Raw genomic sequence first — 60948 nt, forward strand, 5'->3', positions numbered from 1 at the left:
GTGGATGCCCCATCCCTGCAGCTGTTCAAGGCCAGGTTGAATGAGGCCCTTGGCAACCTGATACGGTGGGTGGCTTCCTTGCCCATGGAAGAAATGTTGGAGTTAGCTGGTGTTCCCTTCCAATCCGAGCTGTTCTATGATTCTTTATATTTTACTTTAACTGTGCTCCACATTAACACATATGACTCATCGATAAAACTGATTCACATTTTTCTTTACTGCAATTAATAATTTAACAATAGTTATTTTAGCTATTTCCTCTACCAGCATTTTTAACCATTTTCTTTACAATGTTGCTATCAAATTAAAAAAATATATTTCTTTCTGTTCTTAATGAAAGAGTAAAACAATTATGAAATGCTTAAAAAAATGAAATACAGGAATTATCCCTCAAGTTCTTCATTAGTTTACTCTATATTATACTTTAAAATATAGAATAAGCAAAATTCAAAATTTGCAATAGCCTGCCAAATACATAAGTAAACCATAGGCTTGTGAACTGCTTCATCCATCTTGGAATCTAGCCATCCTTGGGAAGGTAACACACAATATATAGAACACAGGGTTTGAATTTTTCAATCAACTTTTTTGCAACTTCTAATCTTTTATTTATTTATTTTGTAATTTTTACAGCTGTGGGAATTTTGATCTTGTATATACATACCGTTGTGAATAACTGTAACATGGTGGGGTTGATAAATACTGCAAAGGTGCATTCTTTCAAAAAAAAAAAAAAAAAAGTTACTTTCTAAGATTATATTAGTTTTGAGATTGTCAGTGCAGAGAATCATGGTAATTTTAAAGTGTACATCATATTTATAAACCAACACCTCTTGTCAATGAATGCCCTTCAATTTACGACTACATGGCACAGAAAACAACTGCAATTATTCTGATGCTCGAGGATTTTTAAACAGTCTTAAATAATCAGTTCTACTTTGCAGCTGGTCTTGTGAGACCAACAAGACCAAGAAAGCTACATGTAAAAGCAACAAGAACTCCTGAACTAACAATTTAAAGGTAAGAACGCTGAAGGCATCACCACAGCCTCTTCTCAACTGGTATCTGACTTAACACTGTCTTCCAACAACAACAAAAGACCAAAGCCAGCCATGAGATGTAACTGTTGCAGCAGCTCATGGCAAGATTTTTAATGCATTAAAATTGAAAACTTGTGTTCCTTATGTATTTCTGCTAAACTTACCTGAGTGAAGAGAAGGGAAGATCTGAACTTGTTTGTCTCTCTGTATGATATACATACTGAGGCACAGTGTTAATTATATCAAGACACAGAGGTGGAACTCTAACAGAACAACACTGACACACTTGAAACTCTTGTGCTGATTGTTCTACTACTTCATTCCAAAGGTATTAACAGGCGATGTATCCTGAGAAAAATTTCTGAGTAGAAACTGAGTACAGACTGAAAAATTATTCCTCTTCTTACATTACTGCCGAAGCAAATTACACAGTAAGTAAGGAATAATTTTGGTAAGTCTGAAGGAATGCATTTTCCATTAGTTTTGAAAGTTTAACTTTTAAGTTCAGTAAAAAAAACGTCTTCATGCTCCACATGCACAAATGGAAAAAATAAGAATTCAAGTAGCCAAAAAAAGTCCTGCTTACTTCACATGGCTTTGAACCATTGATTTTAAGGTTTACTGCATAACTGTCTTTCAGTTATTAACTCCTGATAGCACACACTAATTAAATCATTTGTAGTTCCTTTTCCTTTAGTATCAGACTATTGTTTTTAAAACAGTCCTCTTATCTCCGAAACACTGAGCATTTCATAAAATAAACAAAACATGCTACATATTCAAATACCTCTTTGCTGAATAAACCCAACATTAGTTTAGATCTAATGAAAAAAAAATCAAGAATAGAGAATAAATTGGAACAAGCTAGGAGTAAGTCATACACATTTTTACTACTCATTCCTAATGATTTTGTTGGAAATAGAGACAAGGCAGCTGTGGAAAATCTGCCTGCTGGTCAAAGTACTATTTTTGAGTTCCCTAGGGGTTTTGAAAAATCACAGGCCTTTTAGATTTTCAATTCACATAAGACAGAGTAGCTCTACTAATGCTACTGGACTGTGATTTACACCAGTTGATGTTCTGCCCTTTACAAAATCTCATACACAGAATAATCATCCTAACAGCTATTTCTTTCTCTCTTACCAGATAGCTTCAAACACAAGATCTTTTCCTTTGTTCTTATAGCACTTCTTTTCTTCCCCTGAACATTAAATGGTCATTTATATAGCAATCAATATGGTCATAACTTCAAAGAGCAAATATATAATTCATATAATCAGAGAAAAACTAAAACAGTTCCTTAACTGAGACAAATTTTAAACTGTCACAGCTATACCAAGAAAAGTCAATGATGATGCTTTCTCATAAGCCTCTTCCCCTATTGCAATGGCTTGCTAAGCCTGCACAGCTGCCGTGCTGCCTTCTCCAGCTTTTAGCTGCGCTGTAAGGATGAAGACCAACAGCTTTATAGATTCACAAGCACTATTAGAAGTGTAAGATGGGGGACTTTTTGCCAAGGAAAAACAAACTTGTGCACTACAAAACAGTGCTTTTTAGCATACTAAGCTGGTGAAGGGCCTGGAACACAAGTCCTGTGAGCAGTGGCTGAGGGAACTGGGGTTGTTTAGTCTGGAAAAGAGGAGGCTAAGGGTAGACCATATTGCTCTCTGTAACTACCTGAAAGGAAGGTGTGGGGAGCTGGGAGTCAGCCTCTTCTCTCAGATGAGTAGTGATGGGATCAGAGGGAATGGCTTCAAATTGTGCCATCGGAGGTTCAGGTTGGAAATTATAAAACATTTCTTCTCAGAAAGAGCAGTCAGGCATTGGAATGGGTTGCCTAGGAAGGTGGTGGTGTCACCGCCCCTGGGGGTGTTCAAGGACATGTTGGACGTGGTGCTTAGGGAAATGGTTTAGTGGGTGACATTGGTGGTAGGGGGATGGTCGGACCAGATGATCTTGGAGGTCTTTTTCAACCTTAACGATTGTGATTTGTGTTTGCCTTTTCTTTCCAGTTGCAAACAATTAAATATATCCGTTTGGAATGGCTATGATCATGGTATTATAAGCTGCTGGTATCACTGTATCAGTATGATACTGTCCTTAGGCTATATAATTGCATCTCCCAGTAAGGCTAATGAGTTCAGGTAAACAAACAATTTCACATGAGTATACTGGTTTTAAACTTGACTCATCTGAAGATAGAATGGATGGACAGAGTCTGTACAGCTCAGAGCTGTACATCATGTCTTATGTCTCCTATTCTTGGAGATCATTTTTTTTATTTCTGTCCCACCTGGGGAAATTGACAGTGAACATAATCATAGAATATCTTGACTTGGAAGACACCCACAAGGATCATCAGATCTAATTCCTGACTCCACAAAGAACTATGTAAAAATCAGACTATGTGTCTGAGAGCATTATGCAAACACTTGAACTCCAGCAAGCTTGGTGCCATGACCACTGCCTTGGGGAGCCTGTCCCAGTGCCCGACCACCCTCTGGGTGCAGAAACTTTTCCCAACACCCAGCCTGATCCTCCCCTGTCCCAGCTCCATGCCGTTCCCTCGGGTCCTGTTACTGTCCCCAGAGAGCAGAGCTCAGCGCCTGCCCCTCCACTCCCCTCGTGAGGGAGCTGCAGGCCGCCATGAGGCCCCCCCCCAAGCCTGCTCTGCTCGGAGCTCAACAAACCAAGGGTCCTCAGCCGTTCCTCCTGTCTTGCCGTCTGGACCCTTCACCATCTTTGTAGCCTTCCTTTGGATACTCTCTAACAGTTGCATGACTCTTATTATATGGTGCCCAAAATTGCACACAGTATACTGAACATGATGCTGCATCAGTGCAGAGTAGAGCAGCACAATCACTTCCCTTGACTAGCTAGCAGTGCTGTGCTTGATGCACCTCAGGATGTGCTTGGCCCTCCCTGTCATTTACCAAATTCCTTTCTGCAGAGCTGCCCTTCAGCCTTTCGTCCCCCAGTCTGTACATACATCCAAGGTTGTCCCTTCCCAGGTGCAGAATCCGGCACTTCTCTTGTAAACTTCATATTGTTGGTGATTGCTCAGCCCTCTATGATATTTCAATGATATTTTGAGCAAAATGCATACGTGCAAGTGTGATCATCACTTACACTTGCAACTTCTTGACCTTCTTTGGGAGAAAACACCAGATCATTAATGTAATCTGAGTGGCCATCAAATGTCTGTCAACCAGAAAAAAAGAAATATTTTTAACTTTGAGCAGACTGTTCCACCATTAGTTAACAATATATTCAACAGAACCACTCAATGAAAGATTTGAGTGTACAATAAAGTTATCATTTCTACATGGAAGGGAAAAATATTCATTAGTAAAACCGGAGATATTTAAAACCTCTAACGCTTGTGTATATTTACACTGTAGGTGAACGGAACCCCACTGCCTCCTTGTCATTACCACAGAGGTCAGCTTGATGCTCTAGTAAGTGGATCACACCACAACTTCTTATTCTTTTTCAACCACTGAATTTTGAAGGTAGAAGATAATAAATCTCAGAAAAAAAGAGGAAAATCAACAGGAAGTCAATGTACACATAATTTATAAAGAACTCCAATTATTCATAAGTAACTCATCTCTAAACAAAAGTTTTTAATAGGAATTCCTGCAAGCAGCAAGAGGGTTTTTTTTTCCTGAAGGAGCAATAAGCCAATCACTTGTCCAGTATATTCCCTTTCCCAAGCAGTCAATATATAAATTCCTCAAGAGCAGATATCCACCAGAGATGGCAAAGGACCAAAAGACTACCTTTAGAATTGTGGTGGTTTTACCGTGCTGGGCAGCTAAACCCCACAACCGCTCTCTCACTCCCCCTCCTTTAGATGAGGAGGGGGAGAAGTAAAGCAAAGAACAACTCACGGGTTGAGATAAGGATAATTTAATTAAAGGGAAACAATTATAATAATTAAATAAAGACTACCATGAACTAAACAATTTAACTAAGGGGAAATAAAAAGGGAAAGGGGAAAAGGGAGGGGAAAAGGAAAAATAAAAAGAAGGGAGGAAAACAAACAAACAAAATAAATGAAAGCTATATGGAAGTGCAGAGGAAAGAAATTACTCTCTACTTCCCACAAATGAGCGATGATTGACCACGTCCTTGAAGCAAGGCCTCAACACACGCAGCCAGTGTTCGAGAGGAGGACCGACGTCTTCTCAACACGAGCCCACCCCTCCCCTCTTCTTCCTGTTTCCACCTTTTATTGCTGAGTGTGACATCACATGGTATGGAATATCCCTTTGATTGCTTTAGGTCAGCTGCCCTAGTGATGTTTCCCTCCTCACTTTTTGCCCACCCCCTAGGAGGGTTAAAGAAAGGCCCGATGCTGTGCCACTGCTGCTCAGCAGTAGACACAACGCTGGTGTGATAACACTGCTGTTCCAGCTACAAGTACAGAGTACAGCACTGTATGGGCTGCTGCCGGGAAAGTTAACATTCCAGCCAGACCCAGTACAAGAATAAAAAGTGAAAAAAGTCTCAATGAAACAAGTAACAATGCATGCTGAAGGCTTCATGAAAACTAAAAGTGAGGAACAACAGCACGTGAAAAACAAGCTGGCCACACAATATCACAGCAGTTAATCACAGTTTCTGTTAAACATTTGAGAGAAACTAACATAGTATTTTATGCTCTTTGCTTTATATACTCTTGTACTGAAGAGTAAGGAAAATTGGGCATAGTGCACACTGTGAAAGTAATAGATCATCCATTTTCAAATAATAGGATATAATTACCCATGGTGTGAATGTACATATGAACTAGCAGTCAAAAGCAAACATTCACAGTTGTATCAGAAAGCATGAAGTCATTTCAAAGGGAACTATTACTATGTAATTGTCCTCAGCTGAAATGTATTAATCATGACATTTTTATTTCAAAGTACTGAGAATAATTTATCTATAATGAAAACCAACTTAGTAACATAGCTTCCCTGAACGAGAAGCAGAATCACAGTTTTCAGTAAAAGTTAAAAGGATATTTTTTACATATTCGGAAGGCTTTTCAGCTGTCTTAGCCATAAAATCACAACACCATTTTCTTCTCAATTCCGTTAAGTGTTTTGTACTTATCTACAGATATCAGCAATCTTTTAAGCTTTACAATATCTTCAAACATCTAAATTAAAGATCAAATGCACATTCAGCATTAAGCAAGCAGGCAAAACTCATCTCATTTAAGCTGAGTCTGAAGTACTTTCAACCCTGCTGAAATACTTTTTCAACCCTGCCCAGAGCAGGGGGGTTGAAACTACATGATTTTTAAGGTCCTTTTCAATCCAGGCCATTCTATGATGTTATGATTCAAATTCATTCACATGTTTGTTAGGTATGAGTACATCATCTCTGATCTCATTAGAAAATCTGTAGCTAGTAAGTATCAGTTTGTTCAATCTGAGGATTCGTGTGTGTTTTCTCTCACTATGGTCTTTATGCCAAAAAAATCAATTATAATTACTTAAATCACTTAAAATTTGAAGTCAATTATTTGAAGTCCATATGTAGATGCTGGATCTATTACTGTTTCATCCTCTTTACTCTCACTGAATAAGTCACTAGGCATAGATGCTATTGTTTTGCCCAAAGTATCATAAAAAGGACACAAAAATATCCACTGGAGAATGGCATGACATGAAGAGATGGCAAGGAAAAAACAGGTTGAATGAAAACAATCACTTCTCAGCTTTCTGAGAGAACAAAATACTGTTCTCTGTGTTTGTTCCTCAGAACGAGCTATGCAACTGATCAAAAAGAAAAAAATAAATCTGTAAACCATGCACAATAATGAAGCTGCCCCTTTAAAAAGTTATGACTGTTCAATACATCAGTTCAATACAGAACCACTTTCAGCAGCCAAGTTATTTTTTTCCCCCAACAGCCCATAATTTCAATAAAACCTTGTGGATTTCACTAGAACTAATACATCCTAAGATGATGCCAAACTCTTTAGACAGAAATGCAAGTCTTTTGAAAATTTTCAGCATTCAGAATTCAAAAATCCTGCCTCATTTTACATACACAGTTTTGATGAAATATGCTTTTTATTAAGCAAAATCTGAAGCAGGAGAAGAAAGCCACAATTCATTTCCAAATGAAAACCTGAGAACAAGAAAAGATTTCACGAAGATCCATCAACTGTACTTTACCTTTTGTTTCTTGTTCTGGGCTTGATCCAGCCCATAAATTTTGGATTAGTTGTGTTGACAAAGTAATGGAAAACTCAGTATGCTTGAAGTTCCTTGTTGATAATTACATCAAGACAGTTTTTCCACTGGGAAAACAGAGCAAGATTATTCTGCCTATCCCTCCAGAAGCAACACATACTAATTGTTTAATATAAAAGACAAAATGTTCAGAGATTACATTTTGACTGTAATGACATACTTCCCTCAGCTTTTTTGCACATTTTGTACCTCTCTTGAAACCTCACGTATAAAGTGTGCACTGTACAATGGATCAAAGTCTTCCATGTGTTCATTATGTATTCAACCTTAGGTTCATGAAATAATTTTTCTGAGGTTTTGATTGACTAATACTAAGAAACCATTCTATCAAACTGTTTAGAATTATCTCGGCATAGCTCATAGAATATTTGTGAACCTCTGAGATTTCCAAATACTTTAGATGGGAGTCAGGTGTTATTTTTTTTTTCAATCACAAGAAGTATATAGCTCAATGATCATCCAAGTATAAGAAACTATGATGACTACCTGGAGAAAGTATTTTCTCCACTTTTTGTCAAAGCAACAACAAAAACACACACACACAAAATCAATCAAACAAACAAAAGCCTGGAACGTGCTTAAAGACATTTTTACCAAAGAATCACATAATGTTAGGGATTGGAAGGGACCTTGAAAGATCATCTAGTCCAATCCCCCAATATAAGCACACTATTCCTTTTCACTAATGAGATTCTCACTGTTAGGTAATAATCCACATTTTAGGCTGTTTTCTGATCATTTTAAGAGCAAGCCCGATCCAGTAAAAACAGGAATTTTTACTTCTTCCTCAGTCTCAGTATACCCTTGATGAAGTTCTTAGACTAAGTTCCAGTGGTGAAATTGGCATAAACAGTGCTAATAACTTCATTGCTAAACTGAAGCCAAAACTTCTCATTTGCATAGCATAAGCCCCAAATGGTCTTTAGTATTCTGTTGCGTCAAAAATAAACCATCTATTGTAGCTTCATCTGGCCACACAGTTGTATTGCCTCTTGTATTAATACATCCTCTATGATCATTACACTCACAACTTGTCATATTTTTTTTTCAGATGTGTTACATAATTGACATACTTTTGCAGTAGAAGCTTGTAACTGCAGGTCAGCACAGTTTGTGTTAGAAAGAAGTCCTAAGGGTAGAAGAATCAGTTCTCCAAAGAATCTTTTTGTATGAAAAACAATTGCTATCTTAATAGAAATATAAGTGTGGCATTTTAAATTTATTTGTAGGCACCCAGACAAAGCTACTGTGTAATATATTCCGCTAAATTAGAAATACATGTTTTAAAGTTTAATTTGTGTTGGTCACATAGCAGAAAAAAAAACTTGTTAGACCTGGGAAAAACAGTAACCCATCACAGAAATTCTATTTTTAAAAAACAGCATTTTTTCAGAATAGAATAGAATAGTAGCACAGACTGTGCTACAGCATTGCCTCCTTTGCTTCTATGGTTTTAATATTGATCATGCATTGACAGTAAACTACAAAATAACTGTCTCATCAGATATATTCAAAATGATTATTTTAAGTGTGTTTTTTTTTTTTTTGTAATCTTATATAATTCAGTAATAAACAGCCTAATATAATTCTTCATTAGAATAAACTTGCTTATTTAAACTTCTATTTTTAAAAAAGTTTAAGTTCATAATGCATCAAAAATGCATTTGTGTGAAGTTGTAATGCTGAATATTTATCATATGTATTTATTTAACTGGAAGCAATGGGTTCCTATTGAGGAAAACAGCATATCCCATTGAGAATTCCTAGCGTTAGTCTGGAAGGAGTCCTAAATCAATGTGCAACAGTCTGAAAGCTAGTATAGGCATGAAGTCTGCTCCGGAATGTATAAAAGAGCACCTTCAGCTAAAGACCAGATGATAAGAGACAGGAGACAAAAAGAGGTATGAAGGCTATGAACTATCACAGCTGTCACTTTTTCACAATTTTTGGCAAAAACACAAAAATTTGTTGGTTGTTAACACCCAATAATTAAAGCTTTCGTATTCATTACATAAGGAAAAAAAAACACTCATTCATGCCTTGAACCATGCTGAAATGAAGAGACTTGTCACTGATTTTAGCAGACAGTCCGTCAGGCCCATTGTTAATCCAAAAAAAAAAAAATAAGAGAGAGACACTAGACAGCTGAATGTAGAGCCTGTGGTACCAGGTTCTTCTATGTGTTTGATTATTTCCACTAATTAACCATTCCATTGTCTATACTGTTATTAATGACTCTACCTATTCTCTTTCTTCCGCGTGCTTATAGACAATTCTATAAATTTCTCGAATTAAAACAGACATACGTAATGAGTAAAGTAACTTTATATTCTGCTAAAAAAGTTAAAAGATTAACTCACACCATCAAAGCTGCTTGTCTACAATATCATAAAACTGACAGATATTATATAAAATGGTAACTTTGGTTAAGGAGTGACACACATCAATTTACAAGCAAACAACGTTAACAATTTCTAGAAATATTTTGCTAGAAGTGCCAGCCAAGCTCTTTGCAACCATGTCAGTTATCCTACTTCCTGGCTGACGAGGCCATACAAGGTGATGGACCAAGCACGAAGGAAGGAAAAAATGGGAAGGTGCATGCATGAAGTAACATAGACCATCTTTTCTGAAATTAAAATACTTTTTATTTTTTAGTAATGTCCATTTTTACTTATATATAGCTTTACTCACTCCATTATTATTTGACCAAGAGTGACATCTGCAATTAATTTACTTTCTGTATGACAAATATTGTCTTACTAATACATACTGCCAAACCACAAAGGAAAGCCAGTTCTTTTCCCCTGCATATTGAATCCACAACTCTCAGAGGCATTATCATACTCCAAAGCACTAAAGAAGGAACCCTAACCCCTGATTTTTCAGCATTGATTAGCTTTGCTTGTTCTTGTCTGAAACCTCAACAAAACAAATTCAAACGAACATCTAATTAATATTAATATTTGGACTGGGGTATTGTTTCAAAGGCAAAATTTTGAAGAGTATGTACATACCCAAGTGACGTAGGAGTTACAAAGACAAGAATGCCTTACAAACAACAGAAATCTCTTAGACCCGACACCTCTTAACATCACCGGTGAAAGAACACTACACTGAAAGAACAGGAAGTGAAGACGTATTTGAAGGAGTCATTCCCTTTCTTTTTATTTTAGACATAAACAAGTACTGGCCCATGGCCATGTTTTATATAACTGTCTGCAGCTACGTACAAAATTCAATATTCTTTCTTTAAATCTTGTACTGTACAAAATGGTTTCATTGCAACTTTCCTGTTTCCCAAGGAAAGAGACAAAGCATTAAATTTGCTCTCCATAAAGACAAGTCTAATAAACAATACCACATAATATTTTACAGGTCTCTATGTAAAGGAACCTTTTCCAACACAGTACTTCAAATTCACCTGTAGAATATTTTTAGACCATGTTTTAGACCACAAATAAACCTCTACTTACTTTTTGTCAATTTGGCTGTTACATAAATACTTTTAAATCAAAATATAATATAGCTGATAACTAGTTATGCCCACTTTAAAGATATAAAGGTATATTCAATACACTGATCTTTGCTAGAGATGATGGGTCTGCCAGAGTTTAGTGTTCTACATCATACTGTACATTAAGAAAAGTGAAGCACAAGCTCAGTGAAAGATTAGACTCCATTAGAGACTAAAGAAATATTCAATATCAGCTCAGTTACCCTTACCTTATATTCATTCTTGTCCTGCAGGTCTGAAGTAAATAGCCTTAACTTCCTATCAGAAGCTGCTGTACAAAACCTACACTCAACAGAAAAAGAAAAGCCCTTCTGTCAGGTAGCACTGCAATTTTTTTTTTTTAATGTTAAAACAACAACAACAACAACAACATCAACAAAACAAGAACAACAACAACAAACAAACAAACAAACAAACAACAACAACAAACAAAACAAAACAAACAAACAAACAAAAAAAAAAAAAAAAAAAAAAAAAAAACAGAAAAAAGAACAAACCAAACCAGATCAATCAAGAGTTTCACCCCATTTTAAACCTGCAAAATGACATGCAAAAGGAAATTTAGATTTTCAATCAAACGTATATTCTAATTTTTCTGCTTTGGCATCAACCATTCAGAGTTATAATTGGAACTTGCCTATAAAATACGGTGTATCAAGTGCCAAGAATACTTTTTAATGGAAAGTAATACAAAACATTTGACAAAGCTAAATCTGAATCAACTATGAATTACCTGAAATCTCTCTTATAACTGCCACAGAATTTACCTTGGAGGAAGTGGCTGATAGAAAAAACAGAACCCTCATCATCAGTGTTTTAAATTACCTAGGCATTAATTTATTAACCAGTCTCCAACTTATTTTAAACAAAAGACTGTAAAAATATGCAGCAGTAAGCAACCAGTATAGTTTTGAAGAGGCTTACAAGCAATTGAGAGCATCTGAATTCATGTTAAGTGCATATTTAATAATTGACCATTTTTCTAGACTTACAGCTTGACAGGTCTCACAAATAGCATCCGACTTACTCCTAAACATAGCCCATACTATGGAGAACATCCCGTGTAATTTTACAAAGCAGGCCATGATACTAGTATCATTCTTACAATGATACATACACATTATACAGATACATACAACAAAAAGACTAACTAGATTACAGGTCGATTAAAAACTAAAAATCTAGTGTCTACTGTGAATCTACTGTGGGGAGGAAAGAGTAAGGGGCTCAGGAAGCAGAACAAAATATATAAGGATGACTAAGAATTAAACTGTTGTTCCAATGGTGTTCACAGACTTCCAACAGCAATTTCTTCAGAGTTAGATTTCAGCTGTAAGCATTAAAGTTAGTTCAATACTAAGGACTTAGAGAAAACAGATATGAGAAAACAGATATGACACAAGGACTCATTATAGTAATTTATTCGAAATACCTTATCTGGGGAGGTAAAGCATCAAGTCTAGTTTCTGGACTCCTTGCTATGGCATCAACACTGATTCCATGACAAAATGTTCGTAGTGTCTAATATAGCATGCCTTCCACTTCTGCATCCTCTTCCTACAGAAATACTGTAGTTAGCTAATTCAGAATAACAGGTTGATGACTTCTAACAAGTCAGATTGATATGAAGTTGAAAGTTAGATGTGTCTGCTGCGATAAAGAAAGTATTTACTTGAAATATGTAAGTAAGTAAAAATCCATGAAATGATTGCAGTTCCAAACCAAAGTCAACATAGCAAAAAAACAAACCTACATTGCACAAAAAGATTTGCCAGAGGGACATGCTGAGCCCATTCTTTGGGCTCAATATCAGCATAGATACAACTAGAACCACTGACAACAGCATGATAAGCACACACTGCAATGCAAAATAATGGGAACAAAAGCAAGGAGGCCATGTAGGTTATCTTCTTTCCCAATTGGTTTTACTTTATGGAAAAATGCTAGAACAACCTGGTTGGTCTGGAAGAACAGCAGCAGGTAGAAAGGTACCCTTCATCATTTAACATGACCAAAATTACTACCTTGGCTATCCTTCCCAATGGTGAGGGAACTGGATGGTGACAAAGATGAAACAATTGCTGGGATTGTGGACTTAATGAATCAACTGATCTCCAAAAAGTTCTCAAAACATCCTGCGTAGTACCTCAAAATGTAGGAAGGCTATTTTGATGAAATGTTCTCTATGTCACAATTCTGCTTTAAGGAAAAAAATCTTTCTGTATACACTCTGCATAATGTAGATGCTAGGAAGGACCTAGGTGATTTTCAGAAAATTTCCAACACTAAGACTTTGGGGAATAATAAAGACCAGTTATACTGTTTTCTGTATTAGATAGTAAAGTATAAAAATAGTACCATGTAAAGGAGAAGTGAGCTCAAGAAAAAGAAAGTAAAAATAGATTCCAAAGATGAGAGTGTTCTACTATCAATTTTCAAGCACCCAGGGGAAAAAAAAAAAAAAAGAAAAAAAAAAAAGTATTACATATAAATATACACAGTATGCTCTCTTACTTTTTAAAAATTTTCACGATATTGTGACTGGAAATAATGTCAAGGTAAAAAACCATATTTTACTGTTTCTAACAGTCTGTCAGAGAGATGTAAAATAATAACCTAGAAAGCAGATGTATATTAAGTAACTATTTGCCATTGTCCTTCCTTGAAAGAAATGTCTCTAAACTTACTTTGGAAATTTTAATTATTCCTTTCTTATTTCGGGTATTTGAAATCTTTGCTGCTTTGATAGATACCTGAAAGCCTTAAAAAAATAGAACACCATACAGCAAATGTTAAGTTACATATTTCCAAAGCTAACTGCTTATGTTCCCAGGTAGTAGTCACAAACATTTGCAAGAAATACTGAACTGGGATTACTCTTCCAGTAGAGCACTCCTGTTTTCATTGCAGCCTACTCAAAAAGAACTTTACACCAGCAGGATGCTAATACCATTATGTATTTATATATACATTTTTTTCTCTTTAAGACCAAATATCCCAAAGTCATTAATGTAATAAAGGAGTAAAACACTTCCTGGCAAAATGGGGTGGGAAAGACGCAGGAAAGTGACTTTAGTCTTTGTCAGAAGACATGCTGTCAGTTTCAGGAAGCAACTAATAAAAGCAATAAACAAAAAAATAAACCGAAATCTACGTGTCCCCGCAACTACATAGTTATTGTCACCATATGCAATGAGGGAACATGCACCTCCACTATTAAATGGATTGAATTTTATCATATGCACATAACCTTCACAGTCCACCGTGTAAGCAGCATTTCTAGTAGACTCTTGCTTCATTTCCAGGGGACTATGTCAAAGTATCGTGGAAGTGATGTCTTCTTCAGGATGGAGGTCAATGTTCCTATAGGGAAAGTATTAAAAAGCATGCATTATGTATTTGCATAAAGAAAAAAAAGTATTTGTGGCGCAACAACTCAAGATTTCTTGTAACACCATATTTATGGACACAAAAGGTCAACTTAAGCTCATTAGATCCAGATTTAACACCTAATTCCAACTATCAAGAGATTAACTAACCTAACTGACCTAATTCACTAACAGGCATTCAAAACTTTTTCTACAGACATCAGTAACAACTGCAGGTTTTGCGCTACTGATGGCAACCTATCAAGACATGGGATTAAGTAACTCTACGTACCAGAAAAGTCACCCACGTAATTTTAAAAATTTCAACCAAATGACAACAACATATCTATTATTACCTTCAAATTCTCTTCCCTGGTGTACCTCTTTAAAGGACAATCGGTATCTAACTAAAAGCAGAATTAAAACCACCAAACTCTAAATGCAAACACGATTCTGCAGATTACTTGTCTCATGGCATAAGCCAGCCCAACTGCAGACAGTGCCTCTATGCCTCTGTACTTGCACAGAAAAAGTTCATTTTCAACTGGATCAAAAGTATACCGAAACATTAATGCTTTACTCCATTCAAGCACTTTCCAAGAAAATCAGACTCCTGTGCTTGCACACAGGACGCTGAGATACACAACTGATTTGGGGATCATCCCTGATTTGACATCAGCGTACACCTTTTGAGAAATGACCATGTTCTCCACGTGCAGCATGGAAAGATAGCTTCCAACTTCAGACCCTTGTCATATTTTGTTGCGTTAATGACCTGAAGGGCTCAGCACCGAGGCTGAACATCATGCCTGGGAGCCACCACAGTTTGATGGCGCTATCAGCGGGACTCAAAGAGGCTCTCCACGTTGGTAGCGTGCATTTATTAACCAACACAACAAACCACCACGTTGACAGAAGGACGTTAGCCACATAACTCGCATCGCCACGCTCCTAAGGCCAAACACAACTCCTCGCCACCTCGAAGGCTCCCCACCACGGCAGACCCCATGCCTTGGGGCAGCACCAGGGGGACAACCCGGCCGTGCGGCTCAGCCCCCCTCCCCGCACCCTTCACCTTCCCGCTCCCTCCTTTTCCCTTGGGGGCCCAGCAGCTGCCCCAAAGGAGCCCACACCACACCTTGCGGCCCCACAACGCTACCCCCTTTTGGGACCAGATGACCCTTGAGGTCTCTTCCGACCCGAACGACTGAGGACTCTAATTAGCAGAAGCCCCCCCATTCCCAGAGCCCCCCCATTCCCTGACACGGCCCCCCCAGAAGCCACGGGCAGCCATCTCCCCTCAGCCCCTCGGTGCTCCAGGAGGGAGCACAAAATGGCCGCCCTCCCTCAGGGCCCCTCAGCCTCCGTCCTGGGGCTGCGCCGGGAGGGGGGGGGGGTGAGGCTGGGCCCCCTTTTGGGGTCTTTTTGACCAACAAAATGGAAATGTTGAAGGACTGGGGTGGAAAAGGGGATTTTGTGGTTTTACAGCATGCAGGAACACGCAAAATGTCAAGAAGTTGCATGGAAAAAGGAGGGATCACACCCCAGCCCCGTATGGAGAGAATAAAGTTTTAGTTTGGTATATTTTGTTTTGAGAGGATAAAGTTTTGAGAAGACATCCTTTTATTTCGGTCAAGATTGATTTTGGGAAAATCCAGCCTTTTCAGCCCAAAATCTCCCTTGGAGGTCAGAAAACCTCCTTAGACTGTGCCCGGAGCAGTTTAAAAGGTTTAGGGCTGCGCTTTCATGAGGCACTGCTCCAAATTACATGGAGAGATCTTTCCAACCTTCAAGATTTTAGAATTCCAGGCTCAAAAAACTCGTTTAACATCCAAACACCACTTTATTAAACCCAGTCCTCCCTTTCCAGGACCCCAAAACCTCACTGCATGATTAAACCTCCTTTTTCACACCAAATCCCATTTCTCAGTGCGAGGGGACCCGGTTTTTAGGGTCCAAATCCTCATTTGTGGGTTTCAAAACCTTTTCTTTCAATTCTAAGCCCATTTCTGAGGGCTTAATGGGGAAACCCTGCACCCCATGGGGGGGATTCTGCTGCGTCAGGAGGCCTGGGGGAGATTGAGGGGTTTTGGGGTGTTCCGGGAGGCTGACGAGGCCGTGAGGTGGTGGGGCTGAGGCTGGGCCCCCATTTTGGGGTCCCGTATCCGGGTGGTGCCGTTGCCAGGGTCCCTTTGTGACGTAGGGGGGGGTCCCTTTGTGACATAGGGGGGGTCCCTTTGTGACGTAGGGGGGGTCTCACTTTAAAAGCCGTGGCAGTGGCTCCGTGCCCTCATTGCCTGTCAGGACAGGGCAGGAGCGAGAAGGAGCGAGCCGGAGCGCCCTGAGAGTGTTGCTTGATCGCGTCCCTTCGCACCCACCCCCCCTTGAGAGCCATGTCAGGCAAACCCCCCCGTCGGCCTCGCGTGGCCTGGGTGGACAGCTGGGCCACCCCCATCGACGAGTCCTCCTACATCACGCCCGAGGATGAGGAGGAGGAAGAGGTGGCGGTGCCGCGTGGCCGTGAGTGCAGGACCCCCTCCCTTTCACAAAGGCACCCGGCTCCCCCCCACCCCCCGGGGGGGTCGCCAGCACCCCCCCTGATCGCCCCCCTTGCTCTCTGCCCGCAGCCTTTGACGACCTGGAGGTGTACGTGCTGGAGGAGGAGGCCGTGCACACCATCGACGAGTTCGTCAAGACCTGGATGGAGGTAAAAGCTGGGTGCTGGGGGGCTGTGTGTGGGGTGGGGGGGGTGCTCCCAGCTCTGGGGGCCCCCCCTGACCACTGGGGGTTTGTGGCGCAGATCCCGCAGGGCGAGGAGCAGAAGATGAAGTTCCTGGAGAGCATCTGCAGTGTCTGCACCACCGCCCGCGAGTCGGGGCTGTCCGGCGGCTTCGCCGACTTCTGCAACCGCTGCAACTTGTGCAGACATCTGCAGGTGAGCTGGGGGGGGTGAGACAAGGCGGGGGGGCACCCGAGGGGACCGCCGCACCCTTGGGTGCCAGCTCCCACCCCCTCTCTCTCTCCCCCCGCAGCGGCTGATAGAGAAGGAGCCCCTGGACCAGCTGGAGACGGCGGTGCGGGAGCAGGCCATGCTGGCTGTCGCTGCCCTCAGGTAGGCGCAGGGCGCCAAGGGGGGGGATTTTGGGGACGGAGGGGGGATTTTGGGGACAGAGGGGGGATTTTGGGGTTGGGAGGGGGATTCTGGGGAGGGCCTGGCCCTGGGGGCCACGCCTCAGCCCCTCTGTGCCCCCCCCGCAGCTCGCTGCAGGTGATCTCTGAGGACAGCATGCAGCGGCTGCTCACCGCCTGCTTCAGGAGCGTCTTCATGCTGCCCCCCAAGGAGAAGCTCAGCGCGCGCAACTTCGTCATGGTGGGTGCTGCGCCCCCTCCTCGTGCCCCCCCCCATGCAGGGTGTGTGTGGGGGGGTCCCCGGGGTCCTTCCCGGGGGCTCACCCGTTGGTTTCCCCCCCCCACAGACGATGCACGCCATGGACAGCATGCTGCAGCTGCTGCTGCTCAGCCCGCCCACCACCAGCTTCCCCTCCAAGCTGCAGAGCATCGTGAAGGTCTGGCCCGTGCCGGGGGGGCTTCTCCTCACCTGGGGGGGGTCTCCTCACCTGGGGAGGGTTCTCCTCACCTGGGGAGGTTGTCATCACCTGGGGGGGGGTCTCATCACCTGGGGGCGGGTCTCCTTATCTGGGGGGTTCTCGTCACCTGGGGGGGGTCGCATAACCCCGGGGGGCTTCTCATCATCCTGAGGGTCTCCCCACCCCCCCAAGTTGCCCCCCTGCTTTCTGAGGGTCTCCCCAGCCCCCCAAGTTGCCCCCCTGCTTTCCAAGGGTCTCCCCAGCCCCCCGAGGGTCCCCCCCCCGACCCCCCAGCCCTCATCTCCCGTCATGTCCCCGCAGGCACTGCTGCGTTTCTGCACCTCGACCAGCGCACTGCCCCGCCGCCGCGCCATGATGCGGCTCCACAAGATCGGCGACTTCCTGGGCAAGTGCTCCTCACTGGAGGTCAGTGGCTTCTCCCCTTTCCCCGTGCCCCTCCCCGCAGCCCCGTGGCCCCCCCTGGCTGAGCTGTGTCCCCCCCTTTTCGCAGCCCTTCGGCAGGTACCTGCTGGAGCAGCAGCGCACGGACCTGATGCTGACCTGCCTGGAGGTGGTGTCACATGAGGTGCCTGAGGAGGACGAGCAGTGGGTCTCCTTCTTGCTGAACGCGGCGCGGGAGGACCCCATCAGCTGGTTTGCGTCGGTGAGTGCCCCCCCAAACCCTAAACGAGGCCGGGGAAGGAGAGGAGAGGCCACTTCTCACCCCCCGTGTGTGTGTGTGTGTTTGTCCTCTTTGCCGCCAGGTCCCGCACTTCGTCATCTTCTTCCGCAAGAAGCTGGTGGAGGAGCTGACGCCCGCCGTGCGCCAGAAGCTGCTGGAGGTGCTGGTCCTCATGACACGGTGCTATCCCCACTCCGTCACCATGTCCATACTCTTCATCTGCCCCTCAAGACTGAGGTACCGGCCCCCCAGCCTCCCGAAAACCCCACAGGGCCCCCGACACCCCGCAGGGCCCCTCAACAGCCCCTGTCTGTGCCCGCAGATCCTCAATGGAGATGTGGGAGGAGATTTTCAGCACGCCTGGCATGCCGAAGAAGCTCCTGAACGAGATTTGCATGCTGCTGCGCGACAATACCATACGTGCGCACTTTGGGATGACCGAGGAGTACGAAATCCTCCAGCTCGGCCTCATGCAGACCCTGAGCCCCGAGGACCCCATCCCCGCCGTGCTACAGGACGTGGAGTGCCTGAAGAGATGCATCAGGAACACCAACTTCCACCTGCTCTGGATCGCACTCAAAGGGCTGGCGGCGATGCTGGAGAGGCCCAAGATGGTGAGCGCACCCCCCCACACCCTCCCCCACACACCCTGCCCTTCCCCATCCCCATCCCCATCCCCATCCCCATCCCCATCCCCATCCCCGGCGGCCTCCTCACACCCTGGGCTCGCTGCTGTCATTGCAGGGGCTAACGGGGATTATCCTGCTGCCCGACGTCCTGAAAACCCTGCGGTTCGGCAACCCCCACATCACGGCGGCGGCGCTGGCGGTGTGCTGCAGGGTCCTGCGCGCCCTGATGAAGAAGTCGGCCAGCATCACTTCCCTGCGGCTGGTCGATCTGCTCACGCCTTACTTGGACAACGTAAGGGGGGGGGTGAGGCTCCTGCGGCACCCACCCCGTGCCACGGCTGGGCGGGCGAGGATCGCTCAGCCTCCGTCCTCCTCTTCCTCTTCCAGGAGGCCGACATGGTGCGGGAGAATGCCATGAAGCTCTTCAGCGCGTGCATGGAGCGCGTGCTGTGGAAGCACCGCAGAAAGATGTGGAAGAAAGTGCACAACGTCCTGCTGACCCTCTACCTCCGCATGAGCGAGGAGAACCCGAGCGTGGCCAAGGTGAGTGGCGCCCATGGGGTGGGGGGGGGCTCGCGGCAGGGCCGGAGGCAGGCGGCGAGGAGCCGGCGCCAATTCCCTGCCTCCGCTGCCCCGCAGGCTGCCCAGGAAGCCCTGATGGCCGGGTCCGAGCTGCTGTGGTGGGACGAGCTGCAAGAAGTGGCCCACATGAACCAGACCTGGAGGATCAGAGCCTGCCTGGTGAGGGCGGCCTCCGCGCTGAGGCTGGAAGGGGGGTGGCCGGGGGGAAAGGAACGAGGCCGGGGGAGGCTGACGGAGCCCCGCGGCCTCTCCAGCTTCAGCAGGACCGAAAACGGGTGGAGGAGCGTCTGCAGAGGTGCCGGGCCTACCTGTCGGATCCCCAGGCGTCGGTGCGCAAGGAGGCCGTCAGATTCATCGGTGAGCTGCCCCCCGCCTGTCCCCCCCTGCCCCCACAATGGCCCCGGGGCCTCCCCTCGCCCTCCCTGGGGCGGAGGCTGACGGGCGGCTTCTGATCCTAGGGCTCGCGGCAGAACATCACCGGGACCAGAGCGAAGAGAAAGTGTACGAAATAATTGCAAGTGAGTGAGGGGGGACGGGGTGGAGGCCAGGCCTCGGGGAGGCTGGGGGGGGGGTGCTCACAGCAGCTCTCCCCGCCTTCCTCCCGGCCAGGGGGCTCCTGGAGGGGTCTCCCCCGGCCCGAGCGGAGGCTGCAGCCTCTTTCTGTCCTCCCGCAGTCCTGGAGCCCATGATGAACGACGCGGAGCCCTCGGTGCGTGAAGAGACCACCCGCACCATCCGGACTGTGAGGCAGCATCTCCACTGGCTGCAACGCCCGCGGGATCCGTGGTACATGCTGGCGGTGCAATGCTGCTTGCCTCGAAGATTGTGGCAGGCGCCGAAGCAGAAGCCAGAGCCAGAGCCCGAGCCCCAGAAGAATCCAGAAGAAACTTCAGAATCTGAAGACTCCTCCCTGGATTCATCTCTGTGCCAGAGCACGGACAGCTAGCGGGCCTCCAGCCCACAGGGGTTTTGGATGCCTCCAGGAAAGGAGCCTCCAGAACCCGCCCCCCACCACCACAAAGAAATTAAAGAAATTCCATCTGTTTATCCAGAGCCTCCTGGGGTCACTCCTCAGCGTCCTCCACAGCCCCCGGCATCCTCCCAGCTCCGCACCCGCCTCCCTCGAGCAGCTCCCGTCCTCCCGGAGCTCAGGGCCCAGACCGGGACGCCATATCCCCCTCACAGCCCCTCAGGGGCAGAGTAGAGGAGGACGAGGACCTCTCCCCACCTCCTGAGCACCCCCAGGAGGAGGAAGGCCCCGCCGCTCTCCTTCCTCACCTTGCTGCCTGCTGGGACGCTGTGAGCTCGGGAGGAGCCATCCCCGAATCCCTCCCGACTCCCCCGACCCCCTTGTCCTTCGAGCGCCTCGTCCCACAGCCTTGCGTTCACGGCCCCCATCCTTCAACTCCGTCCCAGGACGTGGTCAGGGATTCGCAGGGAGCCAGGAGGTCTCCCCGGAGCCTTCTCCAGACCAAACAAAGCCCGGTTCCCTCGGCCGCTCCTCACAGGACATGTTCCAGAACCTTCCCCGGCTCTGTTGCCCTGCTCTGGGCATGCTGCGGGGGCTCCATGTCCTTCTGGGAGCGAGGGGCCCAAAGCTGAACGCGGTGCTCCGAGGCAGGACGCGGTGTCACCTGCAAACCTCCTGAGGGCAATTCCCTCAATTCCCTCATCCAAACAATTAATGAAGATCTTAACGAGGATGGGCCCCACCACTGGGCAAACACCACTGCCGACCAGCTCGATTTCACCACCGCTCTCTGGGCCTGGCCACCTGGCCAGTTTTGAACCACATTTTGAAAGAAAAACATGCTTTTTTTTGGTGAAGCGGGTACTTGTCACAGCCCTGGGCTGCAGCTTCTCCAGGAGAATACTGGGGCAGGCCGCACCAAAGGCTAAGCAGAGGGCATCAGCAGCCCTTCCCTCAGCCAGCAGGGACACGGATTGGACTAGATGATCTTCTGAGGCCCCTCCCGATCCCCCAAATTCTGTCATTCTGTGACATTTTGTCATTCCGTGTCAGTCGGTGGCAGCCGGGCCCTGGCGGCTTTCTCAGCTGCCTCAAGCGGCCTCGCTGCAGGAAAAGCCCCGCACGCCTCGATCCCCCGCTCTGCGGCATTACACAACTGCCTGGGAGGGTAATTGGGGTGGGGAGAGGGTAATTAAGGGGGTGCTAATTGGGGGGGGGGCGGTATTTAATTTATTCTCGCCTCACAAAAATAAGATTTAGCAATCTCTCCACAAATATCCCTTTTACATCCCAAGCCAAAATAGTAACACCATTAAAACACGATGATTTTACATTAACTTCAAATAAGCTAAAGACTTTCAACACCTCACCAGCACCAGCTTGGATTCACTAATTTTTCCCTGTTGGTTCCCTGGGATTTCAATAACAGAAGTCCCACTGATTAAAGTTTTCAGGTTTATATTAAATTACAATGCAGCTCTACCCTTATATCCAAAAATATAAAATTAGAATTACTTATATTGCAGTTCAGGATCCTATAAGAAGAAAATTCTCAGAATTTAAGAATTGATAGTTTTGTCATAAGCAAAGAAAGCAAAGACGAGAAAAGGCCATTAAGAAAAGGAAAGATATAAAGCTTTGGTAGCTGTGGAATTTCTTCTTATTCAACAGGAAATATGACAAATGTAAGCAGTCAAAAAGAAGGGGCCAAGAATATTTTTATCATACATGTCACAATCAGAGCACCAAGTGAACCTATTGGTAGAAGTGCTATCTAGGGCATAAAGTCAGTAACAAAGAGAAAAGCACCCAAGTGCTTTTTACTGAAACACTCTTATCCTGATGTCAGATTGCTGGGAAGATGCTTGCTCACTTGTTGGGAACTATGTTGAGTTGTACCCAAATATTGTACTGAAACTGACACTCAAGGAGGAAAGCAAGCTTGGAAATGACTTAAGCTTCACCATTTCAAACACTGTTAGACTGATACTGTTTAGGTGGTTGAATCCAGTATCCCCGCAAAGTCCTCAGTTGTCTACTGCAACAGATCGGCATTGTCTGCATTTCTACAGCTACCACTACAGTTGGTGCTCAGATTTCTTCTGAAAGTAAATAAGCGTTACTTAAGTTGAAAAGTTAAACCTAAATTTCTCTCTTACCATTTCACTTTGCAGCATCAGGCAAATTCTTTGACTCTCAGTCAAGACAATATTTGAATGATAATATACTTGCAAAAAATATGTATTCCCTACTGTTTAAAGGCAGATTAAATCTACGTCAAGTCCCTGCCATAAAAGGACTGTCTCCCAGGGAATAAATTTGTGCACTTGCCCCATGCACACGCTCATACCAAAGAGATACAGAGCTTGAATATACTTTAAAAAAACAATATCTTAATAGAAATAACTGGAAAAGGAAACCTGTATTTCATCTTCCATTAAATTTTCCGTATCTAAAAAGCATTGAAAAAGAATTTATTATATTTATATACATATATATATGTATATATATATATATATATATTTTTTTTTTTTTACCTTCGCATTGCTCTGGTCCTGTGAAGGCACACAGCCTCTATTTTCTGGTACATTCATTATGCCAGTAATAAATTCTGGCAGTTGAACCTTTAATAAAAAGAATTGAATAAATTTAAATACAAAGATGACTGAAACACAAAAGTAGTACTAACACCAAGTAAAGCTACGATTTTCTCCAGCTTGCTAATGTTTTGAACACCAAAAGCTACTTTTTCTTTAGTCTTTAGAAATACAACTGTTCTAAGAGAGAAATGACATGTAAGACTCAAATTAACTCAGGACAACCTTTACAGTTACTGCCCTAAAAGCAGCTGCCTTTTTTTTTTAAAAAAAAAAAAAAATTGCCTCATGTGTAGTGTTTTTTTTTTTAAAAAAAAAAAAAAAGTTAAGAAAAGCAATTGCATCTTCCTGAATTTTAGTCCTCCTTTATGTCTTTTGTAGAACTGTTTGAGTGCAGATTCTCTAAACTTAAGTAGGCAAGTTTGTTACAAGCATACCTGTCAGACTCATACAACAATTTAGGTTAGAAGGGATCTTTTGAGATCACCTAGTCCAGTTACTTGCTTGAAGCAAGACAAGTTAGACCAAGTTGCTCAGTGATGTCTTATCCCTACAAGACATATCCCTTACCCCAAGCCAAAGTTAATATCTCTAAAGGCAAGATTCCACATCTTCTCCGGGCAACCTGTTCCAGTATTTGACTACTTTTTCATGGACACAGTTTTATTCCCAACTCAGGAGGAAGAGTTACTCCAAGCAATTGAAATATCCTGTCCTTTATTGACTAATTTTTCCTCTAATAATGCATGTTACCTTCCTGCAAGCAGACAGATAACTCCTCTCTGTAATTTTTGTTACAAGCTAGAAATAGGTGCAGCTAATTCCAATGTTTACTATTTTTTCATTATAAGTTTCCTTTGTCTTTTAATCTTCCCATGCTCTAGAGAGCACAGAATCAAATACAATCATGTGGCATGCTTGTATTTTAAACTTCCTTTAATTGCTACTAATACACAACCATCAGACCCAGCAACACGGGTTCAGGAAAGTCCACCTCACTAATTTGATATCCTTTTATGATAAGATCACACTCTTAGTAGAGGAAGGGAAAGCAGTGGATGTAGTTTTCCTGGATTTTCACATGGTTTTTGATTTTGTCCCTCATGGTCCTTCTAGACAGATTGCCTAACTGTGAGGAAAACAGACTCACAGTAGGACATTTGGACTCAATTTTTGCAGGTCCCTTCCAACTGCATCCATCTTATTCTGATCTTTGTTACCAGATCAAAATATACAACCAAATTTTTGTTATTTCCATAGTCAGACTGCAATATGTACTACAACTTCTCTAGCCTGGAGCATGGCCTCATGTGTAGCGTTATAACATCTGAAGCACAAGAAACTGCAACAGATGCTTGACTGAGTAGCTGAAGTGGAACCTCTTGCGGTCTCTGGAAAAATCTAACATGAAGATACATGAAGAATATGGAGATCTTTTTTTGCCATTAAGAGCGAGGTATTTTTCAAAATGAAAACCAAAACTATTTGGACTGCCTATCAACATATATCCAAAACTCCATGACACATTAATCACTAAGCTTTGATCCATCTACATCAAGTCTCTACAATTCAGTTTTCAGTTCTGTTTGTGAGAAAGAACAAGATACTCAGTGGAGCTGTGATCTACCCATCCAGCAAGACAGCAGAAATATGCAATTTTTGAATGGATCTAAGATCTCTTAAAGATTTAATAATTTAAAGTCATCTGTTCCTCCAGAGAAAAGGAAAGTCATTTGTGACTAATTCAAGACTTCCGTATATATTTTAGATGCACTGTAAATCCATAACTGGAATCAGAAATATGGTAAAACAGAGATCAAACAAACAAAATACTTACAGGGGCTATGCTTTCCTCTTCAGATACAAGTGCAAGAGCATAGCACTTCTGACATATATCTATGGTATCTAACATATTGCTGCTTGCTAAGAAGGTATCTGTTAGAGGATGCACGGCCGAAAGCACGACAGACACCAGTAGAGTCAGATCATGCTGCTCCCATTTATTGCCCGAATAGCCTCGCTTTTATAGTGAACTTAACAGGGGCGGATAGTGTCTCACACAAGATTATTGGTCAAAAGTACTCGGACAAACAACTACAAGAAAACAACCCCACCTGCAAGAAAACAACCCCCTTGTGATTAGCAGTCACATAGACCTTGTCCTTGAAGCCAGCTACTGGTAACAATATTTTTCTGAATTCCTCAATTGGGCGATGTGGGAACACTGTCATGGGAACTTCTCATAGTTGCCCTGGTAGCTTGGTTTGCTCAGCTACAGCAGGCCATGAGATTTTCTAAGGCCTACTCCTGGTTCCTTAAGGCAAGCTCAGATCGAACAATTGTTCCACGGACTCACATCCACGCCCTGTATGCCAATTCCCAACAGGTATCATAGGCTTTTTTAACGCCAGCATAATTTTCTGGCTTTTCCATGTTTTCATGTGATAATCCTAGTTTGTCATGTAACAAATATTTCCAAGTTTCCATCACATCATTAAGTAATACCGTGAAATCTCCGTGGTGCTAATAGGACAGAAAAAACAAACAAACAAACAATGTTTTATGTTCAGCATAGCTTTAAAAGTTACTTTAAAACAAGATACATATATATATATCTTACAGAACAAAATTATAAAGTAAATATTTGCATTTGTAACGAACAAAGTAGTACTTATAATTGAAGTTATTCCGGTGCTTTGGTCTTAGAGCTAACTTTTTGAAATAAAGTCCTTTATCCTGATCTTTAAAATGCCAGGCATATATTTTGAACTTTACTCATAAGAAAATAAATTGATTTTCACAGGACTACTGCATAAATACAGTTAATTATTTGCAGAAATAGCGTTCATCACAGCAGACATTTACCTTCCAAAAGCAGGAAATAATATTAACATGGTTCAAGTAGTGATCTGGGAAAACATACACCATCTCCCAACCAAAATGAACTTTTTTCCCCCCTCCCACGTTAATAGTTTACTATAATGTTGATAGCACTGCTACACAGATCTAACAAATGCATTAAAGCAACACACACCAAATTATATCCATATATTCCTTACTAGTATCATAAATAACATCAACCATATGACACTATCTTACACCCAGCTTTGGGCCCACACTCCCTTACAGAATGATTAGATTACATTCCCATGCACCCATCTGCCTCCTTCCCTTTAGTCCTTTCCCCCCCCCCAAATGAAAGAGAACTATAACTTGACAGTCAATTAGAAGATTTAATAGCAATTAATAGAGTTAAAGTGCAAATAAAGTAGGCAAAAAAATGACATAATGTGGGTAGCACAATAACTACCAGCATGTTTTCAGCAACTGAAGAATCTTTCCCTATTCTAGGCAAAAAATAAAATTCACGTGTATCCAAGTAATGTAAGAGGCTGGTTTCACAGCTGCAGTCCCTTTCCTTTTTCTACTCTTGAGAGAAGTGCACTCCGTTGACCTTTGATAGACAGAAACAGAAAATACATCAAGAGGAAGGACTAAAATCACATTTGATTTATCTATCAGTTACTTTCCCCCTCCCCTCCCCCCAAAGGATTTACATCAAAATAAGGTCATCTGCTATAAATGCATTTATAAATAGGGGTGCGTCCAATAATGATCCCTAAGCACTTCTGAGATGTGCAAACGCTTGACTGTAAAGCAATAGCTTGCAGTTTTATTATGCAGAAGCCAAAAGGGAAAATATAGAAAATGCTTCTTATTAAGTCTTTACACGGAAGAACCGAAGAGACTAAAAATAAAAGACTAAACATGGGATTATGGACTGCATACAATCTTGTAAATAAGTGGAAAACTTAAGGACCAAAGTTGTTAGCAAAGGTGTCATAGTCGGGGTTTACAAGAACAACAGCAGGGCACAAGTGAAAAGCAAAAAGGTAAAAGTCACAGAAGGCAGGAACAAATAAGGATGGAATTCACAGTTCTAAATCAAAAAGAGTAAGTGACACATCCCTCTTATTTGAGTAAAACTGAATGAGGTCTTAACTGGATTGCAGCCTACAACCTTCATTGTCAGCAAGAAGACGGGAGAGTTTAGGAAATGCTGCACTTGGGTACAGTATATAACACTACTTAGAGGATCTCTTATTTAAAGGAGATGAGTATTGTCAGTGGTTAAAGACTGCAATAATGAGAAAGCCATAAAATAAGTTCAATCCCTTTAAGCAAAACTACATTCACAAAGAATTACAGTCAGAACCTGACTGTAAGTTAAAATACATAGCAAAGGCTTCTGCTACTCTTCTGTTCCCCCCCCCCCCCCCCATCACAAGAAGGGCATAGACCTATTACAATGAGTCCAGAGGAAGGCCACAAAGACAATCAAGGGGTTGGAGCACCTCACCTACAAAGACAGGGTGTGGGAGTTGAGACTGTTCAGAAGAGAAGGCTCCAGAGACCTTAAGGGGTCCTACAGCAAAGCTGGGGAGGGACTCTATCAGACAATGTAGGGATAAGACAAGGGGGAATGGCTTTACACCAAAAGAGGGTCGATTTAGATTAGACCTTAGGAAGACATTCTTTGCTGTGAGGGTGGTGAGGCACTGGAACAGGCTGTCCAGAGAAGCTGTGGATGCCCCATCCCTGGAAATGTTCCAGGCTGGGTTGGATGGGGCTTTGGACAACTGGGCTGGTGGGAGGTATCCCTGCCTGCTGCCAGGGGAAGTTGGAAATAAATGGCCTTTAAGGTCTCTTCCAACACAAACCATTCTATGATATGAACTCTTTCCACTTCAGCCCCTCCAAAAATTAAATATATAATATTATAAGCACAACTCAAAGAGATTAGCAGTTGGTCAGAGAAAAAAAAGAGTCTCATTTTAGCTTGGTACTTGTGGAAGAATTTGTTTCAAAACAAAGTAGAACTTCAATATAGTATTTAGTAAACCAAAGCCATTCCTTGCAAGACAAAGGACATGCAGAGATTAGCAAAGTTGAAAATATTTTTGCAGCACTAATATAAGTAAAATTGCACTCCAGGTATTAACTTTCACAATCAGGTGCTCACTGTGGCAGTGTATTCTATTACTTACACAGTCAATTGTCGCAAGTCCGATGTTAAATGAAAAAATAAGTGCGTGATGGTTTCCAACAAGCATATGCCAGCTAACTAATGTCTAAAGGAAGTTCAAAAAGTTCTGGACTTTCATTCCATGATAGACATTGCAAATATTGTGTTTCATGGGCATAGAAAAAACATGTTATAAAGCATCTTCACTTCCTGTGCTTCTTGATAATGTAGCACATTAAATCTCCTTGGACTCCTATTTTAGCATGTTTGAAATCCAGTAGCAACATTTCATGCCTAAATACACCTTTTTAGTATTGCCTAGGTATTGTGAACTTTCTAGGGCTAACTACATAGCAAAGCCATTTCTATTTTGCCATAGAGTTGTTAAAAAAAAACAAAAACAAAAAACACACAAACATGATGCATATTCCAGCAATACTATGGTCTCTCCTACCTTCCCTAAATTAATGGTCATTAACCACTTTTCAAACATGTGCTTTCAAGGTTGCTGTGTTTAACCACCATCGCGGTGTTGTCTCTAATTCTAGTTTTTCAGGCATACTCCTAGATTGCAGTATTCCTGTCCGGCACTCTTCCTGATTTGTGAGATTCTGCAATCTTGCAGTCTCCAACCCTCCACTGAGCTTTTAGTGCTTGCATGTGCTCTCTTCTAAGAGGGAGGCTCCCAAACTGTGGCCTATAAAGCACATTATGCAATATAAAGCAACACTTCAAATGGGTTTCCTATTCCAGGAAATGTTGATAGGGCTGCATGCAGATTTAGAAACCCATCCGTGTAAGAGCAAATCTAGAGACATAAGCATCTGATAGCTGTGACAGTGAAGTCTGGCAGAAGCAAAGGCAATGAACTTTCAGGCCAAGATCCCAGGCTTAGAAAAGCCAGTATAACTTGCACAGCTAATGGTTTGGGACTGCACAATGTTTTAGAGGGTAGTCCTCAGTACAAGAGGCACACTGACATACTGAAGAGACCCCAGTGATGAGCCACAAAGATGATCAAAGCACCCCTCCTCTGAAGAGGGGCTGAGAGAGCCAGGGCTGTTCAGCCCTGAGAAGAGAAGGCTCAGCAGGGAATGTGTCAATGAGTACAAAGAGCTGAACAGAGGGTGCAAGGAAGGGAGCCAGGCTCCTTGCAGTAGTGCCCCACTGACATGAGAAGATATAACAGGCACAAACACAGGAGGGTCCATCTGATCATCAGGAAAGTCTGTGAGGGTCACTGAGCTCTGGCACAGCTTGCCTAGAAAGGCTGTTATAAATGGCTCAGGATTCAAATTAGGATTAAATAAAAAAATAGGATTTATTAAAAGAATATAAAGGAATACCTCTATCGGTGGGATAAGAACATCCCAAATGCTACTTACCTCACTCTGCTCTACAGAGAATGAGAAACCCTCAGCAGAAATACACTGAAGTTGCACAAGCAAACAAAATACACTAGTATTTAAAGCTGAAGACTCACATACATACTTAAAACACTTCTATCCTCAGCTTGATTTAAGTTATGAAAGCTTTATTTAAGTCATGAAAGTGATCAGTTAGTTAACTTTTAACCTATTCTCCCTTGTCTTATCATTACACTCCTTGACGAACAGTCCCTCCTTCTCTTTCTTGCAGGCCCCCTCCAGGGGAGTGAAGTTGCTTTATTTTACCCCATTTTACTTTGACATGAGCAAAAAGCAGGAGCCATCGCAAACAAAACTGTTGGATAGGTCCAAATCAGCCTAGGGCAGGCATAACAATCTCTCGAGAAGGGGTTGCTACCCCCTCACTCTCCTCAGCGGGAGATGCTTCTGAGGAACAATACAAGTCACTGGGAGCCAGCAGCCACCCTAAGAACCCCAAAAAGCCCGCAGGACAAGCCCTGGACCCTATACCCGGCATTACGAGCCGGCATCGCCGCCAGCACCCGGGACCCACCCCGAGCTCCGAGGGTCCCCCCGCTTCCCCACCGCCCGGCTCCCCGGGCACGCCGCGAGGCCCCAGCGGGCTGAGGCTGCCCCCGCTCACCCAGCTCCGGCCGTCGGGAGGCCGCGGCTGCCGGCAGGGCTCCGGTCCTTTCCGCCGCTTGGAATTGAAATCCTCCGCTGCCGCCCAATGAGGGAGCGCAGGGCCGCTGCCCCGGACGGCCAGGGGGTGGCCCGGGGCTGGGAGGCGCTGCCGGGAAGCGCGGCCGTGCGGGGCCGGAGAGGTGCGTGGGGAGGGCCCGGGGGAGCCGCAGAGGGCTCGGGGCTTTCCCCCGGGCCCGAGCAGGAGCGGGGCTGCGCCGGGGGTTGGGCCCGGGCCCGGGCCCTTGCTGGTAGCGTTGTGGGGCCGCACGGTGTGGGGTGGGCTCCTTTGGGGCAGCCGCTGGGCCCCCAAGGGAAAAGGAGGGAGCGGGAAGGTGAAGGGTGCGGGGAGGGGGGCTGAGCCGCACGGCCGGGTTGTCCCCCTGGTGCTGCCCCAAGGCATGGGGTCTGCCGTGGTGGGGAGCCTTCGAGGTGGCAAGGAGTTGTGTTTGGCCTTAGGAGCGTGGCGATGCGAGTTATGTGGCTAACGTCCTTCTGTCAACGTGGTGGTTTGTTGTGTTGGTTAATAAATGCACGCTACCAACGTGGAGAGCCTCTTTGAGTCCCGCTGATAGCGCCATCAAACTGTGGTGGCTCCCAGGCATGATGTTCAGCCTCGGTGCTGAGCCCTTCAGGTCATTAACGCAACAAAATATGACAAGGGTCTGAAGTTGGAAGCTATCTTTCCATGCTGCACGTGGAGAACATGGTCATTTCTCAAAAGGTGTACGCTGATGTCAAATCAGGGATGATCCCCAAATCAGTTGTGTGCAAGCACAGGAGTCTGATTTTCTTGGAAAGTGCTTGAATGGAGTAAAGCATTAATGTTAGGTATACTTTTGATCCAGTTGAAAATGAACTTTTTCTGTGCAAGTACAGAGGCATAGAGGCACTGTCTGCAGTTGGGCTGGCTTATGCCATGAGACAAGTAATCTGCAGAATCGTGTTTGCATTTAGAGTTTGGTGGTTTTAATTCTGCTTTTAGTTAGATACCGATTGTCCTTTAAAGAGGTACACCAGGGAAGAGAATTTGAAGGTAATAATAGATATGTTGTTGTCATTTGGTTGAAATTTTTAAAATTACGTGGGTGACTTTTCTGGTACGTAGAGTTACTTAATCCCATGTCTTGATAGGTTGCCATCAGTAGCACAAAATCTGCAGTTGTTACTGATGTCTGTAGAAAAAGTTTTGAATGCCTGTTAGTGAATTAGGTCAGTTAGGTTAGTTAATCTCTTGATAGTTGGAATTAGGTGTTAAATCTGGATCTAATGAGCTTAAGTTGACCTTTTGTGTCCATAAATATGGTGTTACAAGAAATCTTGAGTTGTTGCGCCACAAATACTTTTTTTTCTTTATGCAAATACATAATGCATGCTTTTTAATACTTTCCCTATAGGAACATTGACCTCCATCCTGAAGAAGACATCACTTCCACGATACTTTGACATAGTCCCCTGGAAATGAAGCAAGAGTCTACTAGAAATGCTGCTTACACGGTGGACTGTGAAGGTTATGTGCATATGATAAAATTCAATCCATTTAATAGTGGAGATGCATGTTCCCTCATTGCATACGGTGACAATAACTATGTAGTTGCGGGGACACGTAGATTTCGGTTTATTTTTTTGTTTATTGCTTTTATTAGTTGCTTCCTGAAACTGACAGCATGTCTTCTGACAAAGACTAAAGTCACTTTCCTGCGTCTTTCCTTCCCCATTTTTCCAGGAAGTGTTTTACTCCTTTATTACATTAATGACTTTGGGATATTTGGTCTTAAAGAGAAAAATACGTATATATAAATACATAATGGTATTAGCATCCTGCTGGTGTAAAGTTCTTTTTGAGTAGGCTGCAATGAAAACAGGAGTGCTCTACTGGAAGTGTAATCCCAGTTCAGTATTTCTTGCAAATGTTTGTGACTACTACCTGGGAACTTAAGCAGGTAGCTTTGGAAATATGTAACTTAACATTTGCTGTATGGTGTTGTTAGAAATGACTCAATCTTCAAAATAGGATTAAATAAAAATGATGATTTATGAAAAGAATATAAAAGAATAGAGGTAAGCAAACAGTGCTGGGTGTGTCCTGGTGGAGCGGAGACTCCACCAGGCTTTTTTTTAAGGCTTTCAGGTATCTATCAAAGCAGCAAAGATTTCAAATTCCCGGAATAGAAAGGAATAATTAAAATTTCCAAAGTAAGTTTAGAGACATTTGTTTCAAGGAAGGACAGTGGCAAATAGTTACTTAATATACATCTGCTTTCTAGGTTATTATTTTACATCTCTCTCACAGACTGTTAGAAACAGTAAAATAGTTTTTTTTACCTTCACATCATTTCCGGTCACCATATCGTGAAAATTTTTAAAAAGTAAAATAGCGTACTGTGTATATTTTTACGTAATGCTTTTTTTTTTTTTTTTTTAACGAGGCACTTTGTTTTTTCCCCTGGATACCTGGCCTCCTTGCTTTTGTTCCCATTATTTCGCATTGCAGTGTGTGCTTATCATGCTGCTGTCAGTGGTTCTGGTTGTATCTATGCTGATATTGAGCCCAAAGAAAGGGCTCTGCATGTTCCTCTGGCAAATCTTCTTTTTGTGCAATGTAGGTTTGTTTCTGCATTTCAGGCGGCAGAACGCTGAGGACCAGAGCTGATGCAATAGAAGGTGTTTGGAGCAAATTTGCCAATGACACTAAACTTAGAGGAGCTGTGGACTCTGTTGAGGGTGGAAAGGCTGTGCAGAGAGATCTGGACACATTGGAGAGCTGGGCAATCACCAACCAGGGGAAGTTTAACAAGAGCAAGTACCGGCAAAGTACCAGCAAGTACCCTCCTTTATCCAGAAGTCTTTTGAGAGCTTCAGTATTCAGCCCCCAAGGTAACTCACTGAAGTGATAAATCAGAAGTCAGCTGTTTTCAGGAGAATGTCCAGTTAAGGTCTCAATATGCTTCCATGCTTCAACTTTTTTGGCAGTGCTGAACGGTTTGTTTTCGTAGTAGTAACAAGCAATTTCTTCCAAATGGATAGAATCCAGAATATCTGTAGATTAAACCTATAAGCAACACCTTCAGTTTTCCTAGCTGATGTTTTAATATGAGAAAACAGTTCAAGAGTGCTATGATTTTACAAAGTTGGGTTGCAGTGGTTTTGTTCAGAGTTTTCTGTACAAGTCAGCTTGACCAGTTTGTAAGCAAGAAGGGATTATCTAGTGGAAGTCAATTGTAATATGTTGCTTGGAAACCCAGTTGTTTCTTCCATCTGCTTGCTTTTGCTATTGCTTTTGCTTCTTTCTTCTTCTTTTTTTAATCTGAATGCAGGGCATTGCTTTGCCTTCCAGCTTTCTCACTTGCCATCAGCAATAGATGGTCTGAGAGACCAAGCCCAGGAACTTAACGCTTTTGAAGGGAGAATTAAATGCTTTGCTGTCGGATTCTGCCTTTTGTGAAAGCAAGCCTATGTGGCTTGTGACTGAACAGTGAGCTGGTGATTCACCGTTGAGGCCATTCTGAGATTCTGTGCTGACCTTTGCTCGTTTGGCTCCAGTTTGCTGTAATCCCCCGTTTTGTCAGCAGTTTTGGAAGTGTCCTTCTGGGACAGTACGCTCTTGCTTGAAGGTTTTGTACACTGGAGTGATCCCCCTTATTCATTCCTCTGGCTGAAAAAAACAAGTTTTCCTGTGAAATCTTGTGGGAATGCAGAACTTGTGTCTGTTTGGACTCTACCTACACTTCAGCTATTACTGCTGTCTTAGGCATAACGTGTTTTGGTTAGGAAAGACGAGTTGTTTGTTCTAGAGACTATGATTGTAAGAGGTACTCCTCACGATGTTTTTTTCCTCTCTGAATCTTTCTTCTTACGGAGGCTGTTTATTCTACGGCTCCTCAGGAACGGGAAAGACGCTGGTTGTTCGTGCTCTTGCTAACGAATGTGGCCGAGGTGAGAGAAAAATATCATTTTTTATGAGAAAAGCTTTGGACTGCCTGAGCCAATGAGTGGGGGAATCAGAATGTCAGCTTTGCTCATTATTTGAACAGGTAAGGTTGAAATGTGGAATGTATTCTGTCAGAGTTGAAACCGTCATTTTTAAAGGCCAACATTTTTAAGTAGAACTTGCTTTTTTTTTTATCTATTTTTTTTATCTTCTTAGTTTATTTTCCACTGAAATGGAAATGTGAGTGGTTCCTTTCTCAGTGCCTCTGTACTTTGGACCAGGGGCTTGAAAGTGAGTTGTGTGGGGAAGGAACAAAAGGAGAAAACCTTGCAAAGGGAGGTTTTTCAAAGAGCGGCTCCAGCTCAGAGCTGTTGGGGCGAGCCCTGCCTCCAAGGGATGCTTTTAGTGTATTTTAGGTATTTGGGTATTTCTCTTATCTCCTTGAGCTGTTAGATCATAATGCAGGAAATGAAAGTGCTGCATGCTTAAACAGGGTAATAAAACGTAATCACCTGAGGAAGAGACTTAGGACGGAATAGTTTTTTTGAACGGTTAGAGTTTTACATGAATGGCCTGAAAACACCTTAGAGAAAGGTGTGGATTGTTTTCACTTTTCCAAACAAGAAGTAACTGGAGTAAGCTCCCTCCTGCGTGGAACAGAAGTTGCACATTTGTTTTTGTCAGACTAGCTTTCAGTCTATGAAGAAGTTTCTCTACAGGTGACGCTTTGAAGTGGATAGTTTGAAGTGGATAGCAGAATGATAAACAAGAGGAATGCAGTGGTCATGACAAGGACTTGTGATTTGGTATGGAAAGAAAAATGAATCCGCTTTGGGGTGTCTTTTGTTTGTTGGTTTGTTTCCATTTTACAAGAGCAATGGTGCAATCAAGATAATCCCATCTTTACTGTCTCAAAAGATTGTATTTGTTTCTGCATTTCAGTTGGCGGAATGCTGAGGACCAGAGCTGATGCAATAGCTGCAAGGCAAGTGCGTGGAGAAAATGGGAATTTGGAGCCGAAGCTGCAGACTTTGAGGAAGTCGCTACCCTACTACAAATCCATCCTTTCTGTTTGACAGCCTTAGAAGAAAGTAAGTCACCTGTTCTTGCAAAGCTACTCAAATGATCTTTCTTAGCAAGCCTTTGTGCTATGGTATGACATTGGCCTCGACTTGCGCTTTCTTTTGCCAACAGAGAGGTATTGTCAGTCCTGGCATTGGGAGTTGAGTATATTCGGGGGTAGGCTGAGACTTCCTTAGGTGCCCCCGTGCATGCGATGCGTTGCTACTGGTAACTACTGGCCACCAGTGACCGTTAGTGGTCATGTGTCACAGGCTTTCGGAATGTTTGGTCCGAGCACTGCAGTGCCTAGCAGTTTTTGTGGTTGGTGAGCGTGGGTGGTGCTCTCATGGTTGCTCTACTAACAGTGGGCTCTTGGCCTCCACAGGTATGTCCTGCTGTCCTTGTTAATAGATGGATTCCTTGAAGTTGTGGTCCTTTGTAGCTTATTGCCCCACTGTTGAAGCTGACTTCTTTGGGATTGGGTAGTCATGGCTGGTTATGTCTGCCTGGCCTGAGAGGGTGTGGGAGAGGATGAACTTGGCAGGTGCTTCATGTCTAAAGAATTTGGGCCCAATTGGTTTAATTTCCGCTGAGGTTGTAGCTGTGGGATTGCCGTTTGAAGAGAGATCTTCATCCTGAGCATCTTTTCTATGTGGGCCTAGTGGGTTTCTGGGTTGTCTTCTGAACCAAAACGCTTACTTTCCCTGTGACTTTCATTAGATTTAACCTTCCCCGCTCCATTTTTAAATTCATATAGGAAGCTTGCGTCCCGAACCTGTAATGGAATTAAGTTCTGACCCCTACCCCCTTTTTTTTCTTGTTTGTTCATTTTTTATGGTAGCCAAAACGCTGTAGCAAGTACTGGTATGATTTGTTTCCAAATCATAACTCATAAATTTCAGGTGATTTGAAAGGATCGTTGAAAACAATACTCCAACCCTGATATCAGCACCCGGTTTGTGTTAATGCACCTATTTTTTTATGTCTTAAAATGAGTCTTGTCCTTAAATGCTTTTCCTTTCTGAATACTCATGGAAGAAAGTCATATGGAATGTAAAAAAATGTACCTACCTTGTACGTATAATCTATGTTTTTCTACTAGTGCCATTGTCTCAACACTTCTGGATGGCATAGACAACAGAGGGGAGATTGTGGTAATCAGAGCCACCAACAGACCAGGTTCTATAGATCCTGCTTTACGGAGACCAGGACGCTTTGACAGAGAGTTCCTCTTCAACTTGCGAAATAAAGAGGTGAGAACTTCAATTCAGTGTTAATGCTAATGTGGCAAAGTCCAACTTTCTAGGAAAAAAAAAAAATTACAACGTGAATAAAAGAGTGATATGTGGAGACACTGTGTCGTCCCGTGGAGGGCAAGTCTGGTACTGGATATATATGGTCAAGATGATAGCATCAAGTAGTTAGTTCTAGAATCAACTCTTTGATTCCCAAAGTTTGCTTAATTAATTAATCCGCGTACGCGCTTTCATCTTGACATTGTGTTCTTGGTCTCAGTACTCCTGTATGAATGGATAGGGGATGTATTTGCATTTGATTGTTTCCCGGATCAAAGGTAGTAGTTTGAGTCATAATTATTTTCTTCTTTCTAGTAATTGTAGCAGCTTGAAACATAGTGCTCGAAGTGCTTTCTGCAAATTTACTGACTGAAAAGCAGATTTGATGAACTAATGAGACTGCCACAATGCAAGTTTGCTCAATTTTTGAGAATTTTTTGGAGAAAAAAAGATCTGTTTCTGGATCAATTTTTCATTACAGTATTTTACTCTGGGTCATTAGGTCTCATATTTTGGAAGCTTATTGCAGAAACTATAAATGCCTTTTCTTTCATTGCAGGTTCCTAGAAAAAGTTTGGTGTAACAAATTAAGAAATACTGGATTTCCAGGTTGAAAATGCAGAGTGTATATTACATAACTGTACAATACTGGAAAGTTTTGCAAATAAGAAAAGTGTATTACTATATGAGGGGTTTTGAGGCCCCTTCAGAAAGAAGGGGCCTTATTTTAATAGCTATTCATCAGCTACAGAATTTGTTCCTCGTTTTCTTTATTCTAAGGGGGGAAAAAATCACCAACAGAGTAGCGTACCTTATACATACACATCAGTGGGACCTAAGAGAGCTTTATAGAGACTTGTGCCGTCTCCTTAGATCTGTGGTGGGATGAACTGTAGGAAATAGCATTCAGTGTGTGCCCTCAAATGAAGAAAGGGTTTTGGCACAGTTTAGAAGCTGTCTTAATGCAAGAGAAAGAGGCACAGGCTATTCAGGAAAGTTAAGAAACCTCTTTTGTCTTTCAGGAAACGTAAATCCTATTTTACAAGCTGATAGAAGTGTTCAAATCTCACCCAAAGGCATCTCAGTGGGGCGGGGGAAGAGAGGCTCAGCTCGTCCACTGATCCCAGGGGTCAGGAGGTGCTCAGGATGGTGCATTCCCTCGGGATGGTCCTAACGATGATATCTTCCCTAATGATGATATCTTCCCTAGCGATGATATCTTCCCTAACGGTGATATCTTCCCTAACGGTGATATCTTCCCTAAAGGTGATATCTTCCCTGACATCCCCTGTCTCTTGGGCCAATTTATCTTATTATCTATCTTTTCGGTGGAGCTTGAGTGGCTCTAGTCAAGCATATCTTAATTACGATTGGTGAAAAGTTCTCCTGTCTCCGTTTAAAGCAATAGGCTCTGAGAAATTCAGGGCGCAAGCTCAGTGAGGGGGGGTCGCACCTTGGAGGCGGGTAGTTTTTGGGCTGGAGTGTGTGTTGGTATTCTAATGATATTGTAATGAGCAAAAAGTACACTAGGGTACAGCATTTGTCAAAACATGACAGGTCCTTGGCTCAGGGTAGCAAAAAGTGCGGCATATCGGTCTCGGTGTGCACAAGAACAATCGAGTCCCCACCTGGTCACAGAGCCTAGCCGTGGTGTCTCCACTCCACTCTACGCTCCGTACTGTTCCTTAGAGCTAGCACACCAGGTTCCCCTAGTGCGATAGCATCTAAGGTTGGGAGCCTAGGGAACGCTCAGGTAATGCAGCTACGCCCTACCCTGAAAGCCTCTTCAGTGCTGTAGATTTTCCTTAAAAAATGTGAATGTTAGTCTTCTTTTCCTAGTTACTTCAGGCAAGTATACCACAGCAGCTTAGGTTAAAAAGCTGCACTTCAAGATGTGTGGATCCAGAGTAACATGTGGAATAGGAGATTTATGCCCTAACATTGCAGTGTAAGATGCGTTTCCTAACGTGAATTGGCAACGTGACTGTTTTTTTCCCGCTGTTACCCTTTTCTCTAGTTCTTTTGGTTTGATTGGGGGGAGGGGGTGTTTGTTTTTTTTTGTCGCAGTTTCAAAGTTTAATGGAGCAGTGACATTAGCTGGAAAGAAGGGAGAAGCCAAGTATTTCTCAGTGAAGATGGTAACAGTGCTGTCTCTGTATTTGTAGAAAGAGATTGTTTTGCAGGTACAGGATACTTCACTGAGACTGTATTCTACATAAACCGGAAACGTGACTGAAGAAATTTGTGTCATTCCAGATTCTTACAAGCTTCAAATGGCTCCTACTGGGCATTCCCAGGTAGAACAGCACCAGATGAGTGTTGAGACCACCGTGGAAGCTTCTACAGAGCCAGACAATGTAGTTATTGTGCAGCACTATGAGCTCAAAGTATGTCAAATTCCAACTTTTTTAAATGCTCAAATAGGACATATTCTTGTGACCTGTACAATTACAACTTAAGTCAGTTGTTAAGCAATGCCAATTAAAACAATTAATTGGAAGGACATACAGATTGTGAAGTAATTCAACCTATAATGCACTGTGGCTGTTTAGTTTCCACACCTTGTGTAGATTTCTGTAGGCCACCGTTTGCTTTTGGTCAACTGTAGTTGAGGAGACAGATTCCTTGCCTAATTTTTAAGGTAAAAGGCCTTGTTGAATTTTAAAATACCTCACTGATGACCTGCTAGTACTATTGGTTATGATTGTTGTTTTAACAATTTTTATGATGGGCTTTTATTTGGGGATGTTTATTATGAGTTGTTGTTTGTTTGTTTGTTTGTTTGTTTTTTATGCTTTGATGTATTAGGAACATGAAAAGGATCTTTATTTCTTTCAGAGCTGATTTTAAACCTGAAGTTAGCAGGTTGACATAAACAGGGTAGCCATGGATAAGTGACTACTTTTCTGAAATTGCTTCCAAATGCAGTATTAGAATTTCCCATCCATACTATTGCAGTGTACTGAGGGTTTGCCAGTCTCTCGTGGGAGGAAAGTGGTTATCCTAGGCTCCAGCGGGGGAAGTGGGTAAGACTGGCACTAGGTACGTGAAGAAGAACGTTCCTTTGCAGGAGTTGGAGAGGGCATAAGTAAGGACCGTCTTGAGGGGAGAGCAGAATGAGGGAAATTAGAATGAGGCAATTAGAATTGAGGCAAATTGGTAGGAGTCCTGGAGGTTGGCCCAAAGCAGATAAGGGCTGCTGTTTATGTGCTGCATGAATCCTGTGTGGGGAGAATATGACCAGATAAGAATCCTCTTGGGTAAAAGGGCTTGTCAACACGATTTTTGTCAAATCCTTAAGCTGTGACCTAATTTGTAGAGGCGATACTAACTTTTCAAAGGTGTCTTGCTAAGGAAGCAGATTCCAGGTTTCTTTGTGGTTCGTGTACTTGCGATTGTGAGCACAGATGTGGTAGACTGGTAAGTAATAAAAGATTGTCTGAAGTGTAAGCCTTTCCTTTCTCTGAAGTATGAAGAGTGAACTCATTTTCTCCACTGAAATCGCGTGGGATATTTAATCTGTTCTCTGCAGTGTCACATTTTATTTAATAGTGTAAGAAAAGTAGGATGTCACTTGTATTGTTACTGTTTAACCTCTGGAAACATAAAGAGCGTATTCAGTAGATCTCGTGCTCTTGTAAAGTGTTTTTTTTTCTTTTCCCATTGTTTTCTTCAGAAACTGTTGCACACTGTCCTTGAGCTAACTAAGGGATTTGACGTATTTCACTTGGAGAAAGTATATGTAATGATTAAGCGATATATTTACGAACATTGGGAAGACTGTGACAAAACCGATTCAGTGGAGGTAATTTCTGTTTTGTCTTATAGCACTTTCTGTCACCGTTATTTCAGTATGTGTGCATTCTGGCTCTCGTGGTTGTTTAGCGTTGCTCTTTCCTGCTTAGTTGTCTGTGCACAGGCAAAAACAAAAGTCAGACTTTTTTCTTTCAGTCTGGAAGACATCTATCCGTATTGCAAAAGCATTGCTATATTTGGCATAATTGTTGGCAGTTTCAGCAGGAAAAAGCTTGACCTTGAAGACAATGTGTTCACCCACACAGCCCTTCCAAAGCAGTTAACCTTGGTCTGTCAGTAGTTTTTCTTGAGCACCAGTTTGGGAATGGGAGGGCTATGAAGGGAAGGTGCTTTTCTAAGTCTTTTGCTTCCTCTCTCTCCCTCTATAGCCAGTCGGGCATGGTAATACTTGGTAGTCGTTCAATCCTTGGAGAGAAACTGAAGTATATAACAAGAGTTTGAGACTTCTCTCTAGTCACACTCTAATCTCTATCTGATATGCTTGAACATCTGTAATTTGGGAGATTTCTGCCTCTGCCAGTTTTACATTACATTGAGTCAAGTTTTGCTCTCTACAGATACCTTAAAGGAGGCTGTAGTGAGGTGGGGGTTGGCCTATTCTCCCATGTGCCTGGTGACAGGACGAGGGGGAATGGGCTTAAGTTGCGCCAGGGGAGTTTTAGGTTAGATGTTAGGAAGAACTACTTTACCGAAAGGGTTGTTAGACACTGGAACAGGCTGCCCAGGGAGGTGGTGGAGTCACCATCCCTGGAAGTCTTTAAAAGACGTTTAGATGGAGAGCTTAGGGATATGGTTTAGTGGGGACTGTTAGCGTTAGGTCAGAGGTTGGACTCGATGATCTTGAGGTCTCTTCCAACCTAGAAATTCTGTGATTCTGTGATCCCCTGGGCTCTTCTCACACAAGCTGCCCCTGCAGAACCCCCCTATCAAAACCTGGCCACATAAGACAAATACTGAAGGATACCAAGGGACTGGTCGTGTAGTTGCAGTTTTATTCAGAGAGATCTTCCCCAGGGAAGCTTTGCGGCTCCCTATCTTTTCACGGCCAGCAGCGCAGTGCTTTTAGCCTAGCCCATCTTGATGCGGGTTGCTGCTGTACTTGACGTTGCAGGATCTCTATGGTCCCAGCTGCCAGGTTACGGATCGGTGGATGGGTGTCACATTGCATTTGGAGGACTGCGACAGAAAGACACAGAGCAGAGATGCAACCTGTTGACCTACAGAGACCATCCAGCATCACTCTGGACCATGCCAACCCCATCGTATACTTCTAGGGCCAGCAGGAACAGGTCCGGCTAGCATGTCCCTTTGCCCCTGCAGCATTTCCCTGGAGCAGGACAAGGCTGCAGACTGCATGGGCTCTGCCCCCTGTCACTTGGTCCCAGCACCCCCAGCACTGCCCTCACTCACAGGTGATGATCACATGCAGGTCTTCTTTGTCTAGGTCCCTGGAGTGCATTGCAGCAAACGCTAGGAAAAGAGCACCAGTCAGATCCTGCTCCCCATCACAGCCCCTGGTATAGACAGCTGCTGCCCCCCGCCCCCAGCCCCCCTGCAAGCACAGTGCCCAAGGAGGAACCTGAGCAAGGCACACCCCAGGCCCACCTGCATGGGCAGGGGGCTGAGGGAGGCACAGGGCTCCTGGGGGTACAATCAGGGGCTTCAGGGCCCACAGGGCTGGGCCTTGCTGCCACGGCAGGGCCCAGACAGGGAAGCAGGGCCTTGGCTCACCGACGAATTTGACAGCCTTCTGTCGCAAGCTGGTCTGATCATCCCACAGGTATGGCAGGCTCTGCTGCAGGTATCCTTCCACCCTGCTCCTCTTCTGCTTGAGCTGGAGAAAGCACAAGGGCACAGAGCTCACAGACCCTCCCCAGCCAGCCAGACAACTCCCTCCTGCCAGCACCCCCCTTCCCCTTTCCCCCAGGCCATCCCCAGCTCCCAGCCAGGAGCTCTGTGGGGCTGAGGTTTGGAAAGAGTTAGGAGACCGTTCTGTCCCGCTGCCAAGGCCCAGATGGGCTAGGGTCTCCTCCCGCATGCTGGGGGTGGGGAAGGCAGAGGGGCCTGCAGAGGAGCCCTTGGGGCTCTGTGCTGGAGGGAACGGAGCCACGATGCAGCTGCAGGCGGGGGACTCTGGGCTGGAGCAGCCTGGGCATGTCAGACAGGCTTGTCCATATGGGGCCTGGGGCTGTGTGGTTCTCCTTACCAAGTACTCCCCAATCTTCCAGATGTCCTCAGTCTGAGCCAGCTGCTCAAGCTGTTTCCACTTCAGGAACTTTGCACAAGCAAGTAGGATTACTGCAGAGACCTGTGGAGAAGCAGAGGCAGGGAGATGGCACCGCACACGCATACCTAAAGTGTCTGATTGCCTGCTGCCCTGGCCCCCCCATGCCCGGAATACCCCTCTGGTGTCAGCACACCCAGTGCCCACGTCAATGGCCAGGTCTGAAATCTGTACCTTGGCCACACTCTCAGTGTTGTCACTCATCCGGAAAAGCAGTGGAATAATGGCCCTGTGCACGGTCTTCTTCATTTCTCCTTTTTTCCACCACAGCACAGACTCCATCAAGTCTTTGAAGAGGAGCATGGAGCATTCTCGCACCTCACTGGACACCTGTTAGGGAGGGCAAAAGGAGGATTTCACCAACTGCCAGCCTCCCCCTGTCCATGGGGATCAAGGGCCGTAAGGTGGCTCATGTGAAGGGTGAAGCCTCATGTTTGGAACAAAGGAGCTGGAGGCCTGCACAAGGCAAAGCAACAGGTTTCCTGCACGGGGTGCCTGTACCATGGAGTGTGCTACAAGCCAGCGCACTTTTGCTAGTAGCTGCACCAGCCATGTCAAAGCAGAGCTCCCCTGGGAAAGGGCTTCGGTAAGGCTTCTGGGGCACACTTTGTCTCCTCAGCTTCTGCATTTCTGCCTCAGCACAGGGAACTTTTGGCTGTGCTGAGTTGGATACCTGACAGCGAGAAGCCCTGCTGGACTGCAGAGCCCAGAAGACAGCCCACCATAACCCAGAGGAGCAGAGAGAGGAGAAGGCCCTGCCCGAGTGCTGCCCACAGGCCTGGGCCAAAGGGCAATGCCATTTCAGGGTGCCTGTCTGCGGGGCTCAGTCACCAACAGCAGTCTTACATCGTTAAAGAGAGGCAGGAGTCTGCCAGCCAGTGCCAGAGCGATGGGGCTGGCCTCCTTCTTCTCCAGATGACGAATCACATTTTTGAAGATAGTCAGGGCCTTCATGTTGATGTGCGTGTTTTCATACTGAAGAGTCTCCATGACTTCTGGCAGCAGGACCTGCACGTCCGTCACCTGTACAGAAAGACACCGTATGTATTTAGTCAAGAGGTGGACAGCCACCCTGGCCAGGATGCTCTGGTTCCAGAGCACCAGCCTCCTGCTCACTTCCTGGCAGCTGCCATGGGAATCTCACCAGCAACCTTCCATCAGGCAATGGCCACGAATGTGGTGATTAAGTAGCTGGGAGAGCAGGGCATGGGGAAGGGAGGTGATGAGAGCAAGGGCTCCGTTTCCCCCCCTGAGTCGCCCGCTGTGCACATGTCCCCCAGGGAATCCATCTGGAAAGCTCCTGGGACGCTGCACAGGCAGCCACCAGGCCCCACCGCCACCATCACCCCACCTCCTGACTCCCAGCTAATGACAAGCCATGGTGTTGCCTCCTGTCCCAGCACCAGGCTGCCAACAGGGCTTTGTTTGGCAAAGTCCGACTCACCATCTGAGATGTCTCCGACAGCATGGCGAGGGCTCTGAGCACCAGCCAGAGGATCGGCAGGCTGTTAAGACTCAGAAGCGTCAGGAGCTTTTTTGGGTCACGTAAATTCGATAGTACATGTTCAGTTGGATGCATCATCTGAAAAGACCACAGCCGTGAGAGATGGGCAGAGCCTGCAGCATGCCCATCACCACGCAGCTCCTGGCTCCCCTGGCAGCTCAGGGCAGGCTGCGGGGGACATGCACCCAGGTGCCTGTCCAGAGGCTCATCCTGGGGCAGCTGTGCCTGCAGAAGAAAACAGGGCCCCTCTGTGCCCTGTGCATGGCACCACGCGGCACCTTTTCTTTGCCTGCTCCTCCTGCCCTCTGGCTGTCCGCAGCCTCTTGCTGCCATGCCTCTGAGGAGCAACAGAGCAGCATGAACTGTCACAAAGCAGGCTACAGGTGCTACTTGTCCCCGGCCTCACAGCCTGCCCAGGCTGTGCAAAGACCACGGCTCTGTCCCAGCCTCAGCCATTGCTGTGATAATACCCCTGGCCCTGCCACTGCTGCAGGTTTCCATTCTGAAGGGCAAGGTAGGGGGATGCCAGAGATGGAGAAAAGTGAGCACTGCCTGTAAAGGGGTAGGCTTCGTCTTTGTGCACAGGGACCCCGTATGGCTGATGTAGGGGGGCTGGTGCTGGCCCTAAGGGGCTGTGTCTATGAGTCCTGGAAGAGGCGACAGGTTGGGGAAGATGGGGCAGGGAGAGGACTGTGCCTCTCCCGGAGGAGCGCACACAGCCCTGAAGAGGAGCAAGGTGTGTTCTCTGGTTACTCACAGCGAACTTAAGAAGGCTGGTGTGCACAGGCTGGGCTTGCAGAGACCTGCACACCCGTTTGTCCTCGAGAACATTCTGTAGCTCCTCCAAGATCTTCTCTGAAGTCATTGGAAAGGAAAGCATCACCTTCCACATGTCCAGCGTAGTGCTGCAAGCCCAGAACACTCTGTTGGCAGGGCTGCCCTGGCCACAAAGCTGTGACCCAGACAAGCCCCGCAGGTCCCAGGCTATCCTGCAGCCCTGGCCCTGACCCGCTGTGTGCTTAGGGAGCTGTTGGGGTGGTACCTGTCAAGTGGCGGAAGGTTGGTCAGCACGCTTAAGAGAGCTTCCCTGGGAAACTGGTTAGTCATTGCCTTCAGTACTAAGAAGAAGCTCTGCCGGAGTAAAGATGTGCTGTCGCTCCTTTTCAGGTTTTCATGGAGGAATCTCAGAATCCTTTCCACCTGGAAGGGACACAGGAGAGAATGTGGCTGCCGCTGGACTGCAGCCAGTTGCCCAGCTGCCACTGGAACTGCTGCTGGGTATGAGAGGCAGGATGTGAGCAAGGGATGAAAGGGCTCAAGGGCAGGGCAATCCGCTGCTTACATCCATCAGCCAGGAGGCAGAGTCTCTCGCGGCCACTTCCAGCGTGAACTTGGCCCACTGATTCTTGTTGTCCTCGATGCAGCAGTCTCTAATGGTCTCAAGTGTCCTGAGGACAATGGTTGTCCTCTGAGAAGACTGGAAGTATTTTCCAATTGGCTATGGAAGGAAACAAAGGATGAAAGGGAGGAAGGGAGAAGGGAAGGGAGGGAGGAAAGACAGGACACAATAAGTCAGAGAGCAGCACCTGGGGAGGGAAGATCAGGGGGAAGGAGAAAGAAAGACCCTCCCTTCAGGGCAGAGCTGTGCTGGCGGCCCCCACCTGTGGCCAGCTTTGCCTCACAGGCACCCCTGAGCTGCAGGCTGCCCTGGAACATAGGGAAGGGCAGACGGCCTGGCTGGAGGGTGCCTGTGTCCTTACCTCGTGATGAAAACGGGTAGAAATGAAACCAATCAGCCTCCAGACCCTCTCCATGGCTCTCTCCTTTCCAACTTTGTTCTGAGAGCTCGTGAAGCATAGCAGCACCTGCAGGAAGCAAAGCTGCTGGTGTGCTCTGGGAGCTGACAACTGCTCCAGCAGAAGCAGCACTGCTGAACTCCTGGCTGGAGTCACAACGTTCATTAGGGATTCCCAGAGCTGGAGCAAAGCCCTCAGTGGGTCACTGAGCCATGGGGTCCCTTCACACAAATCCCAAGGCCAACCCTGTAGCCAGGCAAGTAGGCAGATGCCATCCCAGGGAAGGCCTGGCTCCTTCCCATTCCCGCCCCCAGAACACAGTTCTCTGTCCCCTCTCCATGAAGGCTGGCTTTTGGAGCAGTGTCCTGGTTTCAGCTAGGATAGAGTTAATTTTCCTCCTCCTAGCTGGTGTGGTGCTGTGTTTTGCATTTAGGCTGAGAATAATGTTGATAACACGCTGATGTTTTAATTGTCGCAGAGCAGTGCTTACACTAAGCCAAGGACTTTGCAGCTTCGCGCTCTGTCCTGCCAGCGGGCAGGCTGGGGGTGCAGCAGGAGCTGGGAGGGGACAGAGCCAGGACAGCTGACCCAAAGTGGCCAAAGGGGAATTCCATCCCATCTGGCGTTATGCTGAACAATTATAGGGGGGGCTGGCTGGGGTGGGGGGAGCGGGTGCTCAGGGATAGGCTGGGCATTGGTTAGCAGGTGGGAAGCAATTGCATTGTGTATTATTAGTAGTACTATAATCATTATTATGATTATTTTCCCTTCTTTTCTGTCCTAATAAACTGGCTTTATCTCAACCCTCTGGCCAGGTTAAACCACTGCAGGCAGAAACGGCCTGGGTTTATGCAGTGCCACAGGGATACGTCTACTTGGAGGACAGGAGAACAGAGTTTCGGGGCTGGGCTCCTGTGCAGGATGGGCAGGTCCCAGGAGAACTCTACCCCATTCACACCTGGCAAGGAAAACACAGGGGACAAGGAAAGCAGGGCGATAGCTCCAGATGCTGCCAGTGTGGTGCACAAGGGCAGGGCTCAAATCCTCTCAAATCCACCACTGCTTTGGTGCAAGGAGAGCTCTGCGGGCAGAGGAGGCCCAGGAGTGCTGCGGGGAAGCTGTGCTGTGACACAGGAAGGACATGTGGAGGGCAAGGGATGTTGACAGCAGCCAGGGGACACCGGGGCCCTAGAAGAGCTTGGTGGACAGACCCTGGCTCCCCTGAGTGTGCTGGGCACAGGCCTGGCAGGCGCTATGGTCTGTGTGCATGGCACAGGGGGCACTCTTCACTATTATACGTCACCTCATTCTAGGGTGAGGAACAGCCACTGTGAAAACTACCAACCTGCAAGATCCTGTACAAATTCTCCGGGAAGCTGGAGGCAGGAGGTCTGATCAGCAACGTCTGCAGCATGATGTCCATACTTTTCAGGGTCTGCAAGAAGGACAAATCTTTGTGTTGTCAGGCTTTCAGTGGTCCTTCACAGCTCTAAGAGAATGTGCTAAACTCCCCCTTGTACTGGGTTTACATAGCACGGTTTTGGGGGTCTGCAGGGGTGGCCTCTGTGAGTAGGAGAAGCAGGAGCAGTTGGTTTGGGGGCATCTGCTACCTATGGGAGACACGTGTTGGAACAGTTTGCTCCCGACAGATGGACCCCATGGTACGGAGCCATATTGGAGCAGTTGTTGAAGAGCTGCTACCTGTGGGACGCCCACACAGGATCACTTTGTGAAGGATGGCATCCCGTGGGAGGGACCCCACATCAGAGAAGGGGCAGAGAGGGACCGTGAAGGAGCAGTGGAGACAAAGTGTTATAGACTGACTGCAACCCCCATTCCCCCGCTCCTCTGGGGGGGGAGGACGTAGAAGAGGGTGGATGGGGGAAGGCATTTCCGTTTTTTTTTGAGTTACTGCTCTAGCTTGTTAGAAATAGGTAATACATTTTATTAATCTTCCTACTCTGAGCCCGTTTTGCCCTTGATGATAGTTGTTGAGGGATGTCCCTTTCCTTAGCTCAACCCTTGAGCCCTTTCCATCGTATTTTCTCCACTTTTCCCTTTGTGGAGGGGAAATGAGAGAGCAGTTGTGGTGGAACTCAGATGCCCTGCAGGGTAAAACCACCACATTCCTTACTGCCAAGGAAGGACAGCTGCAGCTCTGCGCGCTGCCCGGTGGAGGCCTCAGGGCAGAAAAGGTGCTGTGTGCAGACCAGGCCTCAAGCGCTGGATACAGCCAGGCAGACGGAAAGGGTGAGAGGGATGTGATGGGGTGAAGCAAGGCTGAGACCCTGCCCAGCAAGGATCTTCAGCCATCTGTAAATACAGGCAAGCCAGGAGGTAGCTCAAAGAGATATGGGGGCTCCTGTAGCTCACCCAGCACGTACCATATCGTAGAGGCAAATGTCCAGTTCCTCTTTCGGAGGAAGAAAGAACACGCTCTTGAAGGATGCAAGTAACAGAGACATCATTTCATCCTCCAGCACCACCTTCACTGTGCTGCAAAGAGAGGGACACTGGTGTTGGCAGCAGTGCCTCCATGACAAAGGGAGGAGGACACAGACCTCCCATGGGCAGAACTCCAAGGGAGGGATGGGGAGCCCTGCTGGGATCAGTGTCCTTCTCCATGAGGCTGGCCGGGGCAAGAGGGTAGTCCTCAGACCTCCCAGCAGAGAGCTTCAGTACTCCCTTTGTCCTCTGGACAAGCCCTGAGCAGGGGAGAGCAGAGGCGCTGCCTGGATGGCGAATGCCTCCTTGCCAGGGTCAGATCTGCCAGGACCATGCGCTAGGGATATGCCAGCTGAGCCAAGGACAGGGCACATACCTCAAGGCAGAGATAGCAAGCATGGCTTGCTGCCGCACCACTGTGCACAGCTTGTCCCTGGGCTCCTCGTCCAGCAGCACCTGCAGAGCAAAACCGGGATGGGACCTGGCAGCCGTTGATACCCAGCGCCAGCAGAGCCAGCACTGCTGGGCAGGACGAGAGGAGCCCTGGGGTCCCCAGCCCAGCACCGGCACCCAGAGTGCCCCCTGCACCTTCCAACACTGAGGTCCCAACAGCATCCACAATCTCACAGGGAGCAACTCAACATCCATGCATTTTGTCCCCAGTCACCCCTGCCCAATGCCCAGGGAGCCTCGCCACCTTCCCCAGCCTGCCAGACGTCCCCTCACCTGGATGTTTGCTGCCAGCTTATTTTCACGGCAGAAGGTGTCCAGGCCCTCTAACAAGCCCTTCTCTTGTGCGGTTGTGAACACAGTGACGATATTCCTCAGGAACATAATCTTCTGCACATCATCCTGGCAGCCACAGAGATACCAAGAGGGAGCGTGAGGGGAGAGCCACAGCCAGCAGGACCGCAGCACTGTGGGGTGCGGAGCTGTGTGGGACGCCTGGAGGGCAGCAGCTCTGCCCAGCCAGCAGCCCTCCAGCAGCCTGGCAGCAGAGCTGGGGCACGGCCAGGACATGCAGGCACAGCCGCCATGGAAAGGGTTGCTCTTACCCTTTCTTTGTTTTTGATGTAGACCTTGATGAAGTCCACAGCTTCCTCTTCCTCTTCGTATACAGGTAGCCAGCTATCATCTAAGACAGAAGGAGAGCAAGGATTACTGTAGAGGGGCTTCAGGATGAAGCAAGGGAAGGGGGCACTGGCTTCAAGCAGGGGGCACGGCTGGCCCCAGCCCTGCCCACCCCAGCGTAGACTCTCACTCACCAGACTGCAGCGGCTCCATCTCGCACACCTCAAAGAGCTCCAATACAGAGCTGCTCTCATCGGAGCTCTCACTCACTTCCCAGGCCACCCTGGGGCGGCTGGGGGGTCTCTCCTCCATTGCGAGTGATGAGAGAGTCAGGAGGGCGCAGGCTCGGGACAGCCACAGGCAGTGAGGAAAGACGTGGGCTGCACTTGGGGGCACCTCACCAGTCCCACTCGCTCCTGTCCTATCCCCTCGCTGTCCTGACGGACACTGGAGGGGCCGTTGTGCCAGCACCGGCTATTGCCAGATGACACTGGCCTGTGTCACAAAGGGTCCTCCTGTGATGTCATGCCCCCGGCTGGGTGATGCTGGCTCAGGGCCCTCCCTTGTTCTCAGCTCTTCTCAGGGCTGCTCTTGCATGCAGGCCCAGGAAATGGCCCCATAAATTTTAATATTGTCTTGCAGTTGATGCTATTTTTTTAGGAGCCAAGGAAAATGGGAGAAGTTAATGTACGCTCAAGGGTTTTACATCTTACTGCGATCAAAAGATCCAAGCTGATTGCGGGCTGAGTAGTGATCATATCATGACATACATTCAACCGAAATCTAAAGAGAGGACCGAGCTTCATTATCTCCCCGTAATGAAAAATGATGCAACTGATTCATGAATATTATTCTCCTTAGGGCCATTTAAAAAGAAAAAAAATCCGTATATTTCATTTGTAAAAATATTTGCAGTAAAGATCTGTGTACTTAAATAATTCTATTTCATGAGGACGTAAACCTTTAGTTCTATAAAGAACTTTTAGTTCTTTAGTGTTATTTCATGCTGCTTACGTTCTGGAAGAGGTTACATTTTAAATACCTGCTTTCTGAACCGAGTTATATAGCACATTATATACTGTATGTGTTTCCTGTCGTGTTGTTTATCACTTCTGGGGGTTGGTACCTTTTCATTTTTTCCCCTATAGTTAAATTGTTTAGTTAATAATAATCTTTCCCTAATATTTTTTCCCCTTTAATTAAATTATCCTTATCTCAACCCATGAGTTGTTCCATACTTTACTTCTTCCCCTCCTCCTCTAGGGACGGGGAGTGAGAGAGTGGTTGTGGTATTTAGCTGCCTAGCGCAGTAAAACCACCACAGTCCACTTTGGCGCCTAACGTGGGGTTCAAAGGGTTGAGATAAAAGAACTGATTAAAACACTTACAACTAGCACACTTACTTGCTAGTCATCATGTTCAGTGTCATGTTAATATTGGCTTGTTTGATCATATGTCATGCAATCTGTGTCATGTTCTCATTTCTCCTCTATATCCAATCTGAGAATGTGCTACAATCTGTGTTCATTTTTTATTTTTTTTAATTCACTGTGCTGCCAAGCGCTGGCCTTGAGTTTTATCTGTCATTCAGGCTCTGCACTGTTATCATTTGGGTCTCATGGAAACTATCTTTTAGAGAATATTCAGAACTACACTGCCTTCTTTTCCTCATCTGGATGTCAGTTTATGAATAATATCAGGAATGGTACCTCCTCCTTCTTTCACAGTGGGCTAATTACAACATTTTGGAGTATTCTGAATATCCGTGTGTAACCCGTATATTGCTATTTCTAATTCTGAATAACGGGTTTCCTCTCTAAGATTAGTCGATTGTTTAGGAAGCTTACCTGGGAATCTGTCTTGAAACAGTCTTGTGACAGGTGGCAACATGTGTGGGAGGATATAGGCAGGTACCTGTCATGGGTGTCTCCTCCAATAGTTTTGAACTTCACCCCTGAACAAATGCAAAATCCTAAAAACCTGATGGAATGTTTGAGAGTCACATGTCCTGACCCTGATAGTGCTGGAGAACGACAGCTTGCAGCATTGTCCTGGGTTTTGGCTTACTCCTATCAAACACCGTTTAACATCATCCAGCACCTTGAAGAGAGGGAGCAAGTCTCTGAGTCTGATGACCAGATAACACATGCTGTGGCTGACCCAGAGGACCAACCATGGTATCAGTCGCCCCCATAGTCAAGTCAAAACAACGGAAACAGAGGTCAGCTTGTTTAGTAAGGAAAGAAGCCTCTCCTAAGAAGGAGGGAGAAGGGGAAAAGGCAGGCATCTCTAAAGCAGAGCCATGACAAAAACAGCAGGAAGATGGAAATCATAAAGGAAACAGAAACCACTTGATCCCTATCCCTGAGTGAGTTGTGAGAAATACGAAAGGATTATAGTCGACGCCCAGGTGAACACATTCTCACCTGGCTGCTTCGATGCTGGGGCCAATAGCCAACAATTAGAAGGCAATGAAGCCAAGCAGCTGGGATCCCTCTCTAAATTGAAATGGTAATTGACAAAGCAATTGGGAGAGGGACACAGGTTCTCAGCCTTTGGAGGTGGCTCCTGGCAGCTGTGAAAGAAAGGTATACCCACAAGGAAGATATGGTATATCAAATAGGCAAGTGGACCACTATGCATAAAGGTCTCCAGCATCTGCAGGAATTAGATGTGCTGGAGATGATTTATAGTGATTTGGACAATGCCCAGACACCTCAAGATACCGATGAAGTCCAATGCACAACATCCATGTCGCGTAAATTGGTGTAGAGTGCACCACCAGCACGTGCCAGTACGCTGGCAGTAATTCAGTGGGATGAGGGGATGGGACCAACAGTGCACAATCTGTCCTGTCAGCTTCAAAAATATGAAGACTCTCTCTCTGCTCCTCTATGGGCCTGTGTCTCAGCTGTGGAGAAACTGTCTGAATGACTTGACCACCTCGTAGAACGAGAATATCCCATCCTCATCCAGACAGAGTGATATTTCAGCCACTAAGAATCAGTATTTTCCTGCTCAAGAGAGAGAGTATCTAAGACGCACACCACGTGGCACCTTGTGGTTTTATCTGTGTGACCATGGGGAAGATATGAGGAAATGGGATGGTGTACCTACTTCAACCCTAGCTGCTCGGGTATGTGAACTGAAAGGAAATACAACAGCAAGAACAGGGGCTCCTAAGAAAAATGCTGCTCCAGTTTCTGTTGGGCAGTTCCCCAGAGGCAGAAGAAGAGCTGATGTTATTCTTGACTCTGATGAAGGGACCTCTGCTTCTCATTTGCAAGAATTAAGTGGTAGACACTCCAACCAGGACTAGAGGGGCCCTGCCTCTGGCCAGGTAGAGGACAGAGATAATTGGATTTATTGGACTGTGTAGATCCAATGGCCTGGCACAGCGGAACCACAAGAATACAAAGCTCTAGTGGACACTGGTGCACAATGTACCTTAATGCCATCAGGCTACCAAGGGACAGAACTCATCTGTATCTCTGGAGTGACAGGGGGATCCCAACAACTATCTGTACTGGAAGCTGAAGTGAGTCTAACTGGGAATGAGTGGCAAAAGCATCCCATTGTGACTGGCACAGAGGCTCCTTGCATCCTTGGCATAGACCGCCTCAAGAGAGGGTACTTCAAGGATCCAAAAGGGTACCGGTGGGCTTTTGGCATAGCTGCTTTAAGCACAGAGAAGATTAGGCAGCTGTCTACCCTGCCTGGCCTTTCAGAAGACCTTTCCATTGTAGGATTGCTGAAGGTTGAAGAACAGTAGGTACCAATTGCAGCCACAACAGTGCACTGATGGCAACATTGCACCAACTGAGACTCCCTGATTCCCATCCATGAGTTGGTTCACGGCTGGAGAGTCAAGGAGTGGTCAGCAAGACTCACTCACCCTTTAGTAGTCCTATATGGCCAGTGCAAAAGTCTAATGGTGAGTGGAGACTAACAGTGGACTATCGTGGCCTGAACGAAGCCACGTCACCACTGAGTGCTGCAGTGCCAGACATGCTAGAACTTCCGTACGAACTAGAGTCAAAGGCAGCCAAGTGGTACGCCACAACTGATATTGCTAATGCATTTTTCTCCATCCCTTTGGCAGCAGCATGCAGGCCGCAGTTTGCTTTCACTTGGAGGGGTATCCAATACACCTGGAATCGGCTGCCCCAGGGGTGGAAACACAGCCCTACCATTTGCCATGGACTGATCCAGTCTGCACTGGAACAAAGGGGAGCTCCTGAGCACCTTCAGTACATTGACGACATCCTCATGTGGGACAACACAGCAGAAGAAGTTTTTGAGAACGGGAAGAAAGTAATCCAAATTCTCCTGAAAGCTGGTTTTGCCATTAAACAGAGTAAGGTCAAGGGACCTGCACAGGAAGTCCAGTTCTTGGGGGTAAAATGGCAGGATGGACGTCGCCATATTCCGATGGATGTGATCAATAAAATAACGGCAATGTCTCCACCAACTAGCAATAAAGAAACACAAGCTTTCCTAGGCCTTGTGGGATTCTGGAGAATGCATGTTCCAGGCTATAGTCAGCTTGTGAGTCCTTTATATCGAGTGACTCGAAAGAGAAACTATTTTGAGTGGGGCCCTGAGCAACAACAGGCCTTTGAACAAAACAAGAAATAGCTCGTGCGGTAGCCCTTGGGCCTGTCTGTACCGGACCAGCTGTGCCAGACATACTTTACACTGCAGCTGCAGAGCATGGCCTCACCTGGAGCCTCTGGCAGAAAACCCCAGAAGAAACTCGACCTCTGGGTTTCTGGAGCTGGGGTGATTGAGGATCAGAAGCCAATTACACCCCAACTGAAAAAGAGATATGGCATATGAGGGTGTTCGAGCTGCTTCAGAAGTTGTAGGTACAGAAGCACAGCTCCTGTTGGCACCACAGCTACCAGTGTTACATTTGATGTTCAAAGGGAAAATTCCCACTACACACCATGCGACTGATGCTATGTGGAGTAAGTGAATAGCATTAATTACACAGCGGACTTGAATGAGAAAAGCTAATTGCCCAGGAATGAGTTGCCAGAAGACAGAAAACAGGATGTCTTTTTACTGACAGATCCTGCCGTGTGGTAGGGAGCCATTGGAAATGGAAAGCTGCTGTGTGGAGTCCCACACGACAAGTTGTGGAGGCCATGGAAGGGGAAGGCGAGTCGAGTCAGTATGCAGAAGTAAAAGCCATGCAACTAGCCCTAGACATTGCTGAAAGAGAAAGATGGCCCGTACTATATCTCTACACTGACTCATGGATGGTGCAAATGCTCTGTGGAGGTGGCTGCAGCAATGGAAACGGAGCAACTGGCAGCGCAGAGGTAAACCTACCTGGGCTGCTACCCTGTGGCAAGATATTGCTGCTGGGGTAGAAAACCTGTATGTATGTCATGTAGATGCCCACATGCCCAAAAGTCGTGCTACTGAAGAACATCAGAACAATGAAGAAGTGGATCAAGCTTCAAAAATTGAAGTGGCTCAGGTGGACCTGGACTGGGAACGTAAGGGTGAACTGTTTGTAGCTTGATGGGCCCATGAAACATCAGGACATCTGGGGAGGGATGCCACTTACAAATGGGCTTGTGATCAAGGGGTGGACCTGACCATTGAGGTCATAACACAGGTTACCCATGAGTGTGAGACTTGTGCTGCGACCAAGAAAGCCGTGAAGGTAAAATCTTCCTGGAACAGGGGGAGGTGGCTAGGGTTTCAATATGGTGAGGCCTGGCAAATTGACTATATCAGACCACTCCCACAAACCCACCAAGGCAAACAGTACGTACTCACCATGATAGAAGCAACTACTGTGTGACTGGAAACATACCCCGTAAACCATGCCACAGCCTGAAACACTATCTTGGGCCTAGAAAGGCAAGTGCTGTGGTGTCACGGTAGACCAGAGAGAATCGAGCCTGACAATGGGAGTCATTTCTGAAACAATCTTGTCACCTCCTGGGCCAAGAGGCATGGTACTGAGTGGGTGTATCACATCCCTTATCATCCACAAGCCTCTGGGAAGGTTGAGAGGCACAATGGACTGTTAAAGACTATGTTAGGAGCATTGGGTACTGGGACATGGAAACAGTGGGACATAAATCTACCAGAAGCCACTTGTAAGGAATATTTCAGCAATTTGTGTCAATAGAGGGCTTGAAGGGTAAACCTTGAGTCTCTGATATCTGGGGGTGTTTCAAAATAACTGCTAACTATTGTGACTATTACACAGGACACTACTCAAGTCTCTGATATCCGCCAAGAGATTAAGGAGAAGGGAAAAGCTGAAGGACGACTAAAAGACAAAGCTTGCAGGGGACGCTGCACAAGTCTCTGGCATCCGGCCAACACGGACAAAGGAGAAGGACAAGAAAAAAAGCCTGGGAGGAAGACTACAAGCCTTCAGCACAAGAGGCCCCCAGAGGGACCACCGGAGACTGATACGCATGCACCAGTGGGAGGGTTTGGATTCTGGGAACTAATTATACTAACCCTGTTTTTTTTAGAAGTAGTAATGAATATGTATTAGCCTAGAAACATAAAAAACAACCACCTGCTGTAATTTGTGAGTGTGTTGGAGGAGCCCAGATTCCCCGCACACCCAGCGCTGTTTCCTTGCCTTTTATTGACCCCATAAATAAATCTTATAAAGCTAAATTGACTCAGAATTTATAACAATTTGGTGACCCCAATGTGATCCTTTTGGGTCCCAAGGCTGTGAACAGCTAAGGGAGGTGCCCCCACCCTTGTTTCGTTGTGGCCCTTTGCAGGAAGCAGTACGGAGCCCAGCAGGATTACGAACATAAGAAGCAAGTAAAGAACAAAGAGCTCTCTGGTTTAAACCCATAATTCTGCACGCGAAGATCCTGTTATAAATCGCTCAGTCCCAAAATAGGATTATAAACAAAGTTTACAGTTTATTAAAAGAATAGAGGTAAGCAAACAGCGCTGGGTGCGTCGGGAGTCTCCGCTCCACCTAAACGCACACCAGTTACATCAAGCAGCTGATTTTTATGCTCCTAGGCTGATACATATTCATTACTACTTCTAAAAAAAAACGGGTTATTATAATTAGTTTCCGGAATCCAAACCCTCCTACTGGAGCATGCGTATCAGTCTCTGGTGGTCCCTCTGGGGGTCTCCGGGGGTCTTTCATGCTGAAGGCTCATAGTCTTCCTCTCAGGTTTTTTTTCTTGTCCTTCCCCTTTGTACTCCTTGGCAGCATGTCAAAAGCTTACACAGCGTTCCCTGCAAGTTTTGCCTTCTAGCCGTCCTTCAGCTTCTTTCTTCTCCTTAATCTCCTGGCCAGATATCAGGGGCTTGCATAGTGTCCCATTCAGAAGTCATAACAGTTACTAATTGTTAGCAGTTGTTCTGAAACCCTCAGACATCAGAGACTTCAAAGAAAGAACATACAAATACAGATAGCTCTCTATTGACACTTCACGAATTGTTAAAACATTCCTCACAGGCCATTCACAGAGACACTCCAGTCACATCTATAGCAGTGCTAAATCAACCACAAAGAAGGCAAAAAAGCTGTAACTGTTAGGAATGAGTTTGGAATCAGTAACAAAAGCAAATAGGCTCATGGATTTGAGGACTATTTCTGAAGATTTGATAAATTGACTATAATGAAGGGGAGACTGGGACACGGGGAGGAAAGGGAAGAAACCACATCTGTGGAAGAACTAAATTGCCAGGGCAGGACTCAGAGACAGACAGACGAATCAGATGAACATATCTCACAATGTGAATGAAGATTTATCGTTTTGTGAGTATGCCGTTCAGTTGGGTGGATTCAGTTGTGTGACTGTGTGTAAGGGTGTGATTGAGATGGAACTTAGTTCCGAAGCGAGTGCGGAGGCCTTCTAACCACGGTTCCAATATCCCGCAAGGGACTCAGCTGGTGAAGGACCGAAGTGATTGTTCTAGGTATTTGTGGTGGGATAACACTCACAAGACACCTTTACATACAGGCACAGCCATGAGTTTCAGAACTTTTTTTTTGTATAAAAAGAAGTTCCAGGAATGGGTCAGGGACAAAGCAGATCCTTAGACTCAGGAGGTTTGAGGAGTGGCCTCTGGTTTAAAAAGGGGGAAAAATTACCAGATACTCCACTGGGTAGTCCCTTAGGGCTAATGTTAAGATATTGGGATAGTTTTAGAAGCACTAAACATAAGGATAAGGCAAGAATGATTCATTTTGTATGGTTAAAAAGCCAAAAGAAACCTTAAGACCCCATGTACATGTATCTTAGTCGATATTTGGGTCCACAGAGGACTGGGTCTGTCAGGCATTGAACATTTATGTTAATAGTAGAATACCCATGGATGCAGAAGAGAACAAGTATGCTGCAGCCTAGTTGGGACTAACGGTATTGCCCACCACTCATGTATTTAATTTAATTACAAAAAGGAGGATGAAGAAGGTAAGGAGGGGAGGGACCCCCTTGATAATTTGCCTCCTCCATATGACTAACCTTAGAAAATATTTAAAGAAGATTAGGGGTGTCAGGGGCTATACCTTCTGGGGACCCAAACATCTACAGAGCCCTTGATAAAGTTATTAATAGGTCCCCACAAAGAAGTTTGATTTCTGGTAGATACGGGGGCTGAAAGATCGACTGTTCAGAATATACCAAGGGGACTGAAAAAAGGGAAAAAGCAAATGTCTGTGGTAGGGACAAAAGGGGAGTCCTTCCCTGTGTCAATATTAGAAAACGTTGAGGTGGAATCTGAGACCTATGTGGGTCTTAATGATCTCCTGCTTGTTCCAGAAGCAGAATATAACCTATTGGGAAGGGATTTGATTATCAAAATGGGCTTAAAGCTTATAGGGGAAAATGGGAAAGTCTGGTTATATGCATTAACAAAAGATGAGGGCGATATAGATCCCCGAGTATGGTATAAGGAAGGGGAACTGGGAAAGTTGGAAATGGAACCCCTAATGGTAGAAATAACAGAATCCCAGAAACCTATAAAACAGTATCCCAATCCATTAGAAGGAAGAAAGGGATTAAAACCAGTCATAGACCGGCTATTACAAGGACGGTCTTTAAAACGTATGTCCCACCATAATATGCCTATATTACCCATAAAGAAAGCTGATGGGACATACCATCAAGATCTAAGAGCTGTGAATTGAAGAACAGTGACTAAATTCCCGGTAGTAGCAAATCCTTATACACTATTAAATCATTTGATACCATGTTGTGGTTTAACCCAGCCGGCAGCTGAACATCACACAGTCGTTCATTCACCCTCCCCCCACCCTCTCTGGGATGAGGGAGAGAAATGGGAAAGTGAAGCTTGCGAGTTGAGATAGAGACAGTTTATTAAGACAGAAAATAATAGTAATAACAATAATGATGCTAATAGTACTACTACTAATAATATGTACAAACAAGTGATGCACAATGCAATTGCTCACCACCTGCTGACCGATGCCCAGCCTAACCCCGAGCAGTCCGGCCCCCTCCCCCCGGCTAGCCACCCCTATATATTGTTTAGCATGACGTCAGATGGTATGGAATACCCCTTTGGCTAGTTTGAGTTACCTGTCCTGGCTCTGTCCCATCCCAGCTCTTACTGCACCCCCAGCCTGCCCGTTGGCAGGACAGAGCAAAAGGCTGAGATGTCCTTGGCTTGGTATAAGCACTGCTCTGCAACAATTAAAACATCGGGGTGTTAACAGCACTCTTCTCATCCTAAGCCAAAACACAGCATTCCACCAGCTACTAGGAAGAAAATTAATTCTGTTCTAACTGAAACCAGGACAAACAATTAAAACATCAGCATGTTATCAGCACTCTTCTCATTCTAAGTCAAAAGGTAGCATTCTACCAGCTACCAGGAAGAAAATTAACTCTGTCCAAACTGAAACCAGGTGTACTGGGTCTGGCTGGAATGTTAACTTTCCCGGCAGCAGCCCATACAGTGCCGTACTCTGTACTTGTAGCTGGAACAGCAGAGTTGTCACACCAGCGTTGTGTCTACTGCTGAGCAGCAGTGGCACAGCATCGGGCCTTTCTTTAACCCTCCTAGGGGGTGGGCAAAAAGTGAGGAGGGAAACATCACTAGGGCAGCTGACCTAAAGCAATCAAAGGGATATTCCATACCATGTGACGTCACACTCAGCAATAAAAGGTGGAAACAGGAAGAAGAGGGGAGGGGTGGGCTCTCGTTGAGAAGACGTCGGTCCTCCTCTCAACACCGGCTGCGTGCGTTGAGGCCTTGCTTCAAGGACGTGGTCAATCATCGCTCATTTGTGGGAAGTAGAGAGTAATTTCTTTCCTCTGCACTTCCATATAGCTTTCATTTATTTTGTTTGTTTGTTTTCCTCCCTTCTTTTTATTTTTCCTTTTCCCCTCCCTTTTCCCCTTTCCCTTTTTATTTCCCCTTAATTAAATTGTTTAGTTCATGGTAGTCTTTATTTAATTATTATAATTGTTTCCCTTTGATTAAATTATCCTTATCTCAACCCGTGAGTTGTTCTTTGCTTTACTTCTCCCCCTCCTCATCTAAAGGAGGGGGAGTGAGAGAGCGGTTGTGGGGTTTAGCTGCCCAGCACGGCAAAACCACCACACCAGGACACCCCACAACATATTTGGTATAGTGTAATAGACCTGAAGGATGGGGCATGTCCATTAGAAGAAAAATCTAGGGATTATTTTGCTTTTGAATGGGAGGACCTAGAAACAGGAAGGAGACAGCAGTTATGATGGACAGTACTACCACAGGGGTTTATTGAGTCTTCTAACCTGTTTGAACAAACTTTGGAAAAATTATTACAGTCTTTTGAGCACTAGGGAGAAACGTGGATCCTACTGGATGGCAGAGAGATACTGCCTAAGAGTCAAGCAAAGAAGCTGCTATTTTGGATGCATTTGCAAACCCATTGGGGAACTCAATCAGTTTTTGAAATTTTACGGGTGCATTGGGATATATGAGATTGCTCGGCAAATTACTCAAGGGTGTCTAACATGTCAGAAAGTAAATAAGAGTAGTGTGAGGCAAGCACCTACTGGGGGAGGGAGGATCGCATATAAGCCATTTGAAAGAGTACAGGTTGATTTCACCAAGCGTTGCAGGAAGAACGGCCGAAAACACGACAGACACCAGTATGGTCAGATCATGCTCTTTTTATTACCCAAATAGCCTGACTTTTATAGCAAATTTAATAGGGGCGGATGGTGTCTCACACGAGATTATTGGTCAAAAGCACTCAGACAAACAACTACAAGAAAACAACCCCACCTGCAAGAAAACAACCCCCTTGTGATTAGCAGTCACATAGATCTTGTCCTTGAAGCCAGCTGCTGGCAACAATATTTTTTAATTCCTCAAACGGGCGATGTGGGAACATTGTCATGGGAACTTCTCGTAGTCATTCTGGTAGCTTGGTTTGCTCAGCTGAA

General features: G+C 45.4%; 1 protein-coding gene and 2 long non-coding RNA genes across 6 annotated transcripts; 1 reads left to right on the forward strand and 2 right to left on the reverse strand.

Moving 5' to 3' along the window:
• Positions 1–4102: 4102 nt before the first annotated feature.
• LOC137847232 (uncharacterized) lies at positions 4103–12401 on the reverse strand. Its single transcript, XR_011090884.1, has 3 exons — positions 12247–12401; positions 11024–11096; positions 4103–4241 (listed from the first exon to the last, which is right to left on the reverse strand). It is a non-coding gene; the product is annotated as an uncharacterized lncRNA (long non-coding RNA).
• A 17998-nt stretch (positions 12402–30399) lies between these two features.
• Positions 30400–34402, forward strand: LOC137847088 (uncharacterized). 4 transcript variants are annotated; one of them, XR_011090792.1, is made up of 4 exons: positions 30400–30467; positions 31722–31834; positions 32931–33201; positions 34210–34402. It is a non-coding gene; the product is annotated as an uncharacterized lncRNA (long non-coding RNA). The 4 variants fall into 4 exon arrangements; XR_011090795.1 differs by having other exon boundaries at positions 32950–33201; XR_011090793.1 differs by lacking the exon at positions 30400–30467 and adding an exon at positions 30471–30575.
• A 6390-nt stretch (positions 34403–40792) lies between these two features.
• On the reverse strand, positions 40793–49840 carry LOC137847464 (uncharacterized). Its single transcript, XM_068665734.1, has 16 exons — positions 49723–49840; positions 49513–49592; positions 49184–49309; positions 48834–48913; positions 48397–48508; positions 47358–47447; positions 45559–45714; positions 45259–45416; positions 44974–45121; positions 44157–44294; positions 43559–43735; positions 42887–43042; positions 42635–42736; positions 42160–42262; positions 41839–41898; positions 40793–41604 (listed from the first exon to the last, which is right to left on the reverse strand). The coding sequence occupies exons 1-16, from the start codon at positions 49838–49840 to the stop codon at positions 41468–41470; spliced, it is 1941 nt and encodes a 646-aa protein (XP_068521835.1). The 3' UTR covers positions 40793–41467.
• Between the last annotated feature and the right edge of the window lie 11108 nt (positions 49841–60948).

Source organism: Anas acuta, chromosome W, assembly GCF_963932015.1.
Source record: "Anas acuta chromosome W, bAnaAcu1.1, whole genome shotgun sequence".
Taxonomy (NCBI): domain Eukaryota; kingdom Metazoa; phylum Chordata; class Aves; order Anseriformes; family Anatidae; genus Anas; species Anas acuta.

Bases quoted from the DNA above. Each gene is read 5' to 3' on its own strand.
- LOC137847464 (XM_068665734.1), bottom strand. From the start codon at position 49,840: ATGGAGGAGAGACCCCCCAGCCGCCCCAGGGTGGCCTGGGAAGTGAGT. The intron at 49,310-49,512 runs GTAAGAGCAACC...TGTGGCTGCCAG, and splicing joins ACATCAAAAACAAAGAAAGG to GATGATGTGCAGAAGATTAT. The intron at 47,448-48,396 runs GTACGTGCTGGG...TCCTTCTTGCAG, and splicing joins ACATTTGCCTCTACGATATG to ACCCTGAAAAGTATGGACAT.